General features: G+C 32.6%; 4 protein-coding genes, 1 long non-coding RNA gene and 1 other non-coding gene across 9 annotated transcripts in view; 3 read left to right on the top strand and 3 right to left on the bottom strand.

Moving 5' to 3' along the window:
• Window positions 1-15,144: 15,144 nt before the first annotated feature.
• On the top strand, window positions 15,145-24,259 carry LOC112029705 (homeobox-leucine zipper protein ATHB-8). The gene is made up of 18 exons (XM_065778517.1): window positions 15,145-15,508; window positions 15,663-15,876; window positions 16,505-16,664; window positions 16,992-17,092; window positions 17,198-17,288; window positions 19,394-19,489; window positions 19,568-19,681; window positions 19,774-19,857; window positions 19,976-20,131; window positions 20,222-20,309; window positions 20,501-20,606; window positions 20,694-20,793; window positions 20,921-21,001; window positions 21,180-21,314; window positions 21,428-21,753; window positions 22,332-22,431; window positions 23,224-23,373; window positions 23,900-24,259. Exons 2-18 carry the CDS (start codon window positions 15,668-15,670, stop codon window positions 24,044-24,046), a joined length of 2,244 nt encoding a protein of 747 aa, XP_065634589.1. The 5' UTR covers window positions 15,145-15,508; window positions 15,663-15,667; the 3' UTR covers window positions 24,047-24,259.
• A 10,349-nt stretch (window positions 24,260-34,608) lies between these two features.
• LOC112029611 (leucine-rich repeat receptor-like serine/threonine-protein kinase SKM1) lies at window positions 34,609-39,288 on the bottom strand. Of its 3 annotated transcripts, XM_024062300.2 has the most exons (5): window positions 39,136-39,288; window positions 38,881-38,921; window positions 38,704-38,738; window positions 36,020-38,602; window positions 34,609-35,168 (listed from the first exon to the last, which is right to left on the bottom strand). In XM_024062300.2, exons 4-5 carry the CDS (start codon window positions 38,577-38,579, stop codon window positions 34,804-34,806), a joined length of 2,925 nt encoding a protein of 974 aa, XP_023918068.2. In that variant the 5' UTR covers window positions 38,580-38,602; window positions 38,704-38,738; window positions 38,881-38,921; window positions 39,136-39,288; the 3' UTR covers window positions 34,609-34,803. The 3 variants fall into 3 exon arrangements, with proteins under 3 accessions (XP_023918068.2, XP_023918065.2, XP_023918076.2); XM_024062297.2 differs by having other exon boundaries at window positions 36,020-38,738; XM_024062308.2 differs by lacking the exon at window positions 38,704-38,738.
• A 9,989-nt stretch (window positions 39,289-49,277) lies between these two features.
• On the bottom strand, window positions 49,278-50,233 carry LOC112029683 (uncharacterized). Its single transcript, XM_024062370.2, has one exon. The coding sequence runs from the start codon at window positions 50,105-50,107 to the stop codon at window positions 49,541-49,543; it is 567 nt and encodes a 188-aa protein (XP_023918138.2). The 5' UTR covers window positions 50,108-50,233; the 3' UTR covers window positions 49,278-49,540.
• Window positions 50,234-53,676: 3,443 nt separating this feature from the next.
• Window positions 53,677-56,519, bottom strand: LOC112012082 (uncharacterized). 2 transcript variants are annotated; one of them, XR_010630951.1, is made up of 4 exons: window positions 56,251-56,519; window positions 55,854-55,963; window positions 54,635-54,763; window positions 53,677-53,940 (listed from the first exon to the last, which is right to left on the bottom strand). It is a non-coding gene; the product is annotated as an uncharacterized LOC112012082 (long non-coding RNA). The 2 variants fall into 2 exon arrangements; XR_010630950.1 differs by lacking the exon at window positions 56,251-56,519 and having other exon boundaries at window positions 55,854-56,017.
• Window positions 56,520-58,587: 2,068 nt separating this feature from the next.
• TRNAT-CGU (transfer RNA threonine (anticodon CGU)) lies at window positions 58,588-58,659 on the top strand. Its single transcript has one exon. It is a non-coding gene; the product is annotated as a tRNA-Thr (tRNA).
• A 10,795-nt stretch (window positions 58,660-69,454) lies between these two features.
• Window positions 69,455-72,089, top strand: part of LOC112012084 (uncharacterized) — a 4,199-nt gene continuing 1,564 nt past the window's right edge. The window contains exons 1-4 of the mRNA XM_065778531.1: window positions 69,455-69,874; window positions 70,575-70,613; window positions 70,724-70,794; window positions 71,258-71,322. Coding sequence (XP_065634603.1) covers window positions 69,561-69,874; window positions 70,575-70,613; window positions 70,724-70,794; window positions 71,258-71,322 — 489 coding nt within the window. The 5' untranslated portion in view covers window positions 69,455-69,560. The remainder of the gene's footprint in view (window positions 69,875-70,574; window positions 70,614-70,723; window positions 70,795-71,257; window positions 71,323-72,089) is intronic.

Here is a 72,089-nt window from a genome sequence, read left to right as displayed (position 1 = left end):
GTTTAAAATGCAGTTAACACACTTGAGGTTTGGGTTAATTTTAGCCAGGTCCAAGACTTTTCTAAATTGACCAACTTGATCCCTAAACTAAACTTGGTCCCTAAACTATTATTCATTTTTCTCACAGTGATTAAGGACCAATTTGGTTAGTTTTGAAAAGTTTTAGATGTGGCTGGCATTAACACAGACCTTAGGGGTGTTAATTGTATTTTACCCATTATTAAGAAAACTAATCATTGACGAAAAACTGTGCTCTGGGCTGATGTTTGGATGCATCCTATGCCCTGGGTTCTCTAAACTAGTTGGGTCTTACTTAAAATTCTGGTCCATTTCCACATTAGTATAATAGGACATGTCCAGCCCAATACTAAACTTGATTGTGGTATGACCCACTTCTGCATACCTAAATATCAAATAAAATGTTAGGCCAGATATGTAACCTTTATTTCGTGGGATCCAACTGAGAAAGTTGGCTAGGTTCCTCGTGCTTCAATAACTTTTCAGCCTCCTTCCCTTTTCTAATGTAGGCTTTTATCCAAGCACTTAACTAACTCTTTAATCATCTCAACTTTACCTCAGCTTTATTCAGGCTTCCCATTGTAATATATTGGCAAAGCCTTGGTTCAGGTCAAGCTCGGTTCGAGTTGGGACCATATGATAATTCACTAAGATTGGGCTTCATGGGTTGAGCTAAGCTTTTTTTATGTCTCTGAAATATAGTGCGCAAACTTTATCCTTTGTCAAAGCTGCACTCTTGCAGCTCTAGAACTTAGAAAATGATAACAACTCTAGCCTTTCTTAGCTTGTAGGCCCATAAGATAGTATATAGTACTAATTGGTGGTATCTTGAGCATCTCAAAAAAAATTTCTGGCTCCAATAGTGAGAAAGTTCTAATAAGATATGACATTTTGAGCATTTTAAAAGAAAAGGTAACTAATGTTCTAAATACATTTGTTTATGAATTATTTTAAGAAATTTTTTGTAGTTTTTATAAAAATGGTATGAAATTTTTTCTAAAATGGGTAATTAAAAACAAAACCCATGTCAGAGCCGCATGATGGGACCCGCGGATAATACTCTAAAAATTAAAATTAAGGAAAAAAAGAAAACCGAGATTTGCGTGACACAAAGTGCCGCCGCCGAATATTCTCCTTTGAAAATTTAAAAATCCAAAATGAAGGGGGGGGGGGGTGTGAGGGGGGTGACCGTACCAAATCATTGACAACCCAGCAGGGCCTCATAAGGTGGGCCCAATCTGAAATTCTCTATTTCCACGCCGCCTTGTAGGGCCCTCCATTTCGTTGTCGGCCCACGCCCCCACCACCACTGCAACTTTTCTCATTCCCCCATTAACTTGTGCTTCGCGATGTATAGCCTTTAAAAAGGATATATAAAACTTGTGCTTGGCGTGCCTTTACCACCCCACCCCCCACCTATAATATTATTTTTTACTTTGAGGTCAAACTTTTGAATGAGGTGTATCTTACTTACTATCTTATATATTTCTTACTTCAATGTATTTATACTGTTGTTTTAGATGTTGAAACTATACTTAAGGAAGTTTATTAATTGATCCACAAATCACATAATTCAATTTAATTTGATAATTTAAGATACAACACCTAATTAATTGAATCTTTTTTTTTTCTCATAATTTTTAGTTACTTATATGAATAGTGTGAAAGATATTTATAACACATGCATCATGTGTATGTCAATAATGCTTCTATTTGGTGATGCAACAATCTCTTCTAGCGCTTTCCTCAATGACCAATTGTAGAATATATGCTAACTCCAATCCAACAAATAAAAAGAAAGTAGGATGTGTTCTTTTTAAGATCGGTCATTTTCTCACAATTCTCTCAACCAATAAGTCTTTATTTACAGGGATGAAATTAAAATTTTTTGCGTGGGGAGCCAACTCCTATTTTTATAGGTTATATCTTTAAAAATGTTTAATAGTTATATAGGTAATATAAAGGATTTTTAAAATTTTTTGGAGGGATGGCCCCCACCTTGGCTATAGTTCCATCCCTACTTATGTTCACTAGTTACAAAAAATGCATGAGTTATACAGATAGGCACTATATTGGATTAAACTTTTTTTTTTGGAGAATCGAACTGGATTGTACTTGCTAATAATTTTATATTTTTAAAAATAATTTTGTTTGTTTAATTTCAAAAAAATAATTGTAATATAAAAGAGGGGGAAAAAAGAAGATATGTATTTTAAGGCATTCTAAAAATTTAAATTAAAAAAAAAAAAAGTCTAAATTGGAGAGGGGGAGAAATTACTAATTAGCCTAAGGTACTAATGAAAGCAAAGACTAGCATTTTGCTTACCTACCTCGTAGAGTTATTTGGTCATGATGTAATGGATGTTGCTTATTTCAAATTAATTTCTTGGAAGTACAACCCCCCCAACCCCCTCAAAAAAAAAAAAAGAAAAAAAAAAAAGAGAGTTCTCACACTCACACACATGACATGAGCTCAAATTTTATTCATGCATGGCATGTGTATCAGAGTCAAATTCTTTGAAGTTCACATACAGTTACTAAAAAAGCTGACAGCTCTAAAACAAGCAAACATATAGAAATGTAAGAAACAATGATGTTCCTTGCTCATTAAAAAACAGAAGAAGGAAAACAATGATGTTTAAGTATGCATAATCACTTAAATTAACAATGATGTTTAAGTATATGCATAATCAATTCTGTTGGCGTTTACATAATTACTTCTATATATTGGCTTCTACGTCTATATATGCCCCCTTTTTCTCTCTTGAAAGTTGAAACACTATTAAAATTTAACATCCGCTATTCACTGCCTTTTATCTGTTCTAATTTTCTTTTGTACACGTAACGCAACACTGGTGTAGGGTGATAAGTACTTAGAAAACGAGAAATAGTCAATGATCGTTCACCAAATCACCAAAACAAATGCATTGATTCAAGGACAATCTCATCATTAAAAATGACAAATTTTTTCTTCCATACCAGTTTTTTGATACTTTTTTTTTTTCAACAGGAAAATAGTCTCCCCAACTGTTTAAGATGGAGAGAATATATTATAGAGTAAAGATTTGATAGTTCACTAATTTAAAGGTGAATATTTAGTCAAAAAAAAAAAAAATTTAAGGTGAATATTTTACATAATATGGCATCATGATGTACACTCATAGATTCAAGGAAAACAAAAATCTAAACTATTAAATTGTTTCTCTTTATTTTGAGGTAAATGGAGAGCATCTTAATCCAATTAAGTAGTAGATGATGCATTTAGTATGGATAAACTTGTCCACATCTTTCATCAGTTAAGTCTTATTAGAAGACGACCATACTTTGTAGGGACTAGGGACAAATCGGAAGTTTGAGGAGTTCCTTAAAACCAGTAATGATCTTCTTATGGAAGAGTGCAATACTTGGGAGCCTGGGACATGCATCCTAAATTTATGGGATAGCGATATAGATCCTTGGATCTATGTCTTCTAAGTAACATGCTAGAACTTTGATCACGAACATATGACAAATACTATATTGACTTAACTAGGGATAATTGTCGAAACTATAAGAGGAATCATGTAAGTGTGACTGTCAATGTAAGCTGCCAACTCCAAGATTATGAGGTATGGGAGAAGAACCATAAAAGAAGCTACTTCTTCCCTACAAAATAAACATGTGAATATATATTAACTTAAGTAGCATAGAAGTTTAGGTCGGTTGTCCATTAGCTCGACATGGACAAATGATAACTATTTTTTTTTTCATTATCATCAGCATTATTAATATATATATATATATATATATTTATAATTTTAAAAAATGGAGTCTCTGGCATAGACATATCGACTCCATGCCACGTGACGGCAATGGATAATATCACATATACTACCAGAGCCTTGATGAAACTATGACATCGTGGAAGCTACAAGAAAACAAATATTATTATATATAGAAAAAACACTGTTTTCGAGGTTTTAATGAAGGAATTTGCCTAAATTTAGGCGACACTTGAAGATTTCAAGTTTGGATTAGAGTGTTGTTTTCTTTCAACCTACCAAATTTCATGCAATCTTGACATTATCGCTTCGATAACCTTTATTGGCACCCTCCCTTAATCTTGTATTATGACTTCCGGCGCTCTTGCTGCTCCAAGAAGGCCTGTACTATCTATTCTACATCAAACTATCATCGTAAGCATAAAACATTTGTTGAAATACTACTACTTAAACTACTCAACTCATGTCAAATATAATGTAAAACAATAAGAGAACTCCTACCACCAAACCACACTCACACAGTAGTAGAATTATTAATAATTTAAATGAGCATCTAAGTGTGCTTAACAAGGATAATTGTCAAAACTAAGAGAATCATGTATGTCTAACTATCAATGTAAGCTGCCAACTTGAAGATTATGACGTATGGTAGAAGAACCATAAAAGAAGCTACTTCTTCCCTACAAAATAAACATTTGAAAATTAATTTAAATATCATAAAAGTTTAGGTTGGTTGTTCATCAACTCAATAGGGAATAATGATCACTATTTTTTTTTCCCATCATCATCAACATTATTAATATATTTTTTAAGTAAAAAAATGGGGTTTTTAGTATAGATTCATCGATCCAACATCACGTAACGGTAATTGATAATACCATGTAAACCATCAGGACCTTAATGAGACTATCATCGTAGGCACAATACATTTGTTGAAGTACTACCATTTGAACTGCTCAACTCCTATCCAACATCATATAAAGTAATACGAGAACTCTTACCACCAAATTACACTCTCGCAATGGCCAAAGGTAGAATTATTAATAATTTAAATGAGTATCTAAATGTGTTTTAATTACTTTTATTATCATGTATTGTTGTAACAATATGCACGTGATTTATTAATTAAGAATATAATGCCATTAAAAAAAATTTTTTATCTAAATTATCATAGTGAGACTCAATGAGTTGGAGTAGCTTTTATCCAAACCAAGATTCAGAATAAAATTTGTGTACTTTTAATCTTAAAAAAAAAAAAAAGGGTTGGCTATTAGGGTGAAAAAGTGAAATTGAGATACGGGATTGGGACACAAATATATTGTTGTTGGATGAGAGAAGAGGAAGAGACAGAAGAGTATGGTGTCACAGTAAAGGAAGGCGAGAGGAGAGAGAGAGTGTGTGTGTGTGTTTTTAAAAGGTAAAAAAGCTTCGTTACGTTGACGAAAGGAAAACACAAAACACAAACACAATGCGAATTTACTTTACCACGCTTTCCAAGACGAGAATGTCTACTCTTTTGGCGCGGACTCTGTCACGCCGAAAGAAAGTGACACGCGTTCCATTTCTAGTGGGTCCTCTTTAGTCATTTCACATAACATATGTATATATATATATATATACCTCACCCTTTCTCTTTGTTCGGCGGAGGAGGGGGCTCTGTTTGTGTGAGTGAAGAAGCACCGTAAGTAGGTGGTCCCCACCCCCATCCCTTTGTTTGCTCAGTTTGTCTGTCTGACAATAATAATACATGATTCTTTGGGATGCGTGTCAAAGTATGTTTTGTTTCTCAGCCACATCACACACATGCTGTCCCATCATCATTTTTTTCTCTTCTCTTTTTAAATTTACTTGCAAAGTTTTTGTTCTGATCTCTCAATTCTCGTATGGATTGGTCGAGTTTGTCAAGTTAAATTAAAGTGTTAAAATCTAAGATAGTGTTGATTTATCTGAGCCACTTTGATGGGAATATTTACCCAATTGTTTGAAATTTTGTTTGTGGATGAGACTGGGTCTTATTACTTGTCCAAATTCAAATGGTTTGAAATGCTCATTTCAACCACTTCAAGCACGTAATGGGTTACTTTCATTTGTTACATAATGATACATGTACCCTTCTATGATACATAAAATGGGTGAAAAGGAATTTGAGAAAGCTACAAAAATGTACGAGGTTTAGAATTGTCGGAACCTTAGAGAAATATCATCCAACCCAAACTTCATACATTCCGTGAGTTTCAAGATTGATAATTCACGATGATGTTGATGTAATCGAGTGATCAAGTTAAAATCAAAGGAACTAGATTGTTTTTGTGGCCAATCAAATCTCCAAGATGTTATTCACGTCGGTTAGAGGTTTTGATTGTAAACTATGGGTGCGCCGTTTGTAGATTATCCATATAATTGAACGATTCAGAGATTCTTAAGCGGTAGACGGTTTTTACAATAAATTTATCCACCAAATTGAGGTTAGGATTAAATATTTTAATCTAGATTATAAACTATGGGTGCGCCGTTTGTGGATCATCCATATAATTAAACGATTCAAAGATTCTTAAACAATAGACGGTTTTTACAATAAATTTATCCACCAAATCGAGGTTAGGATTAAATGTTTTAATCTAGATTGTAAACTTTTTATAATTATAGTAGATTGCTTATTTGGGATACTTTACACTGTAATGATTTTTTCCTTGGAAATGTTTTCTTTAAATTTTCCATTTTGTCACGATATTGCTTGTCCTCTGCATATTATGGTTATCTTTTTGTAATTGGTAATAGCTTATGTTTAACATTTTAAATATTAAAACCTAATTGGGCAATTGGCTGAAGTAAATAATATGCTTCATAACTTATACAGGATCTAGTCAATATAATTTCCAAAAGGTTGGCCATCTCTAAGATGGTGGAAAATGGATGGAAGTCGTATTCAAACGTATTTAGGAGTATTTGAAGAATTTGGATAATCAAGCATCATCAAGTAACAAATGAATTTGGCATTTGTAAGTCCATGTATTATTTAATGGCTAAAAAGATTCTTTTGATAATAAAAGGACTAAGAATTTAATAATATATAGTTTTAATTGAAACAATGATGATTTCATTTTTATGAAATAGTAAGAACTTTTATTTATGAGATTTGTATTTTGAAACAATTATGATTTAAAAGGGTATGATAGAATTGTCTACACTATTGTGGAACTAAAAAGTCAATGGCTCTGCTCCGAAAACAGAATATGGAAGTGAGATTCCATATCTTGACACAGTTTGGTGGTGGTGACTTGTTTTTCAAGACGAGCATAGGGCTGGTGATGTGATTTAGAATTTCTAGGAGTAGAAAGTGCGTTTGGTGGGAAAGAAAAACAAAAGAATTGATGAAGGTGGAAGAAAAATTGAAGACACAAGATAGAATTTAGAAGCAATGTTTTAATTTACAAATTTAACTATTTATAAAAATATATATATAAATTTTTTTTTCAAAGATTAGGTTATGTTTTGAAGTCAAATCGGAGATGTGAGACAGTAATGATATGTCATAATTCATCTAGTACTTATCTAAAAAAATTTAAAATAAATAAATCTATTAAAAAAAAAAAAAACAGCAACCTTATATTTTTAGAAAAATATATACTCCTATCTACAAAAAAATTTAAATGATTTTAAAAGGTATTTTCACAACATATATAAGAAATAGAGAATAATAAAGCATAAAAAATTTAAATATAATTAATAGCAGAAAAAGAATAAGTTGGAAGTTTCACATTCAATCATGTCAAATACATAAATTAACAATAAATATATATAATTTTTGTTATAGTATTTCTATCAAAATATTATATATATATATATATATATTTTTAAAAGACATGTCCTTAGTAGTTGGCTAGTAAATTGGACATATATATTAGTTTTTTTAATTTAAATTAGTAATAATTTGATAGTTACAACAATAAAGGAGGGGGAATCAAACATTGGTTAGTTGTTAGTTAAGGTGAGGAAAATAAGCCACTAAGCTACATGGCTCCTAGTAATTTTAAAATATAACACTTTAAGAAGAAAATGTAGGTTAGTTGTTAGTTTGTAAAGAAAATTTGAGAGTCATTGTATTTTGGGTTTAAAACCTAACAATCAAAATATCAGCAAAATTTTTTCCAAGCAAAGTGTGAATCGGTTTAACGATGTGACCAATTTGCTATGAATATGCATATTCGATTTGGTTTATATAATCTAGTTTGGTGATAAGTTCGAGTTTGTGTTTAATATAAGATTAATGAACTAATTTTAAACTTTTAATATTAAACTCGACTTGTTTAGCATGTCTACAATCACTTATATGAAAAATATTACTAATATCTTTGTCCATTTCTTTCTTCATCTTATTTATCTCTATCTTTTTTCTACTTCATTTTTTTTCCTAAAAGCATTCAACATCATTTGATTCTCACACTTTTTTTTTTTGGGTTAAATTTAACTGACTTCCTCCTACTCCTTATTGCATTAGCCTATCTACACGATAGCTAAAATTTCTCATTATTCATGTAGGGAAATAAATTTGCTATTGTTTTAGATATGATATGATTTGAACTTATTGTATCATCTTCATAATTGTTTCTCTTTATCATTAGGCTAAGATACTAATGGGTTTCTTTTCGATATAAGTGTGAGATTCAATCCATTATGTGGGTGATGGCAATGAGTAGGATTTTCCAAAGATTCGTTTAAGCCGACCCACCTGCTTGACCCGGGCTAACTTGTAAGGATTTGAGCGGTTTCGATGGCAAGAGGTTGTCAATGAGGGTGGCTTGAAATCTTCAAAAACCAACTAACACAAGTCTCAAAGGGCTTCCAAACTAGGCAAAAATTTAACAAACTCTATCAAGATATTACAGAGATACCCATCACCCTTCGTTGTACATCATTGTTAGCTTCAATTGAATCTGGCCGCCACACATGGGGAGATCAAACAATTGAAATTGTGGTTCTTTGCAATCAACGACAGTTTTTGTTATTTTCCAATCAATGTAATTGAATCCAATTGTAATTTAAGCATCTCACTCGACTCAACTCATGGAGAAATTATAAGATCCACATGGTGGACAAGTGATGTGATCCACTATTTCACTAAAAAATTGCCACTTGTTTAAAATTGTTAGTTAGAAAAAAATTTTAAACAGAAATTAATTACTAACTCAGCAATTTTAAATAAATAACAGTTTTTTAGTGGAATGATAGACTACATTATTTGTTCACCAGAGCACTTTATAATTTCTCCAACTAACTCATGGGTAGGTCTAGCTTTGAGTGGTGTAGCCTGTAGATGACATTAAAAATTTGGTACACAGGTCAATGTGAAAAATGTGTTAACTAAAATAGAAAAAAAAAAGTGAATAAACTTTTGAAAAGAATTTACCTTAAGCAATGTGAATGCTGAATGGTAATCAACTATAAACAAAGTTTAATAAAGTAATAAAACAAATTTGGCAAATTGGCTGTTGGCACAGCGCGGGTGGTGAGGAGCACGTTGTAAAGTGATGGACACAGGTTCACGCGTGCGGGGGCCACAAAAAAATGTGAGCCCACACGTATGGACCACACACAGATATGGTCTGCTGTCGTCTAGCTCGTGCTACACAGCCCAATACCCATTTGTCATTCTTTCTAAGGCTCAAACAGACCCAAAAAAAAAAAAAAAAAAAAGTTAAAAATTTATTGGTGGTACCTTTTTCTATGCTACTAGCGGGAGTGGCGGGGCACGCTACCACTTTTTCCGGCCCACATCTTAATGTCACCGCTGTTGACATTGTTAAAAAAAGTAAAAAACAAAAACAAAAATTACACTTACTAATCAATTTACAATTCCATTTTTTTTTTTTGAGTGACACGGTCATTTTTACACTCAAATTCACATTTTGCTTATATGTTAATTCTTGATTGAATTTTAAATTTTTTGAAACACATATTATAGACTTATATGAAAGTGTTGAAATTCAATCAAAAGTTGATACATAAGTGTGATATGAATTTGAGCGTGAGCGTGAAAGCGTGTCCCTACCATTTGCTTCTTTTTTTTTTTTTTTTGTTTGTTTTTGTTTTTGTTTGTCTTTTGAGTGATGGCATTGATGTTGCATGCCACCTTATCTTTTAAGCCAGATTAAGACTTTGGTAAACCACTTTTTTAGGCCATTGGAAGAAGTAATATAATGGGGGAAAAAAGAAGCACAAGATTAAAGGGGGAGGTTATAATTTTAAATCTAAAAACGTGTATTTGGGTCTATCTTTGGATGCGGAACCTCCAAGAATCAAAGTCCACCTAAGTTGGTCTGCCACTTCCTAGTTTTTAACCAATAACTTTGCAACGGATACATAGTTTTTAAGCTTTTTATTTTCATGGTGGTCATATTTGAGAAGAAGACGAGGGAGGGTACAGTTTTGGATTTTGATGTTTGTATAGTAGATAGTTGAGACGACCTTGCATTGACTTGTATTTTTTGGAAAAATAAGGAAATTGACCCATTTGAGTCTTCTTCTGAACTGATTAAAAAGGTGTACCCCTATGCTACGGTCTTGAAATGGAGTTATAATTAGACTTTCGAAAGTTTGCGTATCCTGACTTTTACTTGGTGTCGGTTTAACATTTTATGGTTTATTTAATTTATTTTTTTAAATAGGGTTCCTTTTAATAAGTGAGGCTTGAATAAGCTGTACATGAACTTTAAAAAACTTATGTATTATATATAATAAACCTAATTAACCACATATTCAACTATTATACAACAAGATTACAAGAGGAAGTATATCACTAGCTAGTTTAATTAATAAAATTTCTTACTCTATGTTTGTTTTAAGTGAAAAACATATACGGAAAATATTTTACACCTGACTGGGTGTTTGGGTGGATCGGAAAATACGATCAAACTGAAATCAATTTCAGTTTGGAGAGAGAGAGAGAGAGAGAGAGAGAGAGAGAGAGAGAGAGAGAGAGAGAGAGAGAGAGAGAGAGAGAGAGACCGTCCAACGTATATACATATTTTTCAGTAATAATTTTACGTGCAAGCCAAACTCTAGAAACCATTTTTCGGTGTATTTTGTAGAAAGCAACCAAACAGTTGAAAATGTTTTTTTCTTTTCATAAAATATTTTCATCTGAAAAAAATTTACGCCCGAAAACATTTTACATCAAGCCAAACCCAGAGACGTATGTTTGAATTCTACGTACATTATAAACTAATTGGTGTCTTGATTTAATGGTAAAAATTAATAATTATAATTCATTAATGAACTCTCAAACAAACCCTTTTAAGTCTTAGATAACATGTTTCTTATTAGGCTTAAAAAAACGTAGTTTACCCAATATTCCACCATTTCGTTTCTTTTATTAGGAGTTATTTTATTCTATTTACAATAGCTAAGGATGGGAGACTTGATTCTAAAATCTCCTCATGGAAAGAATGAGATAGTACCACTTCAGCCACTATACTCTTTGGTTTTCTTTTATTCATAATGAAAAATATTGTATTGATGCCAAGAATGTTGTAGCCAAATAATATTATCTTCTCTTATTTATGAGAAAAACAAGAGTTTGAGTTCCCCTCTTTCATCAGGGGTAGAACTACATGCATCGATGACCCCAAAATTTTAAAAAATACATTTATAATATATATAAGTATTAACATTTGAAAGGATTGACCTAAAAATTTAGGAGCTCCCCCCACTCCCTCAAAATATCCAATGATTTTTTTGAAGAAGAATTGAGCAATCAGCTCAATGATTATAGAGAGAAGTTTTTTCCCCCTCTTTTCATTCTTTAATGTCAAATTTACTCTTATATTTGCTAAAATTGTGGGAGTTTCTTGATTTTGAAGACTTCATTACTTCCATTGTAATTTTTTTATTCACTTTGGTAATTTATGATGAAAATGAAATTTTAAAAAATTTCACTTTAGAGATGCATGATTATAATTGTCATTGAGCATAACTTTGATAAGAGATAATAAGTGTATATATATGTGTGTGTGTGTGTGCGCGTGTGTGCGCGCGTGTGCATTCTTGCTTGTGCGGAATTTTTGTCTTGATTACCATAACTCGGCCCCTAAAACCAAAATTTCTAGTTTCATCTATATCTTTCATTATTTTAACTTTCGAATAATAATAATAATAATAAAAAACCTCTGTTGATGATGAGGTAGGGAATGATCCTTTTCTTTATGGAAAAACAATGAGGAATAACATTCTCTAATTTTGAACAAAATAGTAGACTTGATCAAATGTCTTCAAATTAGTTAACATTCGTGACAAAGTTTGGTAAATTAGTTTTGACTAAATGCCGTGTGCTTAGTCTTCAATTGAAGTTGCTATCTTTTGAAGTGAATTGGAATCAGACTTCACTTTATTTATTTCTAACATTTGAACTGCAGTCCAGCATCACCTGTTGAAAAATTGAATAGATACTTTGTTTGTATCCTATGCTATGAGAACGAAATTCTTTTGCTTAGGTAACTAAAATCTTTGTGGACTGAAAGCTAGGGTATAAACTCATATACATACATACATACATATATATATGGTGGAACCTTATGAAAATGGAGGTGGAAGAGCAACGGAGGAGAGAGAAACGTGTAGTAGGTGAGAAAGAGAGAGCAGAGAGAAAACTATACCTATTTTTGGGATTAGAGATAGATATGGAATGTTATAAATAAAGATAATAAATGAGATTCTTATCAGAATAACAGCATTAATTAGTGCATTTTTTTGATAATTGGATCTACTTAAATCCAATGGTTTAGAAAATGTGTAACTCTTTAGAGTTACACCAGGTGTAACTTGAACTCATCTATATATATATATATATCCATTTCTACCTACAACAAATGACATCTTTTTTGTTTAATGTTCTTAATCATATTTAATTTTTTTTAAATTTTTTTATAGATATGATAGAATTTGAGAAGAAAGATATGATAGAATTTAAATTTATGATGTTTACTCAATAACGATTAATTTTTTACCATTAAACTTATAGGGCACCAACTAATTTTTAGTATAGGCGGTATTTAAACTTAAGTCTTTTACTAGTTAAATTATGGAATCCACATATATTTTATTCTAAACTTTAAAACTAGTCGCAAACAAGATTTATATTTCAAGCGTAAGCAAATTCCTCAGGTTTTCAGGTATCTAACGCTCGTAAAGAGTCTCGTAACTGATCAACTGACACCTCTTGAATTTTTAACAGAAATATTCAAGATTCAAATCTATCTTCCCATTATAACTATCGAATTATAAAAAATAAAATAAAATAAAAATCTAAAGCACAACACTTAATTCTGAGATATCTAAAAAAAGTTGCATGCCAATGCAGCCTCTACAGGTTCCATTCCCTAAAAAATTTTCGTTTTAATTTAAACTTAGTTATGAAACATATTAAAACACAAAATATATATACAGGGTGTATATTCTGAAAAAGGAAGGCCGTTCTGTACTATCTGATCATGAATTTTCATGTTTGTACTGTAAGCAGTATATGCATGTATCATATGCTTTAGGGATATAGCTAGCTAGGAGTGACTTCTCGACTATGACAACTGACGAGAGAGGAGGACCAATTTTTAACAGAAATATTCAAGATTCAAATTTATCTTCCCATTATAACTATCGAATTATAAAAAATAAAATAAAATAAAAATCTAAAGCACAACACTTAATTCTGAGATATCTAAAAAAAGTTGCATGCCAATGCAGCCTCTACAGGTTCCATTCCCTAAAAAATTTTCGTTTTAATTTAAACTTAGTTATGAAACATATTAAAACACAAAATATATATACAGGGTGTATATTCTGAAAAAGGAAGGCCGTTCTGTACTATCTGATCATGAATTTTCATGTTTGTACTGTAAGCAGTATATGCATGTATCATATGCTTTAGGGATATAGCTAGCTAGGAGTGACTTCTCGACTATGACAACTGACGAGAGAGGAGGACCGTAGTGTTGGGCGTAAAAAATAAAGGCCGCATGCAAAGTTCTCATTATTCTGTCTCTCACAGACTTGTAGTCCCCATTTCCCACATTCTGGCATGAATATCATTTCTCTTAAAAGATTCCTTTTTAAAAAAGAAAAAATTATTTTACTCACTTGGCAACGAAGACATACTTTTGGTTGGGTTGGCATATCTCTTTTTCGTAACAAATTGCATGTTATGATTCTTATACGATAAAAGTAAAGTAAGTGATAGTTTCATGTGAAAATAATGAGAGCAATGCTATACTAGTTACAATATGTTATTTAAAAAAAAAAATGTAAAATTTGTTGTATCTTTCTTTTATTAGTATTATTTAAGAAGAGTTTTTTTTTTACTCAAGTTTGGAACTTGTTATTTTCCAAAAGGGATTATGGAATGCTTATTGTTAATCAAGTTTAATTAATTCAGGTCATCATAATTTTGGTTCGGATAATATTCTGTTTTTGATATGATGAATAGAACCATCGCATTACAATGAAAATGCTACTACACAATATATAAACTATACATCCCTTTTGTAATTCTGCAATATTTTCAAGACAAAAATATTGACCATTAAGGGTGAGTGGTCCATTGACAAAAACTCAATCCCATACGATTTGATTGGGGTTTTTAACTTTTTATTAATGACTAAGTGTACTTTATTATTTTTTTTTATAAAAAAAAGAAAGTGCTTTTACACAATAAACCAATAATATGTTTATTATTATATTATTTTAACATTAATTTTGTCACCATGACGATGAAACAATTATACGAGATCACTCTCTCATAACATGTAAAACTATTCATACGTGAGAATATCTCACAAACATATCTTATATAAGACATTTTTTCTTAAAACGTACCGACTACTCTATGAAAAAAAAAAAAAAAGAGACAAATTTTCCATAATGTGTTTCAATTGCTTAACTTGCACTGCTGTCCTTTGACAGACCCGTAAAATTGGAGAGTTTTCTTCTTCAATTTTGATAAATGGAATAATTCAAAGTCTCAAAGAGAGAGAGAGAGAGAGAGAGAGAGGAATGGTTGATGAACTAAGTGGAAGGGCATTGCGGTCCAACATGCTCAAGTAACATAATGCACGCGCTGAGAATTGTAGACTGAATTCTCTGGATCGCATTTGCTACATTCCTTCACAAGACTCGCACACGTTCCATTTACACTTATAATACAGCATACGCACACAAAACACACAGTGAGAGAGAGAGAGAGAGAGTTTGAAGTATTGGAAAGTGCGAAACAAACAAAGCGCATTGGCAAAGAATAGCAACAGCAGCAAAAGAAACAGGACAAAAAAAAAAAAAAAAAAAACGCAAAAAAAAAAAACAGCTAAAACAAAAGCAAAGCAAAGCAAAGCAAAGCAAAAGAATGATGTGAAAACGAAAAAATATGGTCTTTCTTCATTCTGTCTGGTATTTGGGGTTTATCTTATAAGCTTCCCAATCTCAATTCCAATCCCAATCCCAAAACCCAAACCAAATTATTCCCACCACCACCCACTCTCTCACTCTCACTACTCTCATTCTCTTTCTCTTTCTCTTACATTCTTTTTCCTTAAAAAAAAAAAACAAAACATCACCACCTACCACTACAAAACTCTCTCTTACTTCACTGCTATTGCCTTCATCTCCATGCCTCTACAACTACACACCTCTTCTTGATCTTCCTCTTCTCTCTTTTCGCTTATTCTCATAAGCGAAACCACTTAAAGGTAACTCTCTCTCTCTCTCTCTCTATATATATATATACATACTCTTTTGTGTATGTAATATATATATCAAAGAACGAGTTTTTCTTCTTTCTTCTTTTTTGGTTTTAGAGTTTTGGGTTCTGACTATTTTTTATTTTTGTTGGTGAACATGAAGTGGGGATGATGGCAGTGAGTTCATCCTGCAATAAGCTGCAAATGGATAACGGCAAGTATGTGAGGTACACGCCTGAGCAAGTTGAGGCTCTTGAAAGGCTCTACCATGACTGCCCCAAGCCAAGCTCCATGCGCCGCCAACAGCTTATCAGGGAGTGTCCCATTCTCTCCAACATCGAGCCTAAGCAGATCAAAGTTTGGTTCCAGAACCGAAGGTATCATCTTTTGTTAATGTGTTGTGCAAAATTACAACTGAGTTTTGCACAAGATTACATCCTTTTTTTCTGGTTGTAAATTTTTTAAATATGCATTGCTACTTCATTATGTTCTTTTCTGGATCTTTTATGTATTGCCAAGAGCTGCAAAATTCACCTCAAATTAGCAAAATGGTTGCCTTGTATCTCAAATGAAAATTGGTTGTAAGTCTTATTACCTCTCCCATATCCCACAAAAGTGAGAGCTTTGTGCAATGAGCACGATCTATTTCAGACCTTGTGTTTGGCTGTTGTGGAAATTGAAGACATCTAGAAGGAAATCTATCAGCTTTTCAAATTTAAGTGTGTATGTGTGAGTGATTTCTTGATTTTTCTTCTAGAACTATCATAACCTTGTATCAAACTAATTAAAGTGGGTGATTTGCATATTGCATTTAGGATATGTGTTGTCAAGTTTTTTAATTTATTAGGCCTCCCAAGTTAAGAAATTAATATTAAGCAACTCATTTTTGTTTCCTTTTCTTCATTTTTTTTCTGCAGCCATATGAAGCAATCAAACTTTTACTGATGGAATGATTATATATGCTGGCTAACCCATGTGCGTTATATGTTTTTATGTTTGACACAGATGTAGAGAAAAGCAGCGAAAAGAGGCGTCACGCCTACAAGCTGTGAATAGGAAGCTGACGGCGATGAATAAACTTTTAATGGAGGAGAATGATCGGTTGCAAAAGCAGGTGTCTCAACTGGTGTATGAGAACAGTTATTTCCGACAACACACGCAAAATGTAAGGAATTATAAATCATTCACTTGTTATCATTTGCAATCTGTTTGGTTGCTTAGAAAATTAAGGAAAAGATAATAGACAAAAATTTGATCAAAGGTTCTTGTTTTGCAAATGGAATTCACCACTTAATTGAGATTGAGTCTTTTGTTTTCATTGTAAAGGAGATTAATTTTCTCAAAATTTAACTGTTTTTGGTCTATTCTTACAAAATTTTCTCAGCAGCCAAAGAAAGTGCCCAGTTTTATAATAATTAATTGATTTACAACATTACTTGTATTCTCATGTTTTGTTGACTAGAAAATTTGAACATGTTTCCTTGTCTTGCAGGCAACCCTTGCCACCACAGACACGAGTTGTGAGTCGGTGGTGACGAGCGGTCAACACCATCTGACACCTCAGCATCCACCAAAGGATGCTAGCCCTGCAGGGTTAGTGTGATTGCTGCTTCTTGTTACTCAATTTCTGTTCTTTATGGTCTACAATTGCCTTGCGGTTTGTTGTATGGCTTATGAGATTGTTTTGTATGTTTCCAGACTTATATCCATTGCAGAGGAGACTTTAACAGAGTTTCTTTCGAAGGCTACTGGAACTGCTGTGGAGTGGGTCCAAATGCCCGGGATGAAGGTTACTGCTCACTCTATTTGCTATCATTATTCATTTTGAACCTTATTCCAATTATTTTTTGTCATTTTCAAGAAAAATTATTAGAATAGAAGAACTTAAGTAATCTTCTAAGTTACATCTTGCATATAAAAATGTTTTTTTTTTTTTTTTTCACTAAATTCCCCCTTTTTTAAATTCTGTTGCCATTCTATTGAATTGGATCAACAAAATGTTGAGATTTGTTAAATAAGTGATTTCTTTGCTATGCCAAAGAATGATGCTTAATAGACAACATATGGGAGGGATTGGAACTGTGACTTCAAAGATCTCATGATCTGACATAACTTTTTCATTTTCATTTAGGCATTGCGCCATTTGAGGCAGATCTCTCAAGAACATTCTCAGCCAAATGTCTCTGGTTGGGGGAGGAGACCTGCTGCTCTACGTGCACTTAGCCAGAGATTGAGCAAGTACGTTTATTTTTTTTTTATTCAAGTTTTCTTTGGATTAATTGATTGACTTTGATCTTTGGGAGTCTAACAAACTCTACTGTACAGGGGATTTAATGAAGCAGTTAATGGGTTTACTGATGAGGGATGGTCTATGTTAGAAAGTGATGGTATTGATGATGTTACCATTCTTGTGAACTCATCTCCAGCCAAGATGATGGGTGGAAATCTTTCTTATGCCAATGGATTTCAATCAATGAGCAATGCAGTTCTATGTGCCAAGGCATCCATGTTATTACAAGTAAGGATTACATATGAATATTGACAGTAAGGAATTTACTGGAACTTAAAATTAATAAGCAGCCTTTTGTTGTTAAAGGTCATGACCTTAACAAAGACACATTAGATTAAAGAATATATTATATTGTTACTGTATTGCTAAGTGAATATGGCTTCATAAGCTTGTAAAATCCAACAAAAGTTGCAGGTATCTAAAGAAAAATTTCTTTATGGTGAATGGTTCTAAATTTATTAACATCCAATTGATTTGAGCGTGTTTTTGGATATTATAACTAAGACTGATTATATGAGCCTCAATTCCTTTTGTGGATCATGTCTTTCTGGGGCTACTGTTGAGGTGAAAGTGAATGTGGATTCAAGCTCTTAGAAAGGGCGTCCTATAGTTTGGGGTTCTTTTGTTTATAACACTTGAAGTCATTCTTAAGAGATTTCCATTGGTAGATCAGTCTGGTGAAAATAAATTTATGCTGCCAATTAGTAAAACAAGTTGAAAATGTAGTTGAAAAGCTAAAAATCAATGACTGGGGCAAGGAAACTATGTGATCTACATTATGTTGACTAATATAGGGAAATTTCATTGTCAATGTAAAACATCATTTAGTGATCATCCTTGTATATACTTTAGACTCATACTTCCTTTCTATTCTTGTAGAATGTGCCTCCTGCAATACTTCTTAGATTTCTGCGAGAACACCGGTCTGAGTGGGCAGACAGCAGTATTGATGCTTACTCAGCAGCTGCCATTAAAGCTGGTCCTTGTAGCTTACCTGGAGTTAGAGCTGGAAGTTTTGGGGGTCAGGTCATTCTTCCACTGGCTCACACAATTGAGCATGAAGAGGCAAGTGATTCAGTACTAAACTACAGTCACAGCTCACAACATCATCACCATTTATCCCAATCCCCAACTCCTCCCCTCCCCCTCCCCCCCCCCCCCAACCCNTTTTTTTTTCACTAAATTCCCCCTTTTACTCTGTTTAGTTTTTCTTTCTAAATGTTGTTTGCTATATTAATATTGTTTTTTTTACACCATCATCTATAATTTAGAAAGATGTGGGATTTCAAATTACTCACTTAAACAAATCTACAAAAATTTTCCTCCTTCATCTAATCTTTTGTTTTGACTTGAATTTTTTGTAATAAAGATGAAATAGAAAAATAAAGGAAGTAATCATCCTATCTTTCTTTTGAGGCATCACTCAAACATGATAATTTATTCCCTGGCAGACCAGAAAATTCTCTCTCTTAATATCTCACGTTCTATGGTTTCCTTTGCTTCTTTAAGACAACAAAACTTGATTTACATTTTTTTTTATCACAATTCATAAATGACTAGTTCCAAATTCTTGCTCCTTATGATCTCCTTCTCAATCTGTGCAGCCTGGTCCGGATTCCATTGGAATCGTTGCTATTTCTCATGGTTGCACTGGAGTGGCAGCTCGTGCATGTGGCCTTGTTGGTCTAGAACCTACAAGAGTAAGTTCTCCTGGTTTTGTTTGAGGAAATTATTCTAGTCGGAGATTTGTGGAAAGATTAACAGATTAATTTATACAGGTCGCTGAAATCCTCAAAGATCGGCCTACATGGTTCCATGGTTGCCGAGCTGTGGATGTTATAAGTGTGTTGTCCACTGCAAATGGTGGAACCATTGAACTGCTTTACATGCAGGTAGGCACTAGTAATTTGTGGTTGTCATTTCTGGTGTAGTTGTAATTATAGACTTGTTTAACAAATTTTGGAATTTCATTGGCTTCATTTAGCTATATGCACCCACAACTTTGGCACCAGCTCGTGACTTCTGGTTGCTGCGCTACACGTCTGTTTTGGAAGATGGTAGTCTAGTGGTATGTGACTCCTACTTCTTCTGTTACAAGTTCCAATAGTTATGGGCCTTATGGCATTTTTCTTGGTTTCCCATTCGTTACTGTCTGAAAATTACACTGTTTGTGTGGTGCAAATTAGGTCTGTGAAAGATCACTTAACAACACTCAGAATGGACCAAGCATGCCACAGGTGCAGCATTTCGTGAGAGCAGAAATGCTGCCAAGTGGGTATCTGATTAGACCTTGTGAAGGGGGTGGATCAATTATTCACATAGTTGATCATATGGATTTAGAGGTATGTAAATTCCCTTGCGCTATATGCTGCAGCAAACTGATGCCTTTGCATGGTATACTTAATAATTTACTTGTTGTTTGCTTAAACTAGCCTTGGAGTGTACCTGAAGTGTTGCGCCCGCTTTATGAGTCATCAACTCTACTTGCTCAGAAGACAACAATGGCAGTAAGACTTTTTTGTTTTTCCGTCTAGTAATTTAAAATTCTGTTGCCATTCTATTGAATTGGATCAACAAAATGTTGAGATTTGTTAAATAAGTGATTTCTTTGCTATGCAAAGAATGATGCTTAATAGACAACATATGGGAGGGATTGGAACTGTGACTTCAAAGATCTCATGATCTGACATAACTTTTTCATTTTCATTTAGGCATTCGCCATTTGAGGCAGATCTCTCAAGAACATTCTCAGCCAAATGTCTCTGGTTGGGGGAGGAGACCTGCTGCTCTACGTGCACTTAGCCAGAGATTGAGCAAGTACGTTTATTTTTTTTTTATTCAAGTTTTCTTTGGATTAATTGATTGACTTTGATCTTTGGGAGTCTAACAAACTCTACTGTACAGGGGATTTAATGAAGCAGTTAATGGGTTTACTGATGAGGGATGGTCTATGTTAGAAAGTGATGGTATTGATGATGTTACCATTCTTGTGAACTCATCTCCAGCCAAGACCCCCCCCCCAAAAAAAAAAAAAACTGCTTTTCTCTTTTGGAATCATTATTGTGAAAATTTTCATCATGATTTGCTGTTATCCGTTGCCAATTTGATAAGCTTTGGTTGTTTGAGAACAGTTTATGGAGGTCATTAAGCTTGAAAGTATGGGCCACTATCGGGAGGACATGATGATGGCTGGTGACATCTTCCTTTTGCAAGTAAGCCCTAGTTTTCTTTTCATGTGTCTTGTTACATGATGTATGTGTAGATTATGATTTTCCTGTACATAATTATCAATCAAAAAACAGTTAAGCTTCACCATGTGCTTGTGTGTTAAAAGGTTTCTGCTTCTCTTTTATGCTGATTAAAATTTTGGTTGGTTGCATTTTTCCCCAGCTTTGTAGTGGAGTGGATGAGAATGCTGTGGGAAACTGTGCAGAACTCATCTTTGCTCCCATTGACGCCTCGTTCTCTGATGATGCACCAATTATACCTTCTGGTTTCCGCATTATTCCTCTTGATTCTGGAATTGTAAGTGTTTTATCGTTTATGATATAATCTATTATCTTTTCTTATGCCTTTTTTTCCCCTTATCATTGAGTTAATATGTTGTTCTCAACTTGATTTCATTTAATATGATGCAGGATTCCTCTAGTCCAAACCGTACACTTGACCTTGCCTCTGCTCTTGAAGTTGGACCCACTGGAAATAGAGCATCCGGTGAAAATTCTGGTCAGTGTGGGAGCACCAAATCTGTGATGACAATAGCATTCCAGTTTGCATTTGAAATCCACCTTCAAGACAATGTAGCAGCCATGGCTAGACAATACATCCGGAGCATTATAGCATCTGTGCAGAGGGTGGCATTGGTGCTCTCTCCTTCTCATTTTGGTTCTCATGCTGGCATTCGGCCACCACCTGGCACTCCTGAAGCTCACACGCTTGCTCGGTGGATCTGTCAAAGCTATAGGTGCGTCAGTTGAGTCTTTTATCATGCATCCATATTCTTATTATCTACAGTTCTAGAGTCTGGACCATGAATAAGTTCTTAGTTTGGTATGGAACTTTGGCCTCCATGTTATACGATATAATTCATGAACAGCGAGTTTATTTAGCAGTAAAGAAACTGATTTCAGTTCTTATCCAAAATGAGGAATTTAAATTTTCCTACTTTGAATTCTCAAAAAACTTTGCTTTAACAACCAAAGACTTTCCGATTGATATGGAATGACTACGTAGATGAAACTTGGAATATTTTTGCTGCTTCTTCTTACAAACATAAGTTTCTTATATATCACATGTAAATGCCTCTCTTCCATATAACAGTTTACAATGCTTCATTTATGAATAATTTTCTGGAACTTGGATATCAAATTTAACATTTTTAGCTGTGGTGAAGAAGGCCCTTAATTGAAATTTAAGTGTGAATATGCCCTAGATCTTGTTGCCAAAATTTTCCCCTTTCAATTCTAAAATTGGAAAAAATACCAGTGCATATTCAATATTTTGATAAGTCCAGAGTATATTAAATGTTGATCTTCTTTACAGGTGCTATCTAGGGGTTGAACTACTTAAAAGTGAAGGAAGTGAATCCATTCTCAAAACTCTTTGGCATCACTCAGATGCAGTCATGTGCTGCTCTTTGAAGGTATTCTTTATTTCCTCCCCTTACTAATCTAGAAATATTTTTCTATCTCTCTGCATTTACTCAAGGTTTTGCACTAATGCTGTTCAAATTTCCAAGCTTTTTCTTTCATAAGATGTCACCATTTTCCAACAACTTAAGCTTTTAGAACAAGTGGTAGTTGATCAATACAGTGTCATTACACTCCTCTTGAGCATGAGGCAGACCTTGGCAGAAGTGATGGTGCAAAGTTCTGCAAGAATTTGATCTTAATTCTTGTAGAAGAACATAAGCTTTGAGGAAATACATTACTAAGAAGCTGTAATGCCTTTATGAGTTAATTTTTAAGGAATTGAGCATCAAATCTGGGGGAAGTTGCCCCTTGCACATTATTCTATTGCATGGATAGAAAGTGGTGCCATAGATGTGCTTATTGAGGGGGAGCTCTTAGCAAAGCATATGATACTTATTTCTCGATACTTATACTCACAGAAACCTCATAAATCCAAATATACAGAAAATTTGAGTGTAATAATTTTTCACTTTCACTTAGGAGCTTAATAGAATAATTTTATGCTTGGTGAGGGGTTTTTCTCCAATGAAAATGTTGCGTCTGTCAGTGATGTCTTTTTTTGATATATTCAGCAATCTTCATGCCCTTTAATCACTTTCTTTATTTTGCTCGCCTTCCTTTCTGCTATTGTGTTATGTATTGTTACTCATAAAAAAAATGTAATTATATTATGATATTTCCTCTACTTCTTCTTCTTCACATTGTTGATGCTCAAGAATTGTAATCAATTTTATAATATGCAGGCACTGCCAGTTTTTACATTTGCAAATCAGGCAGGTCTTGATATGCTGGAGACGACCTTGGTTGCACTTCAAGACATTACTTTGGAAAAGATTTTTGATGACAATGGAAAGAAAACCCTATGCTCAGAGTTCCCACAGATAATGCAGCAGGTAGGGTGCTTTGAAATCCACCTAAAAATCTGGAGAAGGGTTATTTTACTTAACAAAAAAGAAATCCACCAAAAGGCATAATTATATCAACAAGACCAAGATAAAAGATAATGTATAAAAGAAATAAATCTCCATTAGGTAATGGGAGATGAACATAAATGGGACTAGACCATAGTTATCAATTCAGGATGCTAGAGGGAATATGAGAATACATGGGCAATAGAAGAGGGATGCAATCATTTGGATATGACTGAAAACCCAAAAAAATGACTAATGTTATAATACCTATTTGGCATCACTGTGAAACACATTGTTGGACCTAAAAAAATTTACCTAGATGTTAACAGACAATGAAGACATGTTTCCTAAAATTCTAAAAACAAGAACATGCATTGTATATATTGCTACCCTTCAAAGACCAAAGAGAGACATTGTTACTTAAAGTGGAGATATTGTTATGCTTTCTTTCTTTGGAAATAGTGGATTAATCTGACACTCTTATCTTTTCTCTTTGTCCATCGAGCAGGGTTTTATGTGTCTTCAAGGTGGTATTTGCTTATCTAGCATGGGGAGGCCCATCTCCTATGAGAGAGCAGTGGCGTGGAAGGTTTTGAATGAAGAAGAGAATGCTCACTGTATCTGCTTCATGTTCATCAACTGGTCTTTTGTCTAAAACTTTCAACTTAACATAGGATGCAGAAAAAAAAAAGTATAGATGTAAAGACAATCTCTTCTTTGTCCTTTTGGTATGGAGAAATCGTAAATTGACTTTTTATGCTATTATGAGCATGCTGCACCGAAAGGCATCTAGGGTCCCATTTTTGGCTATTCTATACTTTGCTTTATGCTATATTTATGAACTTAAAATGTTCTGCCTTTTCTTTTATCCTTGCTCTTTTTGACATTCTGTGAGATATCTAATCGTGGATGTCTTATCACTGCCTCTGATCTTTATTTAGGTCGGGCACTTCACTCCAGGAATAGGCATTACTTCGTTTAAAATCTGGCTAGTGATTGTAGAAGTCCCTTTTCTCCACTCATTCTTTTGTTCATTGTATTAGAATAAGTGCTTTGTACGTCCCAATGTAGTTGAATGAACCTAATTATGTGCTAGAAATGCACTGTACTCTACATCTTGAAGGAACCTTATGCTTATTCTTCCTTCCAGTGATTAACCATAGAGGCTATCTATCAATCAGAACTTGGGATCCGTTGAACCACTTAACATAAAGCTGAAATTCTTGTTTGACTAGTTGCACAATGCTACTGGTTTATGTGCATTTTTGTTAAGATGGGGGCTGCTTAAAAGGTGGCTAAAATCTGTTGACTTCTAAATTGTCCAATTATAAATTTTCAGCTGGAGGCCAAGGACTTGTCTCTGTGACTTGGGGACTATCCATCAGTACATCTGATTGTTCAACCTTGGGCTTCTGTATAAAATTATCTATCCATGAAGGAATACCAAATTTATTGGCTCAATGCATAAAAGTAAGGAAAAGTGCCATGACACCCTATGAATCTTGGAGTACTTACACTTACACCCCTCGAACTTTTATTTTAGCCATAAAGGAATCTTCAAAGGAAAAAAAAAAAAAAAAAAACTAGGTGTACCCAACCTTGTAGGATATTTATTATAAAAACGTTTACAATAATAATTAGAACATATAGGATCTTTGTAACCTAAACTCCATGCATCCCTAGCAAACGACTCGTTTGCCTCTCACCGCGACCCAAAAACTTTGAAGTTCTTCTACATGAACCTTGTCCATGAACAAACTCGTCTACAACCACTCGGTTTTCTGAAGCTTCAAATAACCCTTTGGAATGCAACAATGAACTCACTTTCAAGGGGGCAAACTCTATAGTTTTAAGGAGAATCAATTTAAGCTCAAGCTTGTATAATTACAAGGAAGATTTTCTATGATGTAGAATAGACAATACATGCCTTACTAGAGTAGTGATGATGCTAAAAATCATGACGCAAGATCAAGAGGTGCAGGGTGCTAGTAGAACTCATCGGGGTGATTTTGTTGAAATTGCATGAAAGTTGGAGGGCTGAAGAGAAATGACATTTTGATTAAGGCTCTATGCCTTGAGGTTTGCCTTAATTTTGGTGAATTTTTCCGTCAAGGCCTTGAAAATAGTGATTTTGACATTTTTAGTAATATTTGTTTTCCTTAATAACTTTTAGTTTAAAAGTCAAAATAAGTTTGTTTTGGGACATCTCTTAGAGATAGTAGTTTCAATTTTCGCAATTATCTCAATTTTTCTATTTCTGGTAAAATTTACTATTTTGACATCTAATTACATGTTTAGTGCGAATTAGGGTTTTTTGAACTTTTTCCTAGCCACCATAATTTTTTTTTTACTATTTAAAAGTATTGTAATCTACTAGATAATTCAATTTTTGAGATTAATAAAAATTTAAACTTTTGTTTATTGTTTCTCTCTAATAGATTCCAAAACCTTATTACCTTGTGATTCAAGAATCCCTTTGTGGATTTAAGGATTTCATTCATAAGCTAACATGTTTAGTTTCTTTTCCATTCAGTAGACAATGTGTTTATTTTCTTATAACTTCCACGACATGATTCTGTCTAGGCTAGAATAGAAAGTAAACTCAAAATTAAAATTTTGTAATCTCAGTCGAGAAAACTTTCTATCTAGTATTAATAATACCTCAAGCGAATCCTTATTTCTCTTGATCCAATTTCATGTCCTCAACATTTTTCAGCAGCTCCTTAACAAACTTTTTGTCTAAACTTTATGACATTAAATATATTTAAATTGTTCAAACAAATTTATAAAACATAAATTTAAATAATTATTATATTTAATTATATTTATGGTAAATAGTGTTGCATATATGACGAAAAAAAACATTTATTTTCTAAGTAAAAATAAGCATTTAATTTATAATTATTATTTAGTTTTTTTTTTTGAGAATGAATTATTATTTAGTTTATCATAGTTTCTCGCCACTCATATACTTTCATCAAAGAGAGGAATAGACAAAAGGGAAAATTTTGAATAAAAAATTGTATGTGTGTCTGTGTATATATATATATATATTTTTTTTTTTTTAAATGAAGGGAGAATGAGAACTATATTTAGGTTTACTAATACTATTTGAGGTTAACTATATGTTAAATGCCACCCCTTCCCCTACAAGAATAAGGCGGTGGGGTAAGCTCGCAGAATTAAGATCCAATAGCATGTGTATCGTTAAAAAGAAAATATTGAATGAAGTTGATGATTAGTTTTCACCAAACCATTAATATTGGGAACCTCATAATGGAGACCATATTTATAGAGGAAATAATTAATATTGGGCATCAAAATTAAGTCTGTCCTTTCAAATCCATCTTTTTACTTTCAATGAATAAAGTTTTTTTATTTTTATTTTTTCCAAAACCTGGAATCCAACAAGGAGATCCCATTAATACTCCACCATTCTTTCTCTTCAATCAGGAACAGCAAATACCTTAAATGGTAAGAGTGTCGGTCATGTTTTCAAAATCATATTCAAGGAGTTTCTTGTTTTTGGAAATAAGATAAGTAATCTTTTGCCCCCACCATTGTCTGTCTCTCCCTTTCTTCTCCCAATGCGGTGGAGCACGTTAAGGTTCATCATACATGATAAAATAGGCGGACACGAAGGGTCATCTTTCTCTGCTTTGTGCACTAGGGAAACCATCAAAATTTATATATAATTATATATATTATGGGGATGAAATGTCCCACAACCTTCTAATTCTTAGGTTTGATCCAAAAAATACTTTGGATGGTTATACTTGTACCAGTTTTGTGCAACACCTACTTTGTAGCACGCAGAATTCTATTTCTCCCATGATGAATTCTATTCCTCCCATGATGAATTAGTCATATAAGAGTGACAAGTGACATTATGTCACTAGCAATAAACTTTTCTTTGTCATTGAACTTGAATTAGCTAGTCATCTTTCTGTATAATTGAGTTATTCCTTATCAACCTTTATAATAGATAATGAGTTGAGAGTGATGTTTCATTTAGAGCACTCAAACTTCTACTATTTGTTTTATATAGAGCTACAGTTTCCAAATTGTTTTACCCTACTCCATAATTCCATCTTTCATTTTCAATCACAACCCACTTAATAATATATCCAAATCCCATGTCACTTCTTTAGTGATGGTATGGAACAATCCAAATCAACATAAATTTTCATTCCCTCTGTTCCAAATGTCAAGTCTAATTATTTGTATATCTGTACTTTAGTGCCCAAAACTCTCTCTTTTTGTGGTGTACCATTATAGCTGGAGTCGAAAACAAATTAACCCAACGTATGCAGTGAATAATACAGCTAACTGTTTAATGTATAATAGCCTACAGATGATTTCTGAACACAAATTTTGTATTAAATGACTTGTGAATATTCATGGGCAGTTGAAGAAAATTGGAGACCTTTTTAACAAGTATTTATGCAAGGCACAAAACTATGTCCAAAAACCCTTGACACTCTGTTTTCAATAATTCCAATCTCGAAGAAAACAAACAAAACACAAGTGCCGTTAATCTCTTTGATGTCATGACATGTACACTTCAAGTAACTGATGTATCAATAATATTATGTATCCCCTCTTGTTGTAGACTTGTACTGCATAGAGATGTAGTCATTCAAGTATGACTCCAATATATCAATCAACAGTATAACCAAATAAGAATATGCTTTGAGAACATTCATGAAAAAGCATATTTGCAACCCTAGTTCTTTTTATATTTGCGTAATACATATTGGCTTCCTTAATTATGATAATCTGAATCTGACAGTCCAAGTGGCTCACCTAGTATAATTTGTTGAAGATTCATAGCGAAATTCAAATTTTGGGACTAAAGTTTTATTGTTTATTGTGCAATAGTAGAAGCTCTAATATCAATTGGTATAGTTTGGGGCTAGCGAAAGTGTATTTATAAGAACAAGAAAATAAAATATCCACAAAAGAAAACAATATTTAATGTGGTTTGACAAAAAGCAACGTTAATCAAAATCCACTATCAACGATATGTATTATAATAGAACTTAATCAACACTCACAACTAGCATAAATAACACTCACAAACCTTACCAGCATAAACAAAACCTCGCAAATCCAAAGCCATAATAAACCCAATAACTCTCTTACACTCACAAAACAAATAAACTCTCAACACATAATCATGAGTAATCTTCCAAACCCAAAATTTACTAAATTATTCTTTGAAGAAATTCACTTATGTTTATATGTGTGTGTGTGTGTGTGTGTTAGGACATATGTGGAACTTGTTAAAACATATGTTATTGTAAATTAGTTAATCTTTTGTCAAAACACACTTTATTTCTAATTGGATAGATCTAGAATGGGTCTAGTACTTTAAGGAATAGGAGTTCAAACATAGTATTGAAGTCATGCAAATCTGTCCAAGAAACAAATGAAGAAGTAATGTTCATTAAATCTCGACAAATAATATCTATCAAGGTTTAATAAGGAATCTTGACAGCTGCTCAACAGAAACAATATCTATCAAGAATTACGAAATTCAGATTTTCAGATTTGTTTTTCATGTATTTCCAAGTTATTTGTTTAGGATTTCTTTTTTCACAACTTTAGACATATATAAGGATTATTTTAAGAGTCGTCAAAGATGATGTAAGGTTATGCAACTCAATACAAATTAATTGTGCATGCAAATTATGACTGGAGACAATTGCCCTATTTCATTATCTTCTTTGTAGAAGTTACCGCGTCATTGCGTCAAGAGTTTTATAACTAATGAGCTTCTTGATTTTCATTGTTTGGATGAACTAAAGAACTTTGCAGCCAACATCTTCCTCAGGTTGGTGTGTTAGTTACATACTTGGATCTGTATATCGATTGGTTAGTCATGTACTAGGAGCCGTGCATTGAAAAGAAAGATTGTCACTACAATACAAGTCCAATTAGGTATTGGGGTAAGAGTTCAATTGCAGGTTGGTATTAGATACTAAGATTCTTTTTACTTGTAATTGCTTATTTTGATAATAATGAATTCTCGGAAATAATGACCTTTTTGTCTCGGTGGTTTTCCTCATTCATAAACAAACCCATGTCAAATTTATTTTTCGCTGCATTTAACTTAGTTGGTGATTTGTTTGTGCTACCACGCTTATTGCATGTAATTGAATCTAATTAATTTTATTTTGCTAATTAATTTAATTAAGTTATTAAATGGGTCAATACATTCTTGGCCTATCAATATATATAGTATTCTCCTCTTTATTTATAAAGCTTCAATTCTATTCCTTGAAGGACAAAGAATTTTCAATTACTTCTTTTACAAAAAAAAACATTTTTCCTTCCATATTAAAGAGAATTCTTGTCTTTCACATCAAGAAAAAACTTTTCTTTCCATGCTATGAAAATCCAAATAAAAAATAACATTATTGATGAATCTGCTGGCTATCCAGCTGAGTATATATGAGGACATATTTTTGTTAATAAATCTATTGTTATGCATGAAGCTGAGAATATGCAAGCTGGGGATAGCCATGGTCATCAGACTCATCACCCAGCACAATTAGCGCAAGCTTTTCTCCACTTCAAAGTTCAAACTCCTTATATTTTGTGTAAGTGGCTGTGGATCGTTATTGCAATATTTCATGGGTTGCACGTGTATCCAATTATTATGATTACAGTTCATTAACATTCGAAAGAAAACACAGCTGTCTAAAATGAAAGAAGCAGACTCGAAAAATGTTTGTAATATGAAACACAAATGAGTAACCAAGAAAAAAAGAAAAGAAAAAGTAAACAATGAGTTACGTAAAAGATTGAAATAAAAAAGGACCCTCTTTATCATCCCTTGGATCGAAGAACAATATTGCTTGACTGACAAGAGAAGAGGAGGTGGGGAGAGAAAGAGAGGCTTTTTTGAGTAAAAAGAATGAGCCAAAGAGCCTTTTGCATGGTCTCCAAGGACTATGATTAAAATCTTGAGGCTTTTGAGACAAAAACATGTCAAATATCATATCCTTGACAGCAAACTTATTGCTCCTTATAATGTCAGCTAATTTATATTATATGCTTAGACTGGTCTTTAGAGATGGAATCTTCTAACTTTTTAAGCCCCCACAAGTTCTGATTGAGCAAAAGAGAAAAAAAGGTTATTGTCAATCCCATCATCGCGTAGAGGGAATAGAAGAAAATTGAAAAGAAAAGGCAAAAACCCTAAGCACAATCATTATAACACAGAAGGATAGGTGGGTCACAAGAAAAGGTTGTGGCCAGCCTTGATTGGAAAGATCCCCATTTAAACATTCTCTTCTAATCCTAATTAGCGTACGTTTTAGTCCTTAATTCGCACATATTATATAGATCATTAGAAGTTTGTTAAACTACGTGGGTGCTCTTCCTATGCTTTTTGTTTCTTCGTTTAATTTCTATTAATTTGAACTCGGGTAACAACCTAGTTTGTTGAAAGGGGAAGTATAAAAAGAGAGGAGAAGCAAGTTTAGTTTGTTGAATATTATTATCAACGCCATGAACTTTGGAAACATTAACTGCTTTGAGTTGTGATCCTATGCAAAGCACAAACGATGATTTTGAGTAATTTAAGTTCTATAAGAAGATAATAATGTAATGCTTCACCCTATATTCAATCATCCATGTATTCAAATCTTTTTCATGATGTATAAAAGGCAAAAGATCCCAAGGAAGAAATCAAAATAATTCAGCTTTGTCACTCCTATTGACAATGCAACTTATAATTGTGTTATACACGTCACCAACAATATAGTTTGTATTTTAATTAGAAACATTGGCACATTATAATAAACTTACAATTGGCTCTTTGTTGTACACACTCAAAATTGCACTCCATAGTAGAACGTGATTGCATAATTAGGTCACAACTAAACCAACTGATCATGGAGAAGATTAAAAAAACAAAATAAAAAAATAAATTAGAAATCCATTCTCACACTAAAGTTTCTTGTTATGCCAGATTCAGTGATATAACGAGTTTCTACATTTTAATCGTTATTGTAAATAATAGAACTATATATATGGGTAGTGGTAGGACTCTAGATCAAACTGTTTTTAGTTTCCAATTTCATTTTGTATGTTTTCAGACCCCTTAAAACACAAGTTGTTTAACCTAATTATTTAGCCAAGTGATTACTTAGATAAATTATTCAGATCTAGGTTAACACAATCAAATCATATCATGTAAATAACACGAAAAAGTAAATAACACAACGATATAATAACCCAGGAAAACCAAATCGGTAAAAAACCTGGGGAGGATTTAACCTAACTATTCTCAAGGTAAAATCGATTCATTACGAAAGAATTGAAATTTGTACAGTAAGACTTACACCACTAACATCCCATTGCCATCTCGTATAGAAAACTTACTATCATGACCACATGACAGCTCCGAGTCTACGGATTACTTATTTCCTTGATCCACAACAACCACAAGTACCCCCACTTGTGACTTTGAGGCTTCACTCAAAGGTTTCATATCTCCTTTAAATTCTTTATGCAGCAATTGAAGCGATCACTAAGTTTTTAAGATGAATCTTAATAACCCTAAGTGTGTATGAAGATAAACACCTCTAAATCTCACAAGAGATTTAACACATAGCATATCAACAACCTCTAAAACGTAACTAAGGTTTTTCTTTTTATACTTGGAGTAACTTATAAAACCCTACACGTCAAACCGGGCTTGAGCTGAGTTGGAAATTTTGCAAAAAAACAATTTGCACGAGGTTCGATCAATCGAGTCTAATTTTCGATTGATCGAGCCTTGCAGATTTAGTCTAGTAAATTTTGCAATTACTTGATTCTAACTTTACACATAAACACACTTTGAACAATCTAAATCTAGACTCTAAGTTTTGATCATAGATTGCCAATACATTACAAATTAAAGTTCTAATACATTTAGTTCCTAAAGTCTTAAATTCTAACACATTTCAATATATCTTTAAGTTAGTAAAGCAGGTTATTTTCTTGGAGAACGAGATAGGTCAAGGTCAAAATTTATAGAGCATGTTATGTAATGAAACCATTCTAAAACCTCTTTGATAGTAATCGTTGATGAACAAAAGTTGGAAAGCTTTAAGATGTGAGGCCAAAGCATAAAGGCATTGCTTCACTGTGCAACTAAGCTTTTACATGCAGCCTTGTGTTTCTATTCTACTTCTCGGCCATATATTTTACTTTCTAAATTGTCCGACAATGCGACAAACAATGTCATCATATATATCCCCCAAGAATTAGTACAGTGGTCCCCTGCAAATTCAGTGTTGCTGCTTGACCTAACTCACTGATCAGGACCATTCAGTTGCCAACTTGCCATAACATTATTTAAAAAAAAAAAAGGAATTAAGGAGAATGATAAGAGGAGATGAAGGTCTTATAGAATTTGAAAGTTTATGTTTAAATTCTTATTCACGACTTATTACCAATTTTACTCAATTTAGCAATATCAAGACCAAGTAATTAATTAGCAAGTTTTTTTTTTTTATTTATACATGGTAGAAATTCTACTTTAGTTTAATCTAAGTATGTGTATATATATATTTATATATATATATATATATATGAAACTCCCTTTTGGAGAATTGAATCTTGGTTCTTGACTCTCACACTATACTAAGTATTTACACCTGTAGAGTGACTATTACACCAAAAATATGCGGTAGTATTGATTAATTAGCAAGTTACAATGAGACAAGTTGGATGAAGTAATAAATCAATTACTACTAGAACAACCACACAATTAAGACTAGGGATTTTTCATGAAGTGAAAACGCAATAGGGAAAAAAACTCTCAAGCCTAACCTACCTCATCAAATTCACTGTTAAAAAGTTGCAATACACATTGACTTATAAGACCCCTTCAGTACAAGTAACCAAAGACTGTAACTGCTAATATAGACTTTGAATTCATAATGATTCAAATCTGAAAGTCGATCTCTCAATTACTTCAAGGCCGCTTAAAGATTTGTGTCGACTCTTCGATTTCAAAACAACACTCAAATAACACAAAGTGGTGATCTTGTGTTTGGGTGGTAAATTTCTTCCCAAGGATTTCACAATTGAAGAGGGTTAAAAGACAAGAGTAGGTTCAACAGGTTTTTCTATGTATTCCAGTAGACGTCGTCCTTCTGTGGAACTTCTGTGGAAATTAGAGTTAAGACTAGAGTTTGTGACACAGCCAATTCTTGATGCAAAACTTGGAATTTCCATAATAGGTTTTCCTATAACTCATCTCGAGTTTGAATGAGATTGTTAAATTGGATTAGATTATGGGCGGGGACTATTTGGGCATAGGCCCACTATACTTTACTTGGTTTGTATTCTTATTAGTTGTACTATATTCATATTACCTACCAATATATACGGAGGTCTCTTTTGTATAGTTTCACATATAATTTAATATACAAAACATTGATTTTATCAAGAATATCTTTTAAAAAAATAAAAAATGGAGACAAAGGTAACAAACGAAGTTAAGAATTAGAGGGAGGAAGAGGCCTAAAAATCCAAAACAATATTCCTTTATAAGTGTACATATATATATATATTAGAAAAATTATGTGAACTATATATATAGAACTTACATGTAAATGCAATAAGACTTTTTTCAGCTTGCAAAAAGTGGAAAGATGAGGATTCAAACTTAGGTAGAGAATCAAATAATACGATTGAACCAAAAGGCTCATTATGTAAATGGGAGGAGCGTTGTGAGCATTTATAAACTTCACTTGAGAGAGAGAGTAGTATGTGCTAGGTTAAAGAAAAATATTGTACTACAAAGTGCATGTGTTGAAACCGCATCTGAAGTTAAAGAGATAAGGTGTGCTTCAGCCTTGAGAAATAACTCAATTGCATTTTATTATACAACCATAAGTATTTGATACTATGAATTTCTTCTCTCTCTCTCTCTCTCTCTCTCTCTCTCTCTCTATATATATATATATATATACACTCTTTTTGACGGATAAGGACAGTTTCTAACTTTTTTTTTTTTTTTTTTAATTTATTTATTTAAACTTACTGAAGGATTTTTACTAATTAAGTTATGGTGACTTGGGTTCCACCCAAGTTACATTTAGAGAGTCCCAAATTTGTTTGTTGCCTTTTGTTTTTGGGACAAAAGATGACCACATAATAATGAGTTGTAAAGTAGTGCATGATGTGCTCACAAATAGAAAGCAAAAGAGCTTAGAAAATGTTGTGATTCATATAATGGCATTAAGTTTATCTACATGTTTACACTCACTAGTATGTCAAACATACCATATTAAACAGAGCATTTTGAGTAACAATCATTTTTTTTAACTCCTTGTACAAAAATTCAAAAGAAAATTAAAAAAAAAGTAAAAAATAAATAAAACTTAATTAGGGGACAAAATCTAATTAATTAGATGAAGAAAATTTAAGGTTTGAAACACAAGAACTAGGCTTCATAGCAGACTCTAGGTTTTTCAATACTTGGGTTGCGCATGGCCTAGCCGTGGGGTCAGTGGCGGTGCAGTGAAGGGCTAGGTTCATGGTCTCAACAATCTCGTTCTGATTATTCGTGGCATGTCCCCTTATCATACTATCAATCCACACATCAAGATGACAATCTGAGTAGCAATATCGGGCCCACTCAACAATATTATTCTCTTGCATGCCAAATTCCGTGTCGGTGGGGCTTTTACCAGTCAATAACTCAATCAATATGAGACCGAACCCATATATATCACTCTGTTCTGTCATTTCTTTGGTTTCTCTGGTTTCTGCAATAACAAAGCAAAAACAAACAAAAATTGTGGTTCATCGAACCTATATACTTGAGTATATGTGGTACGTGCATGGATGCTAATTTTAGTATTTTACCAATTAGAGCATGCCACATCCTCTAGATTTTGAATTGAATGCATGCTGACATATATGACATATCTTATCATGTTGTGGTTGCTCCCAATTATATTCACATATGATGCATGTAAGGATGACTGCCATGTCTTTTCTTAGTTGAATGATACTATTGTTTAGCCAAAAAAAGAAAACATATTAACCTTGGAATTAGCCGCCTAGAACCCATATTTTAGGCACAACACTAGATTGATTGGTAACTTTTAGACATCTATTTTTCTTTCTGCAATAGAATTTCAAAATATAGATACCCTTTACTTTATGAGTTCAACTTTTCTAATCAATACTTTAGGGGCAATCCCAATAAATTCTTTCCTAATTATACGGTGTATGTGGGACAAAAGACTATAAACACTTGGGGATTAATTAGGTATTATAAGAGTCTTAAACACTCATGCTAATAAAAAAAGAAAGTCCCACAATCCTCAAACAATGTTTCCATCAAGAAAAAAAAAATTGAAATTTCAAAGTATGAGGGAACATCTTTCCCTAATTTTACTTCCACTTACCGTGTACTTAAAAGTCTCTCAAAAATTAAAAGAAAATGTTACATGAACAGTTTAAAATATGAGAAAATATTCTCTTCCACTCATTTTACAAAACGACCATAATTGATGCAAACATTTATAATATCATTGCCTCTAAATTATCTACCACTATAATAATAGGATATTTAATAGTACTTATTATAAAGGGTAAGTTAGTCATGTACCTGGGGCAACGTAGGCTGAAGAAAACTGGATGTCCGTACAAGCCAACCCAGCAGGAAGGCTCAAACTCAGGCGAGGCTCATCTTTTCCATCAACAAGAACTCTCTCCGGCGACATGTCACCAACCACAACACTTGGTGAACAATATCCATGCAAAAAGCTCAGCGCTTTCGCGATCCCAATCGCGATTTTACGTCTCCTTTCCCAACTCAAATTCCGAAGAACTTCACTCAAAACTTTCCCTTCCACATACTCATAAACCAGAAAACCACTCTTTTCAGACCAACAAATTCCCATCAACCTAATGATGTTTGGGTGCTTAAGCTTACCAAATTCAGCAACAACAGACCAAAAGCTCGTTGGAAGTACTGTATTTTCACCTTTCATTTCCTTCACCACGAACTGCATGTTGTTCATGAGAGACTTTCCTCTGTATGAAACTGAAACCCCGTTCTTGTTCCCTCTCATAATGACATTTTCATCTTTGGCCGATGAGAAAATATCCTCCATTGTGAGGGACTTCGAAACCTTGGAATCAAAGAACTGCATTTCCCATATTCCATTTTCGTTTTCCACTCTTTTCTGCTCCAACTCATTACCCTGGCTTCGAATGAAAACAACCAGAAAAGCAGCAACAGCAAACATTACTAACGCGACCAAACAGCAAGCGAGAACATACCACCACATGGGACTTTTACCGCTCTTGCATTGCGGTAAACCACTTGTAATATCGCCACCACAAAGGTTATTATTGCCGGTAACAGCACTGGCATTAATAGCAAGAAATGCCCCGGTAGAAGGTAAGCTTCCATGCAAGTGATTGTGAGAAATATTCACTTCTACAAGAGATTCCAATCTTCCAAAACTTTCTGGAATTTCACCGGAAAATTGGTTTTCCGACAAATCAAGTAGACCCAGAACCGGAAGTTGGGCTAGACTGATTGGAATTAGGCCACTGAGTTGATTATGACTGAGGTCTAATCTCACAAGCTTCTTGCATGATGAAAATTCTTCTGGAATGTGACCTGAGAGCTTGTTTTCACGTAGCTCTAATTGCACCAGCTCTGACAATCCCCCAAAGCTCTTGGGGATATTACCTGAGAACTGATTTTCAGACAAGTCCAAGTTCTGAAGCTTGTCACTACCGAACGAACCTGGCAGCTCTCCAAAAAAATTGTTCTTCCCTAAATTCAGCATCTCCAGTGATGCCATATCCCACTTTTGCTTGTCAATTCTGCCAGAAAGATAGTTGTTTGAGATATCCAGGAAGTTTACTAGTGGCAGTTTTGTGAAACCTGAGGATAATTCACCGGAGAGACGGTTGTTTTGGAGGCGTACTCGCTTTAAGCTTTTGCAAGAACTCAAACTCGTGGGAATTTCTCCTTCCAGGGAATTAGAGAAGAGGATGAGCTTATAAAGCTGGCCCGAGTTGCATAAGCTTTCAGGGATTTTCCCAGAAAGATAATTGGTGGAAAGGTCCAGTACAGTGAGATTGTTTAGCCTTCCAAGGTCTCTGGGGATCTCCCCGGATAATTGATTCGACCATAACTGGAGGACTTGAAGCCGAGGCAAGGAGGTTAAGGCAGCCGGAATCTTTCCCGTGAAGTTGTTGGAGAAAAGATGAAGAATCTCCAAGTTTTGAAGCTGAATTATGAGTTCTGGGATCTCACCAAAAAGAGAATTGATGCTAAGATCAAGTGAGGCCAGCTTTTTGAGGTTAAAAAGTGATCTTGGAATTGGACCTGTGAGCTTGTTCTCGTATAGGAAGAGATACTGAAGATTGCTGAGGTTTCCTAGAGAGAATGGAATGTGTCCTCTGAGATTGTTGTAGACAACATCAAGATGATTCAGAGAAGTCAAGTCTCCAATCTCTGTTGGAATTTCACCTGAAAGATTGTTGTAGCCTAGGTAAATCCACTTCAAGCTCTTCATTTGGCCTATTTCATGTGGAATTTCACCAACTAGTTGGTTTGAAGCCAAAGTCAAGACTTGCAAAGTTGTGATATTTGATATGGATTTTGGAATTTTTCCCACCAAAACATTTCCACCTAGATCAAGAAATTGTAAGCTAGAAAGCAATCCAATATTGTCTGGAATTCTACCCGAAAGCATGTTGTTGGAAAGGTCTAGTGTTTCAAGGTGGGAAATGGAAATTCTTGGCAATGGACCTGTTAAATTATTGTTGCTAAGATTGAGGAATTGAAGTGAAGGACAGGAAAATAAATCACCAGGAATTTCCCCAAAGAGCTGATTGTTGGAAAGATCAACAACCTTGACGTACTGCAATTGGAAAATTGAGGCAGAAAGTTTTCCAGAGATGTTTTGCCCAGAGAGCTCAAGTGAGTTAACATGGGAAGAGTTGTCACAGACTATACCATGCCAGTTGCAAAAAGTGGCAGAGGAATTCCAGTCAGAAAGAAAGCCGAACTGGTCTTTGATCGAAGCTTTGAATGATAAGAGAAGCTCTAGTTCCTCGCCATGCAACATGGGAAGATTGAAGATTAAGAATAACAACATGAACATGGAGAATATTGGACATCTTTTAGTTCCTTTCTTGGCCATTTCTAGCTGAGTTTATGTAACATCTACGTAAAGACAAAAAAGGCTGAGATGAGAATTTTTAGAGAGAAAAGGAGATGACAGTTTTCCAGATATTAATGTAATAAGAACAATTTTTTGTTTGCACCAAAGATGTTGTTCATAATTTACTCGGATCCCAAGCTGTTAAAAGACAAACAAACAATAAAACAAATGTTAACACGATTTTCTATATGGTGTTTAATATATTACTCTCTCGGTCTTTTCTTCCCAACAAAAATCAAAGAACCTTTTTTCTTTATAATCTGGAAAATAAAGAACTTACCACATTTGCATGAGATTAGAATCAACCAAGCACTCTAGAATCTGTACAAAGCAACAAAGAGCATAATAATAAGTTTACATGTTACATGCATTAATACAAGAATATTATCCATAATCTTCATCCTTAAAAAGTTTTACTTAACACTATTCAAGAAAAGGGAACCAGGAGAACATGCATGATGTAAAATCTTTTGGACAGAATATTTGTGCAACATAAAGAAATTAAGAGGCTTAGGTAAAATAACCCATCACGTACCTAAAATCTCATAAATTGGTATGATCTGTAAGATCAAAGACTGAAGATTTGTAACTAAGAAACCTGGATTGAAAGAGAATAAATTAGGAGGACAAGTTTTGAACTATTGAAGGAGACTAGGGTGAGAGAGAGTGGGAGATATGAGTGCTTAAATAGAATGAGGGTTAAAGCTGTGGAAATGGGCTTGGGATTGGGGAATAATTACGAAAGTGCACCTTGACTTCCTTTAGAATGATGTTTGAACACGAATGGTTGAAAGGGAAACAGGGACAGATGCTGGAAAAAAGGCTCTGATTTTGTCGGTTTACTCACTAAATTGCTCTTTTGACTGACTGACTGGGTATAGTCTCAAAGGGATTTTCTGTAACCGTTGAAAAGTTTGAAAGTTTTGTGGGCATGTGGTTGTGTATGCCTTTGATCATTGATGTTGTACTTATTTACATATATGAAAGACTTCATGGTTTGGTCACTTTTCTGAAAAAGGTTTTCCAATCTCTCCGACCCAATTATGAAGATAAATATTGGTATGCACAACATTATGAATAAGAATTTATGTTTGGCAAAAGCAAAACTCCATTTTTAGACAGTTTAGGAGGTAATTTATCAGTTACCTAGTGGTGATAGTAAATAGCTATAGCATGCACTTTAGAGAGACACTACATAGGTGATAGTGGCAACAATCATGGTAGTTAGGAGTACTAAAATTTCATATATTTTTTTCTAACATGAATCGAGTTCAAGCAAATTATTAAGATAAATTAAATGTTCAAATTTGATTTTTTTTTGGTCAAACAAACTCAAGTTATTGATGAATTACTTAATTAAATTATTTTTCCTATATAAAGTAAACATCACAATTTATTTTTTATATTTTACCTCTTAATAAATCTATACTAAAAATTTATAACTAAACTATACGATAAGTTATATTAGTTAATTAAGCAGAATGATTCTCAATTTATGAACTTATAAATCTTATTGACCATAGCTCTAGTGATAAAGAAAGAGTTAGTACAATGATGTGGCAATGGAGACCATGCATGCTATTGATATTAGTTAGTCAAAATAGCGATGTTAAAATTACTGCAATTTTATTTAATATGTGTAGGGAATTAACACGAAATTCTCAAAACTGTGAGAAACAAAATAGAAAAAAAACACACGCCAAAAAGAATAATCCACACACAAGACAGTATTTACGTGGTTCGGCAATTTGTCTACGTCCATGGAGTTATAAGGATTTCACTATTATCAAGGAAAAATACAAAGTACGACAGTATAGTAATCACAAAAAAAAAGGTTTTTTACATCTTACGCACAGGATTCACAATGGGCTATAAAATAGGCCAAAAAAATTTTCCGGGGGTAGCTTGGGCCTATCGGCCCAAACCTCCGCTTCATAGACTAAGTTTTAGAAAACCTCTCATTAAAAAACCACGCAACATTATTTCGGGTCAGATTGGGTTGTCATCCGGATCAAACACAATTAGGTTCCACAAAGCCTAACAATATGCTGTGAAATATTTCCAATTATGTTCATGTGTAAGCTTTTTATGGTATTAATAAAAACTTGAGCATTTTCCTAGTAAAAAAATATATCTAAGGCAGATTCATTAGAACATTAAACATAGCCTAAATAAACTAAATTCAAGCTTATATAGCTTCAACAAACTAATTAAGCTTGAACCTCTCTCCCTTGAAATTATAATTGGTTTGGGTTTAAATCGACCTTAATTATTAACCTTCTCTTGTGAGGGCACACAATATCCTTTTCTTCTCCCTAACTTCTTCAGACAGGTAAGTATGACACATACCTGACCTCTCTTGTTTTTTTTTTTTTTTGGTTTTCTTGGCAATCAATAGGACATCATCTTCTTTTTTTTTTTTTTTTTTTCTCTACAGCTTCTATTTTCAGGCTTAGTTGGATTTTCTGTAATCATTAAAGAATCTACTAATGTGTTGACATTAGTTGTTTATTATATTTTGTCAGACATAATTATAACATATACAGTAAGTCAGATTATTCTTCGTACTCTCTTTTGTAAACTCTATCCATACTAGACCAGAGAAATTTGAAATTGGTCTCAGAGTGTAAATTCATAGAAAAGGTGAGGATAAATTGATAGAGAAAGAGATGAGCTTCCCTGCATGTAAAAGCAATAATATTCTTGAGCTCCTTTTGTTTGAACTCTTTATATTATTATCTTGGATTCTCATTAGCAGTAGAGAGAGAGAGGAAGAGAAAAAATAAATAAATAAATAAAACTTTTAGACATATAATTAAAGAGAGTGCGTACAAGCACATAGAAGGAGCTACAACAGAGGCAAAGAGAATTGAGAAGAACAGTGGGATTATAAAGCAATGAGAGAGAGAGAGAGAGAGAGATGCCGAGGAATGAAAAGAAAAGTGGGTGGTCTTTACATTACATACACCGATGCTCGTGCGCAAATTCTTTCTCTTTTGGGACCCAAAGTCTCTTTCTCGAAGGAATATACAGTGTATGGTCTTTGTCAGACCCGGCATGCTGTTCTTATCTCCATTTTCTAGGGTTTTACACTCCCAACAGTCCACAACACTGACCCTCTCTCACACGCACAGCCTTTCCCCACTTCCTCTTTTAGGCCATTTTAAAATCTCTACTTCACCTTTTGGTATATTTTATATATATCAATTGATCAGTAGTGTGTTTGGTAGGTGAAACAATAACCAATGCAACTGTAATTTATACAAAGTAGAAAAAGGAATGAAAAAGAAACAAAGAAACCTTTTGGTAGTATTTACTATTAATTTAGAAAGAGTCAGTCAGTATTCACTTGTCCATAATTGTTTTTTAATTTTCCATGGAACACTACCTTTTGGTATTATATATATATGGTTCTCAATAACCAAAAAGGAACTAAGGAAGTGGCCACTACATTCTAGACCAAATAAAATTAAGAAACCATTTGGAATTTGTAAATCAAGTTAGGCAATTACTTAGGCGGGTAGCACTATATATAGAGAGATTCGGTGGGGTTAGGCAACTGGTTTTTAGAGACTTCTCTATTCCCACTCTATATTCCCACCAAAATTAAATAAAAATAAAAAGACAAAATTTTCATCTAGATCGGATTAAATCCATTATCTAAAGGTTCAAAAACTACAAATGTGTGTTAAATCATAGAAATTATTTAATTATTAAATATATTTTACAAGACTATTAACTAAGCCAAATGACTAGAGTACCATCAATAATATTTTGAATAGTTATACTTATACAATAGGTTGGAGTTACTTTCCTCCAAAAGTTTTCCCTAAAAAGTCAACAATTTAAGACGAAGATATTAGTCCCAAAATATTTTGGCTCAGACTTCAATGATAGGGGAGGCTGAAGTTTTACCCAATTTTTACTCCACACCCCCCACCAAAAAAAATAATAATAATAAAATAAAATAAAATTGTACCCAATCTACTTTACCCATGACCAATTTAATTGACACTCACTTGGGAGGAAGGAGTTTTGCAATTTTTGACAGTGGGAATATTTTTGTGGAAAAGAATGACGAATTACATTTGGCATATTTTATTGTAGATATTAATATTATAATTTTTGTTATTGCTCTTTGTGTGAAATTTTTAATTTGATTAGGTTTTTACTCCGACAAATTAATTGAATGGGCCTCATCAAGATCTTGTTTTCCCAAGCACCAACAACATAAGCTGAAAAATGGCCAACAAATCAATTTTAAAGGCTAAATTATAGCAAATCAAACTTGAAAAATCTAGCATATTTCAATTCCCTATTAATAATTTAGATTCCTTTTATTTTGATGTTTTCCTCAATTTCAAACTTTTGAGGTGACTAGAAAACTTGGTCAAACAGAAAACATAAAGAACTTTTGAGGTGACTAGAAAACTTGGCCAAACCGAAATCATTTTATGTTGACTAGCAAAAATTCTAAAACTGAGTAAAGAGAGTAAAACTCCCCCTCTCTCTCTTGCAAACCCAACCCCCCACTTCCCCTCTTCCCATTCTCTCTTTAAAAAACAAATTCAATGAAACATACAAAACAACAAATAATTTGGAATGTTCAAAATGACAAAATTACCCTCAAAATTATCAAAATACCTCAAAAAGTTTTATAATAACACGGAAATCTACAATATGATAGAGATATCCTTAAAATTTTCAAAATCACCAAAAAAAAACCCAGAATCTCCAAAATGACCTAAGTACCTCTAAAACCTTCAAAAAGACCAAAATACCCATTTAAAACCTTCACTATGACAAAAATAACCAAAGCCCTCTCAAAACTTCCAAAATACCCCCTAAAAAAACAATCAGAATATTTTCAAAAGCTCCAAAAGGATAAACCAACCCCCCCCAAAAAAAAAAAAAACTTCTAAAGTGATCACGATATACCTCGAACTCTAAGAATCGCCCACAAACTTTTAAAATTCTGACAAAAACAACTTCAATTGTTCATTTTGAGGTTTCAAATGTTTTTTATTAGGCATGTGGATGTGTAATTAGGTATATGAATGGATTAGGTCCCTTTTTCCCCTTTAAACTCTAAAATAATTTCTTTATTTATCCAAAACAAAAACTTTAAAAGTAAGTTGATAGTAGGTTCTTCTTTTTTATTAAGTTTAGTTGATAGTTTTTATTAATTCTTTTAGGTTTTTTTTAACTCTTATTTTGATTATATTTATTAGTGTAATTATCAATAATTTTTATTTTGATTGCGCATATTTTTTAGGTTGATTTTAGTTGTTCTGTATTAAGATTTTAAAGTGGTGAACTAAAGTTATTATTAATAACCATTAATATAGGAAATTTGTGATTTTTTTTATGAGCTAAACACGAAAAGCAAACAATTTTCAACTGAAAAAATTATGCTGAAATAAATGGAGTCTCGATCAAAATGAGCCGAACACTAGTGGATATTATTATTTTCTATGCAATAATCACTCATTTTATAATTTGCCATAGCCAGATTCTACCAGTAGTACTGTTTAGATTTGTTTAGCTGGCTTTGAGCAACCTAATCTCTTAGGGAAAAAAAAAAAAAAAAAAAAAAAAACCTAACACAATTTCCAGCATGGGCCTAAATTATTCAAAGTAACCCAGCTCTTTGAATAATTTGTCTTTCTTCAACATTTTCTGAAGAAAAGAAAAGGAAAAATTAAAAGAATTTTAAGCAGTATCACTATCTCCCACCAGTTATCATCTAGATATTGAAATATTACTTGAACACCCTCTAATATCAAAGTATTAATATAGACAAATCTATACTTTATCAGACATCATTGTTTATGCTCTTCCAACAGTCAAATGGCAAGGCAACCTCATCAGCAACTTGTCTAATTACCTTCTGTCATCCACTGCTTCTGCGCATGTAAGTAGATTTGTATTCTAGCTAGAATCCATTTTAGTATATTATGATCAATTATTGTTCACGTTTTGGGGCTTTTTGACATAAATATATATAGCATGATCAACTTATGATTCAGTTCATATCCTTTCTTGATAATATTGAAAAGTTAATGGATGCCAATATGCTGTAAAGAGCAGAATTAGGTTTACTGCTTTCATATGTACATATACTAATTAATGTAGCACTTTTCATTCTGTACCTTCTATATATAATCTTTGTATTTAAATTTTTAATTAGATACCTTTTAAACCCCTTAATAAATTGAGGTATGCATGACGTTGACCCGACCATTTCCCTTAAATAAGGATCTCTCTCTTTCTCTTTTGAAATTCGTAGGGCTTAATGTTCTTAGTTAGTGGTCCAGTTCATTCACTTAGCCAAAACTTTAATAATTCTTTGATTAATTAAGGGCCATTAATAGGAAAGATGGTAAGCAATTGCTTTGTATTTTTTTTGTTTTCCCCTACTTTTGAAAAAGAATAAAATTCCAATATGCACTATGATCTATAAATGTCGGGCGCAAGGGTCCACTAAGATTGCAACTAACATGGGTTATTGGATCATGGATTCATGAGCTAAATTTGAGCATCACATGGCATTAATTGGTGTTACAGATTGTGAGGTTCATATTCTCCAAACTCTTCTAAAGGTACCAAAATATAGTCAATCTCTTCGGTTTGCACATGAAACCCATCAAAGGCTGTTCTCACTGGGTCATTAATTAAATTAAGTCGGTAAGAAATCCAAAAGTATGAGAAGAAAAAAAAAAAAGAGACAAATATATACTACAATTTTAGAGAAAATGATGTTGAAAAAGACTTGCATTAATTTAAACACTTCGAATGATTCCATATGGAACATTTTACTGTAGTTGTACAGTATATTAATTAATTAGTAATGGTGTATGTGGGAGTTTATAAAAGATGGTGGGAGAAAGGAAGAAATATAAAATTTGCTATTATATACTCCCTCCGTATATACCAGTTTGTTTATCCTCTATTTCATTTTAAGATGTCCTAAAACATTGTTCTGTTTCTAAAAATAAAATTCATTAATTTACTAATGTTCCTATTATACCCCTACTTTATTTTCAAAATTATTTGAAAAGAACATATATATATATATATATATATTTTTTTTAAATCAATCTAATTGGGGTCATTTTTAGTTGCCTCATTAAGAATAACTTAAAAAAAAAAAAAAGCTAATAAATTTATTTAAGGGTAGTTTTGTAAACTTATATATTTTTATAAGGCTGACAAGAATAAATAATGTTCCCTTAAAAATTTGATTTTTCAAACAAAATAAACAAATTAGGACGGAGAGAGTATGTTGTTTACATTTAATATGTTTTCTATGATAATGGAGATAAATTTGATATTTGACTTTTATATTTCATTAAAAGAATGGTTGAATGAGTGTTTATCTTACTTTTGAGAAATGTTTATGAAATAATGGAACAGAATGAGCATTACATTCTAATTCCCTAATTCTTTACCACTAAACTTGCAAATGGGAGAATTAATGAGATATTTTCTTAAAAATTAATTTTAATCCATCATATTCTATTACAAAGATTATAGAATTTTTCCTCCTATACAAGTTGTGAGTGAGTGATCACTTGTAAAAAAAATAAAAAATAAAAAAGCTGAACGTGTTTAAAGATAAATCAGATAATCAAAGAGGTATAGATACTGTCATTTCTAAATTTTTTTTTTAAAAACTGTAAGTGAGCTGAGGCTGAGTCACAGGGCTCTACAGATCAGCCCGGATTATTAATTGTCATTGTCATCTTGGGCCCTAGTTGAATTGGGACAGGTATCCAACCAAATAACTTGGAAATTCACATGCGATTTGAAGAAAGGTGGTCCATTTATAAGAAAGGTGGTCCATATTTTCTAATCTTTAAAGCCCTAAAGTAAGGGGTGTTGCACGTGTGCAACTCACGTGCGATGTGAGATTTTGCACCAACTAAGGGCCTAGCTTTGGTTTAGGTGCTTAAAGATTTTGGGATTTGGGAATTGTGGACCATTAACAATTATTGCAGTCAAAATAAATGTAGAGACTAAGGTCTACTTTTATAAAGCTACATATACATATATATAGGCCATGGTGATGTATTGGATGAGGTTTTGATATAAAACTTGCCCAGCCCAAGGGTAGCCCACTTTCCTTCTGGGTGAAGCCTAGTTTCTTCTTACCCATAATCCAATCTCAATTTCAAGTATACCCTTTTCACGCTTGAACAAGGCAACGAGCATTTTCTTCATGCTCATATTAAAAAGAAATAAATTTTTTTTTTTTTTTTTGGATAGATGAATAGTTGGGGAGAGTGAGATTTGAATTCTAAATATCTCCGTCCGAAACACCAAAAGGGCTAATTAGTTAAGCTAGGAAACTCTTGGAAAAGAAAAAGAAAAAAAATAGAAGGCATTTCTTAAAACATATGGCCAGACTTCTCCATTTTCTTGGGCTTGAAACATAGTTTATTTTACATACAGCTTAAAAAAAAGTACTTTTAACTAATTATATTTCAAGAAAAATAGACAAATTAAAGTAAATTCAACCAAAAAAAAAAAACTAGGAATGTCGAATTTAAAGAATGAGCTTGTTAGGATTGAAAGAAAGCAGAAAAGAATTCTATATTTTTAATTTTTTATATGTATATGTATTTCAATGAATTCCTTAAAAGAGTTTATTATCACAAGTTAAATTAAAACATATTAGGAAAGTATAATCGAGTAATACCAAAAAATATAAATAAATAAATAAATAGAGATACAGAATTAAGGCTTGTCAATCAAGCTAATTAATTTAAGCCTGGTAGATTATGATATTTTAGAATATTCTAGTGATATTAATTTTAATATGCCTCCTCAAACTCACGGTACTCTAGCTAGCTAGAGACCAACTTGAGTTTAGCAACAAATTAAAGTACAAAAACAAATTGGAGGATGAGACTTAGTATATATGATAGTCAGTTGATTAATTAGTAAAAGTAACAGGATAGAGATTAGTAGAGACGGAACGTTAACTAATATCACTATGATTACACAAAAAATGATAATTAATCAATCTTGATATGTGTGGTATGCTAAATTGCTAATGTTTACGTCATTATGGACAATATAAATAGTACTATGGTTATCACAAATGATAGGAGAGCATGCTAAGGCCTATAGCAACCAACATATCTAGAAAGGCTCAAAGATGGTGCTAGCAATTATGCATGGCACTTAACCTCAAAACTATAACGAGCTACACAATAGATTAACTCTTACTATACCGCACCCTACAGTTTTTTTAAAAAAATATTATTATTATTATATATATGTGTATTAATTTTAGCAATTTTGTTTTATAAAGTTACATTTTATTTTCCTTTAACAATATTATTAATTCTTTTAAGAGTAATTTTATACTCACAAACTTTTTTATAACATTTTTAGAAACTATATTGGTAGCAAATTCTTATTGGTTCGCATATGGGCAAACCACTCGCATCATTTTTTTTTACTTACTAGTAAGTAGTAACCACTTATCACATCAATAATTTATAAAAAAAATAAATAAAAAAACTTGTAGCTCTAGCATTTTCTTCATTTTAGTAACTATAAAAAAATTTATAGATCTAAAATCTGAAACAAAATATACAAGCCCAAAAAAAAAAAAGCTCAACAACAAAAATTACAAGTAAAACTAAAAACAAAATTATGCTCAATTAATTAATTTTATCCAAAATAAATAACCCTGTCCTTTACAAAAATTCTAAACAAAAATAATTTTGTTTTTATTCACAAAAAAAAAAAAAAAAAACTCTGCAGTTAAGTAGCAGAATCAAGATTAAAATTGTCGCATACAACCATTAGTAAAACCACCTCTCAACTCAAAGTTTTGACTCCATCCCTAAAACAAACAAATAAGCAAAACATCAAGTGCTTGTTGCCCAATTAACGTTATTGTTCAATTTTCTCCATACTGATCCCTCCTCATATCATTACTATTTTCTTTCAATTATTGGGTGTCATAGATCTGGGCTTCATACTTGAAGCCCACTATACTGATAAACTTAGACATATGTTCCAAAAATATATCACGGAGCTGTACTCATTCATGAATTTTGTCACCAAAGATACCTAGTTATAATAATTCTAAAAAAAAAAAAAAAAGATACCTAGCTATAACAAACTTTTTTTTTTTTTTTTGAAAGATAGCTATAACAAACTTCATTAATAACTAAATGTATAAATAAATGGACAATTGAGCCTTTTGGTTTAAATACATTGTTTGATTCTCCTAACAAGAAAAAGAATTTCGGTTCAAATTCTCCTGTTTTGTTTAAAAACACAAAACAAAAACAACTTATGCTTGACCCATCCTGTCCTTATAGTCCATCCCTGGATTTTTTTTTTTTTTTTTGTGAAAATGAACATTGTGCACAATTTTTATTGTGGCAGCTGATGTTAAAATACAATCAAATGGTAGACTTCAAATAAGCTCAGATACCCTCGTTCTTATTACAAAGATATGCTTACAAACTACAGCCCTCACTATATAACAGTCATTCGATCTCATCACATCGTCTAGCAACAAGGTTTTGTATACAGTGAAAAGAGTAGAAATTTACTATAACTTGGTATATAGAAAATGAAAGCACCAACAAGGTAATCACAGCCAAGGGATGAAGAAGTTTAGGTGGTGTTTAGTATCAATGTTTGAACATCAATTTTCAGTGTTTAAACATTGAAACACGTATTTCTGCAATACTTTTTAACCAATACATATTTTTATAACACTTAAACAATAACACTAGAAATTTCTAGCCAAACGGACTCTTACTTATTTAAAGGAAATTCCATGAAATCGTGCATGTTAAAAGAGGTGTTTATCATGTCATACGTTAACAAAATACTGTTGTACGTACTTTGATATTGCACATAACAAAGTTGGGTATATGACAGACCAAAGAGGCACACGAATTATTGGCTCATTTATTAAGCACCGTACGGTCAACAATGTCCCTGGTGATTGCTGGAATACAACTCGAACTCCTTGCAATCCTACTCTTCTTTTGACCTCCTTTATCTGCAGTAGGACTCACAGACTTAGCCCTAGTTCTTGAACTTTTCTTCAAAATCTCTTTGAAGGCCTCAGCTTGGTACAAAACAGGATGAGCCCTATCAATTCTATTGAACCTTACACAAGCACTTATGTGTTCATTCAAAGCCTCTTCTCTTTTCCCTCCATTCTTCTCCATCTCTTCACTCACAGCCTCAGCACACAGCCCACAAATTAACTTCCCTGAAAACTTTTCACGCACGCCATTGATGTACTCACGGGTGCACTCTTCGGACATTTCACAGCACTCGCACTTGGCCTCTTCAACCTCGGATATTGGTGGGAGGTCGTGTTTTTCAAAGACGTCGACAATGTCGATGTCTTCTTTGCTTAGCTCGAATGAGATATCTGATATTGTTCTTCGGAGACTTTCCATTGAAAGGCTTGATGGCCTATTAGAGTAGAAACCAATGGGGTTTTCTCTGTTTGGCGCCATGAGGTGTAGGACTTAGCAAATGGTGAAAATTAACGCAATATGAAGACTATTGGAAAAGCTAGTGTTGTCTCTTGAAGAATGCAAGAGGAAGAGTGAATGTGGAATAAGTTCAGAAATTTCGAGGTTTCTCTTGTGGGGAGCAGTGTACCCATCTTCTGATTTATATTGTCTGCTGTATCTAGGATCAGATGTATGTGGACTATAAACGAATTTTCCCCAGCAATTAATGAATGTGTGAGAGAGAGAGAGAGAGAGAGAGAGAGAGAGAATCCTGAATAACCTAGATTTTTCTTGACGAGACATCAAAAAAATAATGCCTCTAATTTTACTGTTTTCTTTTATCTATTATTAAGCCAATACACAACTATGTAACATGTGAGGGTTTGTTTTTTTTTTAATCAGTAATACTTGTTACATACAAGTTATTACCCATAGTTTTACATACACTCAATTTTTTAATTGAAATTATGACTTGAAGTCACGTGTTTCAAATTTAAAATTGTAATTTTAAATTATGGTTTTAGTTCAAAATATAGTGTGTTTTGAAATAAAATAAATTAAAAAAATGTAGCCTTAGCTCAGTGTCAAAAACAATCTTTTGATGGAGTAACTTTCATGAATGCGGGTAAAGGGGAAGATACTAAAAACTTGGTCCATTTACATGAAGGTCCATACATGCATGTCTAGTCCTTACTTGAGCTAGCTTCTCTTCTTTTGCTGAAAAGCGAAAGACAGGAGAAAATTATAGAAAATGACTGAAAGCTTCTCCAATCCATTCAGGCAAAGACAACAAATTTACAAATTAATGGCTATGTCGTTAAACAGCAGAAGCAGATTGATCTAAAAAGCTCCAAATTCACGAGAAACGTGACCAACCATGCATGTGACAGAGAGAGATGTACTTATCATGATCAGAAGGATGATTAGGTTTTAGATTCACAGGTATCACGAAGTGGAAAAGAAAAAGTGATTCCGCTCTTCCAGGGCTAGCTAGCTTTGCTGTGGGCGTCGAGAGGAAAACCGGCTTCTATTTCTGCCTGCAGACTTGGAGAGTAGAGAAAACTTGAACAAGAAGGCTTTAAAGTATGAGGATTTTGTTAAATGAAAACGCAACACCACTTGCAACTGGCAATGCAAAAGTGATCATTGATCAACTTGCAGTTCATATCTATACCCTGTCTGTTTTGGGTAAAAACACAAATTATTTGAAAAATGGAGACACTAAATAATTGAGTCCAATGGATTACACCAGAAAGGGAAATCAAGATGACTTTCCTTTTAACCAGAAAGGGAAATCAAGATGAATTTTCCTTTTATAAAAATATTAGTATGTAACCCATGCTACCACACGAGAATAGATATATTATTAATCATGAGTTTATTCATGTTTAAAAGGCTCAGGTAAGTCTAAATTTATATTATTAGTACTCGTTTGGATTGGGATAAAACAGCTGAAACGCGTGTTTGCGTTTCAGCTTCTTTTTTTTTTTTTCTTTTTTTTCACGACTTCTTTTGCTGAAAAGCGAAAGACAGGAGAAAATTATAGAAAATGACTGAAAGCTTCTCCAATCCATTCAGGCAAAGACAACAAATTTACAAATTAATGGCTATGTCGTTAAACAGCAGAAGCAGATTGATCTAAAAAGCTCCAAATTCACGAGAAACGTGACCAACCATGCATGTGACAGAGAGAGATGTACTTATCATGATCAGAAGGATGATTAGGTTTTAGATTCACAGGTATCACGAAGTGGAAAAGAAAAAGTGATTCCGCTCTTCCAGGGCTAGCTAGCTTTGCTGTGGGCGTCGAGAGGAAAACCGGCTTCTATTTCTGCCTGCAGACTTGGAGAGTAGAGAAAACTTGAACAAGAAGGCTTTAAAGTATGAGGATTTTGTTAAATGAAAACGCAACACCACTTGCAACTGGCAATGCAAAAGTGATCATTGATCAACTTGCAGTTCATATCTATACCCTGTCTGTTTTGGGTAAAAACACAAATTATTTGAAAAATGGAGACACTAAATAATTGAGTCCAATGGATTACACCAGAAAGGGAAATCAAGATGACTTTCCTTTTAACCAGAAAGGGAAATCAAGATGAATTTTCCTTTTATAAAAATATTAGTATGTAACCCATGCTACCACACGAGAATAGATATATTATTAATCATGAGTTTATTCATGTTTAAAAGGCTCAGGTAAGTCTAAATTTATATTATTAGTACTCGTTTGGATTGGGATAAAACAGCTGAAACGCGTGTTTGCGTTTCAGCTTCTTTTTTTTTTTTTCTTTTTTTTCACGCGTTTCAGGCCAATTTTTTTACTGTTTAGTCACTGTTGCAATTACTGTTCATGAACAGTAGCCACAATATTTGACTTTCTTGTAATCAGTGCACATCGTGCACTGTTCATGGACCCACAAATTTTACTTTTTGACAACTTTTTCATTAAAAATGGGTCTCACGATACTATTTACACATTTAAAAATTATTTGCTACAGTGTTTTTTAGTTTTCAATTTTCAGTTATATCCAAACGGACCCTTAACCAGAAAATTTCATTAACAAAACTTAGCAGTATATATATATATATATATTACTTGTTCCATTTTTGTGGTTTGAAAATGATATTTATATGCAGATGGAAGTTGATGAGAATGAGTGGTGGGGTAAGATAGAGCAGATGAAAGGAGGAGGCGAAGAGGAGATGATAATTAAGCACAATTTCAGTTGAGCAGGCCAGCAAAACTTATATGATATGGCTTGTACCTTAATTCAGTTTTCACATCACGTATGTAGTTCCATTCTCCAATAGACCATTTGGAGGAACATATGAAATGAGCAACCACCACTTTTATTACTTCCATTGCATTCAAATGAGTTTGAATGAAGGGAATTCTCTAGAATGCTTCTCTATTTTGCATGCAAAAATGCAATATCTCCAAAGCAATTAAAACTTGACTTACGTTGACATCATAACTTACTTAGAAATAAGGGGAAACAAATAATAACAATTTATTACAGTCGAAATCATTTAGAAAATAGTGCAAATTTATCTAAATGAGTTGGTATAACATCATTGTAGTAAAAAACAAAAGTTAGCATCTTTAATAATTTTTCTCACACTTTTAATAGCAATTAAGAGACTACAAATGCCTACTTTTGGATCAGCACAGTAACAATGTAAGAAAAGGGAAAATGGAAAGTTTGAGGGGAGGATTTTCAAGCTTGTCATGATTCTTCTCATAGCAATTAGTTTTTAAAGGATCAAATGTATTAGTCCAACTCAAAGACAGCATAACTTCAAGTTCAATAATATGATGGTCATTTTATTACCAATAAGAACTGCCTTAAAAGTTAAGAACTTCCAAACAAACTCAATGGTATTGGACATCTTCGAAATGACCACATCCTTCAAATGACCCGTATTTATTATTTAAGAAAACTTGCTAATAAATTTATTATGATTTATGAAACCACTTGCAATTATGATAGCATCACACAATAAATTTTAAAATTTCAATCATAATTGATAGAAAAGATCACCAAAAAAAAAAAAAGCCTACTCAAACAGGGAATTCCAAAATTGGCTGGAGTTTCGATCATCCATCTAAAACATACATGGGAAGAAAAATACAATTTTTCTCCCATTTCCATTGAAAAATCAATACATAAAAACTAAAAAAAGAGGGTTAAAAAATTGAATGAATCTCATCTAGATTCTTCAATTGGGATATGATTTCAATATCTTCAATCACCTATCCCGATGATTGCTAACCCTTTTGTAGCAATGGACAAACAAACACCACCCGTTCTTTTATGTAGCCAAACTCTCTGCATAAAGCCAATTTTTCAACAAATCCATCAGAAACATATTCATATCAAGAAAATTATATAATATGAATAATCCAAACAAGAAATAAGCCAAAGAACCATATCAGGGAGGTACCAAAACTTTATCACAACAAAACCAAAAAAATCTATTCCCCTCTCAATTAATTAAAATGAAGTCTAAGATTCCTAAATTAAAATTTATTTTCTTCCCCTCATTTTCTCAAAACCTAATAAACGAAAACCCCATCACAGTGCCGTATTTATATCCTAATAAATGAAAACCCCATCACAATCAATCAAAAACCATATCTAAAAACTTGAAACTTTTAATTTTCACACACTTTCTCAGCACCCAAACAGAAGACAAAAAGGAAAAAAAAAAAAAAAAACACTATGAATGCAGATATTAGAAAACAGGGAAAGGCTTAGTGATTTTTGTAATCCAAAATACGAAAAAAAAAATATTGAAAAATTGAGAAACCAAACATTTTCATGAAGAACCCAAAAACCTAGAACAAAAAGGAATCAAAACCAAGATGAAAAGCCAAAACTAAAATCAATTTTTTTTTTGTGTAATTTCTGTAAGTTATAAAAAGAAAAAGAAAAAGAAAAAAACCTATCCTATCAAAGAATTTTATAAATAAAAAAAAAAATCAAATTTCATACCTAAATGTTATAAAAAAAAAAATCATACCTAAATCTAAAAAGGGGGAAAGAATGTATCGAGGCCAGTTCTGATAATCTGATGGTGGCAGGGTGGCACGACATTCACGAACACTATCTCTGTATCCCCTCAAATCTCAATCATTCTTGTTTTAAAAACCTGAAACAAAAACAAATCAAATCTAAACCTATCCAACAGGAAAACTCAAATAAAAGTAACCATTGATACCGAGAGATTCTTTTGAAATTCCATAGATTCATTGAAGAAGAGGGGAGCTGTATATTGAAGGAGATAAGGATTTTGGGTTTTGATTATTGTAGAAGGGGAGGTGAACTAAAAATACGCGAGTTGATTATTGTGGAAGAGCGGAATGTTTTATTCACCAAAAAAAAAAAAAAGGAGCACAACATTTTTTTAAATGAAATGAGTGTAATTACGACTCATCCCACTTAAATTTAGATAGATGAAGGAAAATTAGACTCTAATTTCATATTGAAATTGGTGTTGTCCTTGTTTCTCAAAAAAAAAAAAAAAAAATTGGTGTTGTCAATACCCTGTTATAACTTCAACCAAATTTCCAAGGGCTACTACTGCAGCAAGGGCATATTGAATAATTAATTTGAAAATAGAAGTATCGATACCAACTTGCATGTTGAAACATGTTATTGTCATTTTGATTTGGTTAAACACGTGTTAAAAAAGAGGAGCCACCACTATGAGATTCATTCCATGTGTGCATGTAGGTGGCTTCTCACACAAAAACTACGTTTTAGTGATAAATTGAAGAACCACATTATTTAACTACTAGATTTATCATAGCATGAGGAGTAAAAGATAAAGTTAAATGAAAATATCACATATCAAGTCTAAATGCATCACCAACTTGGGAGGGTAGCAGATGGTGGAAGTGCATATATCTAGAGAACACATCCACGTCTTTATTGTACATGTTACTAACCTTGAAAGACCAACAGTTCTGAAATGCGGCATGTACGAGGAAGATTAATAATAAACATTTGATAGATGTGAACTCAGACATATTTTTGTAAAAAGTCCTACATCTAGATGCAAATTGATATCCTACCCCTTGTTAGGTTCCATGTATGTGGACTGTGTTGACACAAGTTTAAACCAAATGTAGCAATTGTGGAGCAAAAATATTAAAATCCCCAAAACTAACAAAACAGAAAAATCAATGTAAAATATAATTAAAAAAAAAAAAAAAGCATGAAATTGAAATAGATTTTACCTGAAGAAACTTGATAATTGCATTGGATATGGAAATAGGTGAGGCTTCCGTTGTTGTTTGGTGCTCTTCGTTGAAGTATTCACACCATTACCCTCACATCTCCTCCAAAACTAAATGCATGCCACAATTGTGCAAACGATCAAAAAAAAAAAAAACTTATTACAGTGAATATTTTCACAATCAATGAGGCTTCTTGTTTTATTCCAGATGACAGTGATAGAGAGAAATGGTGTGGCTATAAAATAATCCCACTAATCAACAGACAACCTCTAAGACATAAGATGTTAATCAAACAAACAAACTCAGAAAAATTTAATGTTCATGACTTTGATTGCGTGGCTGTTGAATGCAATAAAAATACTCTACAATAAAATATCTTGATTGAAGAACAACTAACTGCAATGAAAAGAAATTGGCCTTGGCAAATTTGGATGGCTAGTTGATCCCCAAAGTACATTCATCTATAGACCTTTGAGTTTTCCTTCCATAGTGGAGTACATTTGGGATGAATCTACCACTGCCCCTGCTTTGCTAATTTATAAAAAGTGAAACCAATAATCAATGGGGCCTTTAATTAGAAGGAGTTGAGCAGACAACCAAGTGCGGAGAAGTAGAAGCCTAAACGTCAAAGTTATCAAACTGATGAAAATTGTATTGAGATTCAAAATATTGTATTGAGATTGAGAGAGATGAATAAATGTTACCATTCACTATCCTTATCTACTCTTCCAAGATAAATCCAAAAGTGATTCGTTCATATTGGACAACAAAAAAGGAAAAAAAAAAAATTGGTGGTCCCGCATGAATTTAGACACATGGCACAAAATTAGAATTCTAATTTAAAAATGCAATTTGAGTTTCTCTTTGCTTCACTATTATTAGATATATAGATATATAGATATATAGATTAGGGTTTATATTTGATACTTAAAATGAAAGGCAATAAAAAATCAAAATGTTTCCTCTTATATTAAATAAATATAAACATAAACATAGATATATACATTATTTTATTTTTATAAAAGAAAATAACATGAACAAAGAAAATAAAAAAGTTTAGCTCCAAACTAATTTGGAGCTATCTTGTTTCAACTCATGATGGGCAATTGAAGAGACTATCCATATGTAATTTTAGTTACATATTTTTTTGAATGAATTATATAATTTGTTTAAAAAATGTACATAAATAATCTTGTAAATTTATACTTAATAGATTAGAAAAGATAGCTCCAAAGTTTGGAGCCAAACTTTATTCATAAAAAATTAAATTAAAATTTTTCTATAGAAAGCTTGATAGATCATTTCATATAATCCGCATGAATATATATATATATATATATATAGCATTTTAGTTTGTTTTTCTAATTATTCATCATTAAATAGACCAAATCTAAATAGTTAATGGTTCTTAATTAAAATTTTCATATATTAATCTAGAATTGCAAGAACCAACGAAAAAAATATACAAATTGCAAAAAAAAATACATGGAAGAAAATATGTTTTTTTTTTTATAAGATTTAAAATATGTTATTCTCTCAATTTTTTTTTAAAAAATATAAAATTTGATAATCATAATAATTAATTTATTATAAAACAAAAAAAGACAATAGACATTTGTGGGGAGAAAAACCCAGCCCAACTTATTGGCCCGAGGCCTGAATGAGGAACACTCTTCATCCGAGGAGATAAGGCCTTCAGTCGGAAGCCCACGCCAATGGGACGCCTGGGGATGAGCACGTATACCATCCGAGGAGATACTCATAGTCCGAGTAGTCATGCGTCCTCGGATCCGAAGAGGTTTGATCAAACACGAGTATGGAGGTTCAAGTGATCTATTTGACAAGTGTCAAGAGGGAGGAGGACCTCGGACACACATAGAGATAACGACAACAGAGAAATATCAAGGAGGCATACTTCAACCACCGCATTTAATGCACTGCACCTACCTTCCTGGCCGCATTTATGTGGATAGGACCCCTGAACAGTGCTTTCTCAGCTACCGCCACTCGCATAAGGTTAAAAGTGGGGTGATGGACATGTACTCAAGTGGGTGCCTGGATGACGAACAAATGGACGGAGGAGATGTAAGAAGGCAATGCTATATAAGGGAAGGGTACCTCTGATAGAGGGGGATCGAAAAACAGGAGAGAGAAAGGGTACCTTAGATGGTTGTAGCTCCAGCAATTGTAACCCTTGATTATCAATGAACAACTTCTCTTCGGACAGAGTACTCATTAGTCCGAGAGCACATTAATTCAACTTCTCTCATTGGTGTTGCTGTTTAATACTGTAATTTTCATTATTTGCCTAGCCCTTTCGCCCACTCTCTACAAAATTTATTGTTTTGGGCTCAGAGGGTTCCAAATCCATACCTCCTTGGGCTTGGGCCGCAAAAACTGACCCTACAACATTTATAATGATTATGTTTGTATATGGAACTATATTATATTTATAAATATATATATATATATATATTGAAATAAATATTATATCATTTAAAAATAAAATATGAATTGGCAAAAATCTTGAGGGATTAAATAAAAATTAAATTCAATTAAAAAATATATTCACTAGGTAAGTAATGGTATGGGACTATGGGCCAATATAGGTTGCGGCCCAAAACTCGGAAGAGTATAAAATAACATGAAACAACTCTTTGCGGACTGTGTTGGTGGCGCAAGGTGTACTGAGCTATTATGGGATAAGAAGAAATTAAGAAAATGCGAGAGTCTTGCTTCCATAGCATAGTGGTAGTGCGTTCGCTTCGTAAGCGAAAGGTCGCGAGTTCGATCCTCGCTGGGAGCTTTATTTTTAGATGGGAGAGAGGATATAGCCATAGAATCAATCAATTGAATAATGATAAAAGACCAATTCCTAACTCGGAATTTTTCCTCGCTGGGAGCTATATATTTTCAAAGGAAGAGAGATGCCATTAGAATAGACCAATTCCTGAACCAGTTTGCCTTAAAATTTTTCAACAACCTCTGAAGAATTAACATCTTAAAAGATGATAGCCCTTTTTGACTTCATACAATCCTGACTTAGAATGAGGCAGTATTAGTTTGTCTGCAAAGACTATTGACAAAGGAATACTTGAAATTTTCTTAGCTGTTTAAAAATCATATAACATCTAAAAAAGGGTTGTATCCCATTTAGTTGTTCTTGAATTTTTACAAGACATAATCCCCTTCCAACCCCAAGAATTGAAAACCTTTGAACAATATATCTTCTCAAAAAAAAAAAAAAAACTTCGAACAATATTGAATTAGGATTGTTCACACTCCTCAAAACTGTTTGTACCACACAAAGTACACAAAGTCAGAAAATGAGTCCTTATAATATTATCATGACCTCAGAAGAAGAAGAAGAAGAAAAAAATACACATCTTCTTGTTGATTATGTAACATACTAACTCTGGTGCCTTAAAACAAGACAGAGAATAGAGTTGACCTCCCTGCCTAAGAAAGAAACTTAAGCTTTTCTAACCCTGAAATATAGAACTAATTTTCTCAACTATGTTCTTGAATGACAGGTCACTAGAAGTTTAAACCATTACCCAAGTACTTAGAAGGATACCCTGCTTGCTTAACTCAAAAATGCTCCATCACAACGTATTTAATATCCTTACTCCTTAGGACAAATTAAGACTAAAATAAATTTCAAACTTATTCTGATTAATTAACTGACCAGAATTGTCACAAGCCATTGCAAAACAACCTTTAACTCAGTCTGCACATTCTCAGAACCCTCAAAAAAATTGTACACAATCATCTGAAAACAGCATATAACAAATAGGATCCATTTCTCTTGCCAATTTTATACCCCTGAATTATATTTTTTCAGCTTTTAACAAAGCGAAAGATAGAATATTTGCAAACAAAAACTATGGATGAGGTGAGAAGGGGTCCCCCTGCCTCAATCCACATTGGAGGAAAAAAAAGTCTCAGAAGGTGAACCATTTAATTTCACTTGATCAGAAACAATGCTACTGCTATTACACTGCTCCACTCTAATTTAATCAAATGAGAAGTGAGACTCATTCTTTCCATAACTACAAGAATGAAATTCAACTTACATTACCGTAAGCATTATTCTGTTATTCAAACCTATTTTAAAAGCAGCAAACCACCTTTTACCCTGAAATAACTCATGTGCATTCAGCAAATTATCAAAAATTAGTATGCCTTTGACAAAGTCATTAAAAAAAAGCATAATCAAAGAGTTGAAAATTCGTTTAAGTGTATTAACCAATTATCTTGTAGGATTTTCTAATTCATGCATGACCTCATAGTCTTTCAATTGAACCATTAGGAACTAAAATTTTAATTAATAAGCTTTCATTACTCCGCTCAATCCTCTATCAAAATCAAACAATTTCAAGTCTATGCATTCATCCCTCATTTTATTAAGACATTGAAAACCATTCTTTCATATGACTTTGAACTGAAACTCAAAATCTGAACTAAACAATGACCACTTTGCTCTTAAATTCTATAATGACATGCTTTGACTTCCTACGTCAAATTTGGAAATTTATAAACATGTAAAAATCCTTAACCCTGGGGTGCATGTGTACATGTTAGCATATGAAAACAGTGTCCTACCAAAAGAGAAGGCAAAATCCAAAAACAACTTGGAGTAGTTATATAATATTCTAACAGTATGAAAATATCATACGCTCTAGCTTCTCTCACGTAATAGTGAATCTAACCAATTATATATATAGCAAAATTCACCGTTGATGTGATGACTGATAAGAGATAATACAACATTATTGTATACTGACAATACTACCAATAATTTTCCAACAACTTGTGGCCATGTAGTTAGCTCACGAAGTGCAATAATTGAAAATGTTATTCATTTATGGATAATCTTTACTTGTGCTTTTACATGCACTGAATACCAAGCCAGTCTTAACAGCAACGTTATCCCATCCTCACTTTCTTACTGAGGAAATGCTAACAGATGTTTTTAGAGTAATGGTTAATAATTTATTTAAGAAAATTTTTATGGGAAAAGAAAAAAAAAAGTAATTAATATTTTGACAGTTTTTTTATTTCTCATAAAAGTGGTATTAAAACTTTCTTAAAATAAATTGTTAACTATTTCCCTAAAAACACACGCGAGTATAAACTTTTTTTTCTTTTCGTTGCTATTCTTCTTTTCTTGAAAGCTCCACTATTGAAAACTACATACACCAAAGCTTTCATTTTGACAGAAACTTGGTTGCAGGGTAGCAAGAGTCCCAATCAGGGACAAAGCCACGATTTAGAGTTAGGGGGGCGGCTCTGTTTCTAATAGTGGCAACTTTAGCCTTCGGCTCTGCTATTTTGCTTCGTCATTGAAATTTTTTGTTTTATTTTGTTTTGTTTTTTTATTTTTTTTTATTTTATTTTATAATAGTTTTGGTGTTTTAATACATTCAGAGTAGGGATAAAATTTTTTTTAAAGGGTTAAGTTGTTTGTTTTATGTAAAATTGGTTGATTGGGCTTAATGTCTTTTAAATTTGCTACTTATAATTTTTGTTAGGTTGTTTGTTTTATAAATTACTAATGTAGTGAGTAGTTATTGGCAAGTAAAAAAAATAATGTAAGTAATGGACCTAGATGCAAACTAGTAAGAATTTGCTAACTTAATAGTTTGTAAAACTGTTGTAAAAAAGTTTATCAATGTAACATTACTCTTAAAAGAATTAATGATATTGTTAAAGAGGAAAAAGTGTAATTTTATTGAACAAAATTGCTAAAATTAGTTTCCATATATATATATACTAGTATTTTTTATTTAAAAAATTAGGGGGCCACTGCCCCCCAAAGTCCAATGATACCTCCGTCCATGGTCCCAATTACTTGTGATTCATTTTGACAGAGAATTCAAATCACAATGACACCTACGTAGAACTCAATGATAAACTTGTGGCCATAAAACCGTAGACACCTCTTAGTATGACTCTTCTTTCTTTTGGTTACCATTCCTCTTTTCTTGAAAGCGCCACTATTGAAAAGTACGTACACCAGAGCTTTCATTCTGACGGAGACTTGGTTGCGGGGTAGCAAGAGTCCCAATTACTTGTAATTCATTTTGACAGAGAATTCAAATCACAATGACACCTACGTACAACTCATTGATAAACTTGTGGCCATGAACCATAGTTTCAGCTTGTTTATATAATAATGGAGCATGAGCCATATCTTTCTCCTCCTTTTTTGTTTGTTTGTTTGTTTTTTCAATGAAGGACTGTAAGATCGATCGATCCTTGCTTCTAAAGTCAAATTTGTTAGTGCATGTAGGCGGTCCATGGTCTAATACAAGGCAGAAAATGTCAGATAGTTCATAGTTTCCAACTTTTATTCATCCAGATTCCAAATGATCATATCAATAAGTGGCAGTTCTTTCTTTCTTTTTTTTCCCACCAAATGGTTATCCCTTTCGTTACCTAAAAAAAATACCTGGTTATACTTATCCCTTTCATTTTAAAGTCATATGCCAATCCTACCAAAATTTGATCTTAATATTTTCAGCAGTATTCTCGCCTAACTTTACTTCAGCCATTTGTTTATATGGCACTTTTTTCCTGGATCTTACCTGCTATTAAATGTCCAACACCAATACACAAGATAAGATTAGATCATTTTGGTGAGTTCAAAAGTATATCGAGGTTCATTCTAGGCCCTAACCAATTTAATTAATAGCCAGCACCAAAATCAGGCATGTGATTAGCAAGCAAAAGAGCTGGGAGTACATAAAGTAGGATAATAGATAGGGCTTTCATACGCTTACATTCATTTTTTAACATCCATTTTTATGCGTTAAAATATAGATATTCTCACATTAATTATGGATATTGATGTAAAACAGTAGATGTAAACAAGCTTGAGATAATAATCTCTGTTATAATTATCAACCCGGCTTACTCAGTTAATACTTAATAAGACTGAAAAATGACATGCAAAAAAGTTTATTTTAATTATAATTAATATTATTGTTGAAGATTGTCCATTTATGCAATTTGGTGAAAATAAATTAAAAGAGAGAGAAATCATTATGGAAAATGTAAGTAATCAGACTTTCTCGGGTTGAACTAACTAGAATCACTAGATTCTACAATAAACTATTTAATTTAAAATATCCTTATGTGACTTGTACAAATTTTTTTTTTTTTTAAGAAACGTTACTTGCACAAGTTGTATACTCCTTAGTCCTTTCTAGCTATTTCAATTTTCCTAGCATTTTGTTGAATGCTTGGCATTAATTTCCATTTCCACACCGTAAAGAAAAAATTTCTGGGCTAATAAATCCAATATATATATATATAAAAGATTATATCTTATTATTTATTGTTAAGAGTTTTGTAGTTTAATAACATTGTCTTCTCTCCTTGTAAGGAAAATAACTAGCTAGGGAAGGATCAAATCCTCTTTCTCATTGACATCCTCAACTTTTATATTATTACGATAAGATCCCTTTGAACATTTTTTTTTTCTTCAACTTAGTGTATAAATTTTGATGCTAGTGCAAATAAATCATTTGTTCCATTTTCAGTCTATTTTATTAGTAACTACTAAGCCTTAGAGGAAACAATAATTACACTTTATTTTTCGAGGAAGAAGAATTACTATATTTTTAAAATATTATCGCCACTGGGGATAAGGCTACGTGTGTCGGAAAGGGATGTTACAAGTTACAACACATAACGTGTCAAATTTATTTGTGCCGCAAATCTGGCTTGACTAAAACCCTTGCATTATTATGAGCCTCTATTTTTAATAGATAGATAGAAACATGAAAAAATTCCAGCCTAGAGGTTTATAATAATAAGAAGTTAGCAAATGAAGCCTGTTTCGTATGATTCAAACTTCAAACTAAGAGTCTTTGCTTCTTAGCCATTATGTTATAAAAAAATAATAATAATAATAAATAAATAAATAAAAAACCCGAATAGGCTCGAAGTCTTTGCTTCTTAGCCATTATGTTATAAAAAAATAATAATAATAATAAATAAATAAATAAAAAACCCGAATAGGCTCGGCTTGATGCTCAAAGAAACTCCCAAGGCATCTGGCCAATATACAAACGAATTATGTGGTTGTTTGAATTTTTCATGTTCTTTGTCACAGAAAGAAACAATTTTTAATTATTGCAAACATAAAATTGCTGCAAATCAAAACAAATTGATTGACTGTTGTGTCTAAACATGATGCATTATATTCAAGAGAGGTGCATGAACGAAATAGAGAATATGATATATTTGAATTCATAACCAATTATTATTTTTTGTTAATGTGAATTTTCTAAAGCAAATGGTCTTGAAGTCCAATAACATCAGTCCCTTTTCGTCGGTTTGGTTTGTGAAGATCGAATCCAATCTTCATTCTTGACGCCTACATATAAATGCATTGACTAAAGGCTATGATCTGTTAAAAGTTAATATAAAACTCTAGTTGAGTGTAATTTTTTAAGTTGAATCTTATTCAGCTTCTATTTCTGATCATATTTATTTTTGGGCATTGGTACACCTTAGTTATTTGGGTTTTGGGTCCTATTAGAGTATTCACGGTAACAAAACTAAAAAATATAGTTTTTAGCAACTCAAAATACTACTTTATCTATTTTAATTTTTATCACCCCACTTTATAATACACCTAACATCAAAGTTTTTATTTTAACATTCAACACATTAAAATAATATAAACAACACAATAAAATAATATATCTAATACAATAAATAACAATTACAATCATCAACACATTAAAATACTATTTTTTAACACCACACATTAAAAAAATTAATTAATTTTTGAGTTTTAAGCTACAGTGAGCTACTATCTATAGTAGCTCACTGTAGCTGTTACTTAAATTCTTTTGAGTTTACCTCTTTTGCTGCACAATATATTTTGAGAGTATTGATTGCTAAATTCACTTTTTAGTCAATTTAACAATTTTATTGGGGATGTTAGTGGTAGATTATCGACTCTAGCAATAGGTTGGTGATTTGCTCTAGCTTAAAGCATTTTGCAGATTGCTATTTAGTAAGCTTGCATGTCTTTATGGTGACCACAAACTAAGATAGGGACAAAATTTATACTTTAGCTGATAGAATGCTGTCTTACAAAACTTCAACCACAACAAATTAACCTCAAACACATGATACTCTATTATATATATCAAACAAAGCCTAGATCTCAAATGTTTAGAGACTATGGTGGCTTGTCTTGTCAATAGCCATCTTGGTTTATAATAATATTAATAGTGAAAAATACCGATTTAGATCCCAGTGATTTGAACTACTAATTTTTTTACTGGATGGATTCAATTCTTAATCAAGGTAACTATAATCAAAAGATTCAAATGAAAATTAAATTATATATGGGTAAACGCATAAAGAACAAACACAACCACACTAACATAAAGAGTATTTTTTTCACAAAGCGAAAACCCTTGCAACAAGGTAATAAATACACTCTAAAGGCCAAGCCCCAAGAAGTAAATCCACTATGTTGTTGCGGTATAGACTACACTCACACGAAACCTCATGTGTACATGTAGATAGACATCAAACATGAGCTCTCTGCTCCCGCTAACAATTGCAGACTCCTATCTTGTGGCTTTTACATGATCTGTTTTGGAAGCAATTCTTACTTGCATATCAATCTCTTCCACTCCAAGAGCTTCTTGAAAATTTAATGACATCTTCGTGTTTTATCGATCAAGTTGTTGAAACAAAAACCTCTCGAGGAAGTTCAATAGAATGGTTGAAACTTAAAAGATAATAAAATTTTCTCTATAAGTTTTCTCTCTATATTTTTGCATTTGTCCTCCCTTTCTATAAAATAGGGTTAGGTTTTGGTTTAAATATATGTAGGGATTAGGGTTGAGGTGGCTACAGAATTAGCCATGGAAGGAAAAATTTGTAACTTCCATGATATGGTTTGCTTGACCGAGTGGCAAACGAATGTCAACTGAAACTCCCTAACTAGAATTTATTTTGGCTCAACCAAGATCTGGATTTTACTTGATCCAAGTCTTCAGTTTTGTATAGTGACTAGAAGCTTCAGTTTCCAACACATTTAACATTTTACACCAGAATACATTATAAAGTAACTAACCCAAAATTACAACACTTTTTTGTCATGCAATAGACCAACGCGAAATTTCCTAACATATAATAATAATAATAATAATAATAAAAAGAAGAAGATAAAATTGCATTTTTGGTCCTACATTTTGGACCTACTCTCATTTTGGTCCCTAACTTTATCAAATTGCTTACCAAGTGAGCATAGTTTTCCCAACATTTTTGTCACTATAGCTTACCAAATGCTCTGAAGTCTACAAGACTATTACAACTATTACAAACAAACCCATAAAATTGGATTATCTATACTATATATAAAAAGATTTCTTTTTTTGAATTGAACTTTATATGTTAAAAAAATACCCTCGTTAATGAAGGGTAATTTCTTTTAGAAATAGAGTCATAAATGTCAATTAACAAATTTTATTTAAATTCAAAAAGAGAACTATTAAAATTTAGGATTTTTTACTTTCATCTTTTTATTCCCAAAAAATTAGTTTTTTTTTATAAATATTTTTAATAATAAATGCAAATTATTAACCTTTACCCAAAAAAATAAAAGAGTCTCTGAGCACGTGCAACGCGCATGCTTAGAGACTAGTATATTATAACTAAATCAGAATGTAAGTTATAATTAGCTTAATCCGCGTGCTTAGAATCTAGTATATTATAACTAAATTAGAATGTGGGTTATAATTAGCTTAATAGGTAAATTTCTATGTCATCAAATTAGAGATTTTGATTTAAATCCATCTTGTATTAAAATGAAATCAATTAGTGCTTAGGTTTAATGATAAAATGTAATCATCATGGAATGGAACTTTAAGTGAGTGTTTGGATCCACGTTCACATTTCCAAGTTCACGTTTTCATATTCTTTTTTCTTTTTTTTCACATGTTTTCTGCTTTTTGAGACAAATAACATTGTTCATCACTGTTTACGGACCCACAGACACTTTATTCAGGAAAAAAAAATGTTAAAAATGGGTCTCACGTACTATTTACACATTTAAAAATTATTTTGCTACAGTATTTTCAGTTTTCAGTTTCAGCAAAAATAAGTTGTATCAAAACGGACCCTAAGAATTTAATCCTATGGAATCTATGAAAAGAAAAAACAAAATTATAAAAAAAAATAAAAAAAAAGCTTAAACAAAGACAAACTCTAGTACTTTTGTCTTACCTCTAGTATTTTTTTAACTGAACATATCTTTTTATTTTAAATATACAATAGCAAGTAGTAGTATTTTTTTAACTGAACATATCTTTTTATTTTAAATATACAATAGCAAGTAGTAGTGAGTTTCAATTTTCATATTTTATTTAGTTAGTGAATGATGTGACAATTTCTCATTAAAACAAAATAAGATTCCAGTTGAAAAAATATTAGAGGTAAGTCAAACTTTTAAAAAACCATGTAGATTCAAATAATAAAAATAGTAACAAATCCGAAACAACCTTGCCCTTGTTGTGTAAACAGTGAAAATAGGATATTTTTTAGACTTCTAGTGACACATAAATTGTCATAACTTTTGCTACAACTAGTTTATGTGTCAGACTGTGACTGGTTGCCTGTCATTTTCTCTTGGACCCATCATTTTTTTTCTTCACTATTTACAATTTTATGTGTTTTAGAATTTTTCGTGAAAATAGGGATCGAGTAAAATTTTTTTTTTTTTTTTCCTTTCTTTTTTTTAAATGTTGGAGCACTGGACTGGAAGTCTGAAACGCCATATACAAATTTTAAATTGGACAGGATTCAAAGTTAAACATGTGGCCAGCATTTTGTGTGATGAATCCACATATATAATGGCATTTTATTTTCTATTTAAAAGCTTTATTGAGTTCTGATATACGCTTCCAAACCCATTGGAAATAAATAAATAAATAAAAGAAATACTAATAATCTTTGATTTTTGATGCATGTTGCGCGTGGAAGAGTTGTCTCCAATCAAACACAACTTGGAACCAAATCCAACCGTATGTTTGGACAACCTTTTAAAAAAAAAAACTTATTTTTTGAACAATAAAACTATATTTCAATTTATTTTCAACATTTTTTTAAAAAACTCAATACAGCTCGGGTCTTGAGAGATTGAACTAATCTGATGGTACATAGTAAGGTTCTGTGCCCGAAGATCACGCCGGTTATACACCAACACTGTTCTAGTAAATCTAACTAGTAAAGTTATAGACACAATCTAATTGTAAACTAATTTATAATATTTTTGTAAATTGTAATGTGATTTTAGTAATTTTTAAATAATTATTAGTAAACATAAATGTGAAATTAGTAATGAATTTATATTAGAACTAATAAAAATTTTTTACATTAATACTATTGTGTACTTTTGGTGTTGTAGTTATTCTACAAATATAAATACTTGTAGAATGTGAAGAGAAAATACAAAAGTTTAAACCTTCAAGAAAAAACTCCACATTCATAAACACTTAAATTAAAAATTTGCCACGTTAATAATTTTTCAAATTATTATAAAATAGGACGTGATTATAACGTTACTCAAATCCAATGGCCTCCGCTTTCACACAAACCACTTTAAAAACGCCACGTCATCGAACACATCTACTTTCTCGTGAAGGCAGTAGGCACCGACCCATACAATATTTCCCTTTTTGAAATTGAAAGTACCCAAGTCCCAACAAAACTTCATAATTGTTTAGAACAAAGAAACAGAGAAAGACGAAACCAAGTACGTCATACGTAGGACCCACGTGTTCTTTTTTCTTTTTTTTTTTAAACGAACGAATAAGGTTTCTTCATTGACCCGGCTTACTTTGAAACCATAATACTCGAGGGTGGGAATGGGACACCCTAGGTGAGGCAGGACTATTCAACATCGTGACACAGTATTTTTGTAAAATGCACTGTTTGAATTATTTTTGTAACTTTTAGACACGCATGCGTGATCTAAGGTCCGTTTAAATACAATTACTATAGTATGAATAGCTTTATAAGATCTATTTTTAATTTTTTTTTCTAATAAACAGTGTATTATCTTCTAAGAGTTGTTGCGCGTGAATAAAAATAAAAAAAACGCAAATGTAAAACGCAGCTCAAAATGTGAATCCAAACAAATGCCTAGTCTCATTTTTGTAAAATGCACTACTTGAATCATGCAACTCTAAGACACGTAGGCATGATCTAGTCTCATTTTTGTGAAAGGCACTACTCGAATACTGCAACTCTTAGACACGCAAGCACGAACTCTCTCACACCTAAGGGGTACCCACATGTACATCTAGATTATATGGATAGAGTCTAATCAATGTGTACTCTTAGAACACATATTAACTATTAATTTTGAAAAAAAAATTATGAAAAATTGTCAAAATAATAAATTATTTTTTTATTTTTTCATAAAAAATTTCTTAAAATAATTTATTAATATACTCCTAACGTGTCCCAAGGGCACACGCTAGATCATAGACAGCTTTTTTCACACTCATAACGAAACGATTGCAGAGGATAAATACCTTTCACCACCTCCAAATTCAACTTCTCATTTTCTCCGTCACCAATAAAATATAAATAGCCTTCATCATCAAACACCCTCTGTCTGTTTCTCTGAGAATCTCAATTCTATCTCAGCCACCTGTTGCGGCGGAGATGGAGCAGCAACTGACCTCCGGAGCCAGCAACCGAATAATCCCAATTCTGAGAGCTTTGAGGACCTCTCTCATTTTCGTTTACACAGTCCTCCTCTCTCTCCTCCTCCTCCGCTGCCGCCTCTCTCCTTCTCAATATTCAAGCAAGCGCAGGAGGGAAGAGGAGGACACCTTGAGAAGGAGAGCCTTGGCCGAAGATTTGGACGTTTCTTTTGGCAATGACCACCGGCTCCGATGCTCCAACTCCTTGTTCTTTGGCCCTAGTTCCTATGCCGTCTTCTGCCGCTCCTGGGTTCCGGTCTCCGGTGACTTAAAGTAAGGCTTTTCTTCTTTTTTTTTTTTTTTTTTTTGAAATGGTATCTGTTTGGTTTAAAGTCTGGGTTTTTATTTGTTTGGAATTGGGAGATTGAAAATTGAAACCAACCCATGAAGCAAAAATTTGGGCTTTTTTATGTTTATGAAGTGTGTTTTTGTAGTTTTTGGTATTTGGATTATGCGCTATGAAGAGATATGAAGTAAGCTTTTTCACTTTTATTTCTTCTTTTGAAATGGGTCTGTTTGGTTATGGAGAAAAATGATGAATGATGGAAAAGAAGCTTAAACAAAAGCTAGGATTTTTATTTGTTTGGAATTGGGATATTGAAAATTGAAACGAACCCATGAACCAAAGAATTGGACTTTTTGTGTCTATGAAGTGTTTTTGTAGTGTTTGGTGTTAATTATGAGCTTTTGATATCAATTTGAAGAGATATATTGTCCTGTGGAAGCTAATCTGCAAGATGTGCAGGTCGCTTACTTGTATTCTAGATTTTCTAGTGTGTTCCTAATAAAATTCTGGCACACCAGGAGACACACTAGACGAAAGGATTAGAGGACTCTGGTTTTGGTTCCCACTCATCTTTAGCATGTACAGTTTTTACTGTTTTTACTTTGTACATTACTTGTTGTGGCCTTTATTCTGCTCTGCTGCTCTTTCTCTACTTTTATTTTAAGAACTCGTGGTTTGTAATTTCAGGGGCATCTTGCTTATCATACATGGGCTTAATGAGCACGGGTAATTTTGGTTTTCTCTAACCCTTTTGTAATTTTTGTCATCCATGCTATAACATATATTGTTAACTAATGGAGTATTATGATGAGTCTCTAATTGATGTTCATTTTCAGTGGAAGATATGCAAATTTTGCTAGGCAACTAACATCCAGCAATTTTGGGGTCTATGCAATGGACTGGATAGGTACCAACAATTGTACTACTTTTACTTGTTTAATTGTAAAATGACAATGCTGTGCATGCAACTACTATGCCAAGAGTAAAAGACAGGTTTTGTATCATTACTGGTACTTAAGAGGAATAATAAATTTTGAAACTGTTCCAAATATTTGGGTATCATATTAAATAATTCCTTTTTGTCATCATTTGAAATGAAAAGTATTCTGGATTATGTACAGGATAATTCAAAAGATATTAAGAAGTGCCATCATAGAATTTTATATCATAAATTTGGAGGAACAATCTCTATCTCTCTCCCTCCCTTTTTGAGATCATGCTATTATAGGCATCATGTACAAGTCCACTTTTTATGTTGATCATCAGTTTTCAATTTCTTGTTATTCTCATTACCATATCTTTTTCTTTTTCGTTTAAGATGATTAATTAAGAGTTCTTAGGTGATGAGTTTTTCATTTATTTTTCTATAGGTCACGGTGGGAGCGATGGATTGCATGGGTATGTACCTTCATTGGACCATGTTGTTGCAGACACTGTAAGTTGTAATTCTTACAAATTTTGTAGATCCATTTACATTCAATCCAAGGATACAAAAACGTTTTGTTACAACCATTTGGTTTCGTTGTTCGAGTCCCAGAGATTGGCTTTCTATGGACCATCAGCGTAGTTAAAAAGTGTGCTTAGGCACACTTAAAAGCTTAAAGCCCCAAAGTCTAAGCACTTTTCATACTTAAACCAAAGTGAAGCTCATCTTCTTTGGTGTTTTTTGAAGAAACACAAAGCACACCTAGGCTCGCTAATTTAAATATCATTAAAATTATTCATTCGATCTTGAAGGAAATGACACGAAGCATTGATTTGTTATTGGGACACTATTCTTAAAGCATTGTACTACATAAACAATTTTTGGTTTACATATCTTAAGACACGAGCAAGGATGATTTCTCCTATTCCTGTGCTTTTTGGTCTTTCCCTTTTGATTGAATCCTATACTTATATTTTGATTATAGCTATTACAATTATGTATTTTTATAAAGCACAGGAGAATTATATGAAATGTTTAAGTTTAAACTTTATGTGAAAGTCATATTGTCCATTGATTATTGTCTTCAAATTTACCATATAAAATTTAAGAAATTGAAATAACTTGTGTAAAATTTGAACTGACAAACTTTTTGCAGTTGCATTATCCATTTGAGCTAATAGGCAAATAAATTACTATTTTAAGTTTATTAACTTTCTCTATTATTTGTTACGAATCTTTTTAGTAAAGGTTATTAACTTATTATACATAATGTTTGA

Source organism: Quercus suber, unplaced genomic scaffold, assembly GCF_002906115.3.
Source record: "Quercus suber isolate HL8 unplaced genomic scaffold, Cork oak 2.0 scaffold_185, whole genome shotgun sequence".
NCBI lineage: Eukaryota > Viridiplantae > Streptophyta > Magnoliopsida > Fagales > Fagaceae > Quercus > Quercus suber.
This window is presented reverse-complemented; position numbering and strand designations above follow the sequence as displayed.

Excerpts from the sequence above, each read along its gene's own strand:
- LOC112029611 (XM_024062297.2), bottom strand. The coding sequence starts at position 38,579 with ATGGCCAAGAAAGGAACTAAAAGATGTCCAATATTCTCCATGTTCATG. Across the intron at positions 35,169-36,019 it reads TTCAGCCTACGTTGCCCCAG|AAACCAGAGAAACCAAAGAA; the intron begins GTACATGACTAA and ends TTGTTATTGCAG.
- LOC112029683 (XM_024062370.2), bottom strand. The coding sequence starts at position 50,107 with ATGGCGCCAAACAGAGAAAACCCCATTGGTTTCTACTCTAATAGGCCA.
- LOC112029705 (XM_065778517.1), top strand. The coding sequence starts at position 15,668 with ATGATGGCAGTGAGTTCATCCTGCAATAAGCTGCAAATGGATAACGGC. Across the intron at positions 21,315-21,427 it reads TTCCTCTTGATTCTGGAATT|GATTCCTCTAGTCCAAACCG; the intron begins GTAAGTGTTTTA and ends AATATGATGCAG. Across the intron at positions 21,754-22,331 it reads TGGATCTGTCAAAGCTATAG|GTGCTATCTAGGGGTTGAAC; the intron begins GTGCGTCAGTTG and ends TCTTCTTTACAG.